This window comes from Felis catus, chromosome B2 (assembly GCF_018350175.1).
Source record: "Felis catus isolate Fca126 chromosome B2, F.catus_Fca126_mat1.0, whole genome shotgun sequence".
Classification (NCBI taxonomy): domain Eukaryota; kingdom Metazoa; phylum Chordata; class Mammalia; order Carnivora; family Felidae; genus Felis; species Felis catus.
The window spans coordinates 150,615,189-150,686,588 of record NC_058372.1 but is presented as its reverse complement, the minus strand read 5'-3'; the positions used below and the strand labels follow the sequence as shown (position 1 = coordinate 150,686,588).

At 51.9% G+C, this 71,400-nt stretch overlaps 1 long non-coding RNA gene across 3 annotated transcripts; it reads right to left on the bottom strand.

Moving 5' to 3' along the window:
• Positions 1-38,157: 38,157 nt before the first annotated feature.
• Positions 38,158-59,223, bottom strand: LOC123385621. Of its 3 annotated transcripts, none has more exons than XR_006598505.1 (5): positions 58,622-59,223; positions 39,947-41,621; positions 39,040-39,751; positions 38,640-38,920; positions 38,158-38,530 (listed from the first exon to the last, which is right to left on the bottom strand). It is a non-coding gene; the product is annotated as an uncharacterized LOC123385621 (long non-coding RNA). The 3 variants fall into 3 exon arrangements; XR_006598506.1 differs by having other exon boundaries at positions 38,158-38,920; positions 39,947-41,020; positions 41,137-41,621; XR_006598504.1 differs by having other exon boundaries at positions 38,158-38,920.
• Positions 59,224-71,400: the final 12,177 nt, after the last annotated feature.

Here is a 71,400-nt window from a genome sequence, read left to right as displayed (position 1 = left end):
CATTTTTGTTTTTTGTTTTTTGTTTTTTTTTTTAATTTTTTTTAAACGTTTATTTATTTTTGAGACAGAGAGAGACAGAGCATGAATGGCGGAGGGTCAGAGAGAGAGGGAGACACAGAATCCGAAACAGGCTCCAGGCTCTGAGCTGTCAGCACAGAGCCCGATGCGGGGCTTGAACTCACGGACCTCGAGATCACAACCTGAGCCGAAGTCGGACGCTTAACTGACTGAGCCACCCAGGTGCCCCTAGACACATTTTTGAATTGCTTAAGTAAATCGGTGAATCTCTGCTAAACAGCTTCTTTAAAACTTTCCCAGCATTTTCAAAAATGCTTTTTCACGCATTCCTTTTTAACGCCTACGTGAATCCACTTAGCACTCTACAACTAGTACGGCTTCTGTGGCCGAAGCCCTCTGCGTTTTTCAGACACTGAGCAGAAGCACCTCTCTTTCCTTGCAGGTAACAGAGAACAGAAATGTCCTGGCGGTGGAGCCCCACCCAGGTCACTAAAGCAGAAACCCCTGGGTTGAGAAGAGGCAGAACACTGGACTTGGCAATTCTGTCTCCTCTCTCCAGACTGCTGCACGGGTTTCCCCCGAGGCACCACGGGACCTTAGGCCTCGGTGTTTGTGATGTGCCGTATGCCTTGGGTAGCAGGGTATTCCCATCACGGGACTACGGCGTGGGAAGCCAAGCTGACAACGTATCGGTGCCATCAGGACATTGAACTCTTTCTCGACGTTGAAGGCAAATCTCAGGACTGGACTTGCTGCACCCTTACCTCCTGTGGGAAGATATGCACTGATGATGGAGGCCCCGTCAGTACTCGCACGCTCACCTCGGCACTTGGTGAGGACCCCTGTGCGGGAAATCATTCGGTGTGAAATGTACTTTTCGGCCAAAGGGCATCGATAGCGTGCTGCGCTAAGATGGCATACCTTCCCGAGGCCACGCCACTGGTTCTCAAGCAAGAAAGAGCATCGTGGTCAAAAGCTTGGTTTGGGACATTCTGCGGTTTCCAATCTTGGCATTACCGACAAGTCTGCCTCAACAGCCCGTGGTGAGCATCTAGGGGCCTGGCCAACAAAAAGAAGGAAACATACAATGGGAAGAAAAGATACTGTAGGAAAGCTCACCTGTGGCTGGCTGGGGTGATCCCCACGTACCAGAGACTTTCCTCCTGCAGGATCTCCGCTCTTCTTCCCTTTCCCATGGAGGTGGCCTGCACGCTTCCCAAGGATGTCTTCCCAAAGTCAAAGGCTTTAGGAGGACTGGAAAGTTTTGGAAGAGGTTAAGAGGAAGGGAAATAGAGCTTGAAAATTTGGTGGGTATTTGGAAATGCATGGGGTAGGAAAGGTCCCTGGTCCACAGAGCTCCCCTGTGTGGGCAAGAGGAGGTCTAGGAATTTGAAAGCAGACAGAACCCGTCCTTCGCTTCCCGGCATGAATGAAGGAACGTGAAGCAGGAATATGAGCTGTATTTAGGAAAGAAAGGGCGGCAGGCACCTTCCGCAAAGAATTCTGGGTCCCAGCCTGTTCCCACAACCAGCAGGCAGAGGGTGATCTTGAAAGAGGTCTGCTTCGAAGGGCGGCACTGAAGTCAGCGAGGAGCCCACGCCATTGCCACCAGCCTGCAGCTATGTGGTCCAGGACAAGTCAGGAATGACTCTGTTCCCAAGCATCCTCATTCATAAAACCATACTTCTAAGTTTACCATAAGTATTAATGAGGTAATATTGACAAAGCCCTTGGAACAGGGCCCAACACGTGGATAGCTCGTATACATGATTTTTACATAAACTATGGGAACCCTGCAAGACTCCGAAAGGACGCACGTGCCTGGGGTGCAGATCTCAGGAACAAGTGATGTTTGATTCAGTCTTTTGTAACAGAAGCTTAGATATGAAGTGGCGTGTTACGTAACGAGGGCCGTGATCTTTCCTGCTTGTCTCCACACTGCGCTGAAATTTACATACATGCAACATCATTGCGCGTGCAGCGGCTTCAAAAAATTTTGGCAACGTTCAGATTATACCTGGTCTTTCAATCATGCGTCTGTGACGCATGCTATTTGTGTGCTTGGTGTGCGTGCAGATACACGTGTGTGCATGCCTGTGTGTGGATACCTGCGCGTGTGAGTGTGAGAGTGTGCACGGTATGTGTGTGCGTGCAATCTGTGTATGTGCTGGGTGCGTGCATATGTGTGTCCTCCACAAGAGACCTTATGGAATGGGAAAATACAGAGTAACAAAGCTAAAGGGACCACGCCCCAAGCAGTAACAGGTGCATCTCAAAGACAGAATACTGAGAACACACAAAGGACTCTACACTGCCTGATCTTATTTCGAGAAAGTTCAACAGCAGGCAACACTCCCCTATTTTGGAACATATGCTTATATGTTCAACCTTTTCAGAAAAGCAAGTGATTAGCATTGTAGACAGAAAAGTAGTGGACCCTGTGAGCAAGGGAGGGCTCACGGTCGGCAACAGGCACGTGGGTCCTTCGATGTCCTGGTCGGCCTGTGTGTTGGCCTGGCAGCGGTTACATAGATGATAATAAATGAATAGCATACTTTTGCTTTGTCTTTTTTGGTAAAGTTGACAATACTAAGAATATTTTTAAAAAATAAAATGAGCCATATTAAAATACAAGCTAAATTAGAAGACGAGATAGACATTTGCATGACCCCTAGAAGGAGGAACACTCAAAGCAGGGCGTTGAGGTGGAGTTGACTGCCCCCCCCAAGTGCTCGATCAGGATTCTTTAAAAAAATTTTTTTAATTAATTTATTTATTTTGAGGGAGAGGGTATGAGCAGGGGAGGGGCAGGGAGAGGGGAAAAGAGAGAATCTCAAGCAGGCTCTGTGCTATCAGCGTGGAGCCCGATGCAGGGCTGGAGCCTACAGGCCATGAGATCGTGACTTGAGCTCAAGCTTAGAGTTGGAGGCTTAACCGATTGAGCCACCCAGGCGCCCTTTAATCAGGATTCGTAAGTAGACCGAGAATTGCACACATGTGAGGGACTGAGGCCAGACGCATTGCTCATGGCTATGGGAAAGCTTTCTGCCATATTTTTTTAATGTTGTGGGAAGGAGATCTCTTTCCGCTGCCGCCCTTCTCCTGCCTGGAGCTAAGAGCGTGAGGACTTGGTGCCTCCAGTCTGGCTGTGGTCTCCAGCTGTTGGGGTCAGCCCACAGAACCTGTGACCACTGGCCCAGAGCTGTCCTCCCGCTGGGCCGCTGAGCCACCTGGATCACCAACTCTCCGTCTTGTTGCGTACATAGAAAATGCCTTCTGATTGATTTAAAGAGATTGTTTTCATGAAGTCTCTAGAATTTTTACTTTTTAATTTTAAAAACTTTGTTCCAGAAAATTTTCTCACTTAAGAGTTTACTTAGTGTGACAGCTGAACACAATCTGTACTTGTGTAACTTTTGTTTCAAATAAGCCAGTAGTCAAAAGAGGCTAATAAAACATTTTACAACCATGTTAACTGTGTTTGACCAAAACCCTAGATGGTTCTGCTGAAAACACACCACGGTATCATTAAAGTTGACCCTTTACAGAAGTGCTGAGATCGATGTAATTTAACTCGGATAGAAGGCGATACAGTCTGAAGGTCAAGTTCAAGATGCCTGATGCTGAGGATGGGGTTTCAACCTCGAATCCAAGCTTCCCCGCCCGTGGGTACCCATCACAACTGCAGCAAACTTTAACACATTTCTGTGGTTTAATTTCCTTTGGTTTTCTTTACAATCCAGTGTGAAGAAGTGGATGAACTGATCTGAACTTGTTTCTGTTTTGTTTTTTTTTTTCCAAATAGTTTAAAGAGGGGATCTAAAAGTTTCCAGCTACATTCAAAAGTTAGAAAAAAAAATGTTTTATAATTTCTTCTTTTTCTCATGTCAGCATTTTGGAGTTCCATCTGTCTCGGTTTAAATCTAGGCTAGCAAAAAAAATAACAATGCAAATAGTCCTGCTATTTTGGGAATGACTCTCCCAAAGAAGCTTTTGGAAATGCAGGTTCCCAGGTTAGCCCCATCCCACACCGCACAGGAGGCAGATGCGGTCACCCAACAAGGGAACGTGACGGCTCCACCGTCCATCGTGGACCTCGCCTTGTGCTGGGAGTTAGCCCACCTGTCTTCTCTGGTTCTGCTGCATAGCAGCACAAGAGGGGGTGGGGGGCAAGTGGACATACCAGGTGACTCTCGAAGTTTCCTCCAGTCCCAACACCGTCAAACTCCAGGCAGCACCGGCACTGATGGGCACCCTGCGTCCTGCTGCCTGAAGGGGTGTCTCAGGCCTGACACCTTGGCCCGGGGGACTATGGTGCCAGCAACTAGACAAACCAACAAGGAGAAGAGAGAAGCAGGAGGGGATCCTGTGTCACTGTGTCCTCTCAGCTGTAATTCTCATGATGAGGCCAATGTAGAGTCTCCAAAAAGAACAAATACGCAGACACTCGCGATATTATGATAAATGATTTTTTTATCATAACGTTACTGAAAATATGCCAACAGATAATTAGACATAAAATCCTTATGCTCTTAATTCTTGTACAACGAGAAAGTTAAGTACAAATTACGATACTGATTAAAATGGACAGTTTAACGTGACAAGGGATGTTTACCTCAGACCAGCTGGTCGAACAGGGGCTATGGCACCAAAGTGTCAGGTGCGGGTGTCCGGGATTGGCGCGCGTGCGCTCCCCCCGTTCGGCCGCTCTTCCCAGTTGGAACCACGGGTCCACCTGCTTTCGTACCACGCATGTGACATCACGCAGCGGTCATGCCACAAAAAGCATCCCACGCTTCGCAGACCTTTGTCTTTGTCTCATTTGCTGAGTTGCCGACAACTTGGTGAGTGCGAGGGACAACGCTGAACAGTGGTGCCGTGGACACAAGCAGTCATGTGGGCGTTTTCGGATTTTTAGACGAATTTTATTAAATAATCTTGGAAATATGCTCGTCCCTGGGGCAATATTCGTGGATGTCAGTTTGATCTAGGAATCGGCACGTAGGAATCGGCACGTAGGAATCGGCAGCTCCACCTCCGGCCTCTAGGACGAACTGGGCTGTGCTCCGTGAACCAGCAGACCACAGAGGACCACCTGGGGTATGCCGATAGGTTTGCCGGATAAAATGCAGGACACCCAGTTAAATGTGACTTGTAGGCAAGACATTCTTTATTAACACAGGCATGTCCCAAACCTTGCATGGGACAGCCTTATACTGAAACGTTATTCGTTGTTTATCTGACATTCAGGTTTAACCGTGTGCCCTGTTTTGTCTCTTGGGTGTCTGCTCACTACGTCTGGCAGTCCTAGACGCAGGGTGTCTCCAGGCTCCAGGTGGAAAGCGTGTGATGGGTCATCTGACTGATCTGACTTAAATGGAAAGATCTCTTAAACCTTGAACATCAGTGAACCCGTCTTCCCTTGTCTCGTGCCAAAACAGTTGTGAAGAGTGAGTCCTTCAAATCGCTACCTAGGTCTCGTTTAATGTGTGCCAAAGCACAAAGGAAAATACGAAAGGGCCAGGGCTGGCCATGGCTAAGTTGGTCCGTAATTCTCTTTCCCACCCGTTCTTTGTGCCCCGACCACAAAGTCCTTTGGAAGAGATGGGAGTCAAGTGATGGTTTCCTGGGGGCTGGGGGAGGGGGTGCGTGGCCACACCCTGCCAGCCCACCCACGGCAGTTGGCTGATGCACACCGGCGACCCTGCCCTGCAGCCGAGAAGAGCCTTTGCAGAAGCCGCACAAACACAGGGTTCCTCGTGTGCGGACCTGTCACCGCGAGTCCTGGGAGCACACGCAGGAGCCCGGCCTCGTGGTCCTTCCTGGAGCTGGGCTCCGCCTGCCTGTTCAATGTGTAAAATTTGAAACTACTTTATTGTATTGGTTTTTTATAATTGACTACGGTTTTCTCATTCCATTGTCACATTTATTTCTTAATATACTCAACAGTAAAAGTTTCTGCATTAAATAGATGTCTCTGTAAGAATGAGGCACCGTTTTAACAACGCATCGTCCCTGCTGCTGATTAACCATGGTGAGCACAAGAGCTCATTGAAGTCGGGCCAGATTTGGGGATGAAACCCACATGTGTGGATGAAAACCCTACCTAGCTGTTTGCAAACTGTTAGGAACGATCCTGGGATCTTCAGTAATTGAAAGCAGGGCCCTGCTTGGTCATGGAAGGCTGGAATAAGGAAGAAGTTAGAGAAATGTGCTGAGCGGCTGTCTCCAGCTGCCAGCCTCACGGGCGGGGGCTCTGCAGAAGGAAGCGTGGCCGATTAGGCCGTCCTTAGGACCGGGTCTGCCCAGGGTGGCCACAGTCTTCCCTGAGCTGATGGAGTCTAAACCCCTGGACGTCAAGAAGTTCTTCCATTCTGAAAAATAATGTCCGAGATAGTTTATAGGGATAAAAAGTCTTCAAACTTAGAAAAAATAGGGGGAAAAGCATCTGTCTCTTCAGAACCATCTACAGATTGTTGGTTGGGACCTGGCTTTTGGGGGCCCGTGAACATTTGCTCCTGGATTTGACGTCTCTGCTGTTGATGTTGGGTGCTTTCCAAAAGAAAGAAGAGGACGATAAAATTTCTTATAACCGTACGCTCTGGGGAGAGGAGCAAAATAGGCTGAGGGATCTTGAATGACTCCGTGGCCACTGTCCGTGTGTGGTCAGAGAAGCCCCTCCTGAGAAGGTGTTGCCAGGCCCAGGTTTATCTTTGCTCTAGGAAAGAGCCAGAAGGAGGGGACCAGGTTGGATAAGCAGAAATGGGAGGAGGAGGGTGACCGTGGATTTTCAAGCCGGCTGCTGAGCATCCGGGGCTTTCTGCTGTGCAGCCGGTCTAAGGAACTTGAGATCCCACTGGCTTGAGGAAGAGACGAGACAGAGACGTCCATCCCCATGGAAGACGGAGATTTCAGCAGAAAGGAGGTCCACGGACATCCAGGAAGCAGATTGGAGAGATCGGTCAGTGACAGCCCGGGGACCCATCAATGACAGAGAGAATGGGCATGGGAGAGGTCCAGGTGGTGCTGATCTCTGTGGAGAAACGGAGGCAAGCAAGAGTCTTGCTGGACGGGCCCTGAGGGGCCCTGGATGATCAGTGGCCTGTGTCCTCATCCACAGGAAGCCTCAACCTCGTACTAAAGACCACAGACATTAGGACAGAAAGCAGCTCACTTTTCACCGCTGCACGTGCGAGAAGCCTCGCTCATCCTCACTCGGAGGGGACGGGGACGTCGTTTATGACTTTGCCCAGCTGAGCGAGACAGGGGAGGCTATGTGAATGTGATTACCTCTGGGCGAGAGGGCAGGAGGCCGCACTCCCAGAGCTCCGACGCGAGCCAGTTCTCACGACACCTCCCCAACGCAGGTGCGCGAGTCTGCCGTGTTGTTGAGACGAGGAAACTAAAGCTCACAGATTTTTCAGAACTTGACTAAAACAGCCAATTCTGAACTAGCAGAACGCGATTTAGGTACAGATATTGTGAGGATGTGCACTTTCTGTGATGTGAGCAAATGAGCAAGAGGGAGACAAGGGGGAGGGGGACAAGGGACAAGGGGTCTGTGTGTGTGAGTCTGTGTGTGTGTGTGTGCGTGTCTGTGAAGGACGGGACGAGCCAGCACGAGAGACGGAGACACAAAGGGAATGAAGGGGAGAGCCGTCCCCTGTCCTCCGAGGAGAAGTCACTGCATAACAGGGATTATGTGCATCTTCGTTTTACAGCAAAACCAAGGCCGGGAGTCTTTGTATTTATTTTTTATGTGGAGATCCAGAATTCCACTTTCAGTGACAAGTTTCAACAATATTGACTTGCAGCCTCGTGACTGGCTTATGTCCTTTAAGGCCATTGTTCCAAACAGGCGTGTGAGACAGTCACAGCCGACAGAAGGTGCAGGAGACGTGGCCACCAACTGCTGTGGGATCCTGGAGGGACCTGAGACGGACAGAGGACGCTAGGGGAAACTCAGGAAATGCGAACAATCAATAACTTGTCAATATTGGTTCATTAATTATAACAAAGGCACCGTTCAAAGGAAAGCTGTTTACAGGAGAAGCTGGTGCGGGGCCTCTGGGGCCCGCGGCACTGTTTTCTCAGTTTTTCTGTGACTCTAAAATGAGATGCAGTTCTAAATGTAAAGCTACCAGAACCCTGCAGACGTTCCAGAGTCGCTGCACGTCCCAGGGCGGCCGATGGAGCTCGAGCTGGGAAGGTGCCGGGCGGGCTCTGCGGGCAGAGGCTGCCGCTCCAGCTCCCAGCTGCCCGGGGCATTTCTGTCGTGTCCTGAGGGCGCTGGACGTGTGACAACGGAGCCGCATAAATACTGCAGCACGGCCTACTCGCTCCCATAAGGAGAAAATCTTCGTAGCTAGCCATCGAGACCCCGAGGGCTGAGGGGAGGGCACGACTCAGACAACCACGGAGGTAACTGCGGCCCACGGGGGGCAAGGAGTGGAAAGGACGACACACGCAGGTGGGACACCAAACCCGGTGCCCCGTCCTGTCACTAAAGATGCCCATTTTCTGGTAGCCGCACCAGGGCTGGAAGAAAGACGTGGAGGCCATGACGGTCGTGGGAGCACAGGCAGTGCTGACGGCCACCATTGTCCTTCTAGATGCTTCTTTCACAGGACGTCCCTGAGGGGGAATGTCTTGCTCTGACACCTGTGCTGTCCTTGCCAGGTGCCTGGGAGGAAACGGGTCAGCGAACCGGTCCTGGCCTCCCACCCCCGTCGGGAGGCTCTCCGTGCTCTGCTCGCTGGTGAGGGTTCCGGAGAGGCCGGCCGCCGCCTGCGCGGAACCCCGTCCGCCCTGCCTGATCTGAAGTCAGCGAGGAGCCCTGGAGAAGTGACTGGCGTGGGAAGTGACTTTGGAAAGGAATAAAACATTATGTAATGCGTAAGCTATGTATGCAATATATAACATGTCTGCTTTTGTAGTGACAGGGTCTTTGCAAAAGTTCTTCTTACTGAGAATTTTCTCAGCACGTTTCCTAAACATCAGGGGCCAGTCATTGGGAAGAAATGGAATTTCGCCCCCCTCTGAACACCAGGAAAGATAATTGCCAAGGCCATTTAAGCTCCTGTAAGCAGGGTCCTAACTGCTCCGAGGAGGCAGCGGGCAGGTGGCCTCCGAGTCAGAGATGCGCTCGCCGTGTCCAAGAAGCCCCAGCCTCTCCACCCGCTGGCGGCCTGAGCCCCAGTGCCGCACGCTTTCCATCTCGTCACAGCCTGCAGGACGAGTCAATAAGTAAGTCTCATGCTACAGACATTTGCCCCAGAAATATGGAACGTGTGTTGTTCATTAACCACGGCTCCAACAAACATGTGCAACACCGCCAGGCCCTTCCCCTTGCAAATAAAAACCTCCCCACTTTCCCCTGTAGCAAAGCAACATCTGTGTGTGTGCACGCGGGCCTTACAGCTCATCCCTCTCTCCGGCATAAATATTTATGCATTTTTCTGTTAAGTCTTTTTCAAAGAGAATCCCATTCTTATGGGGCTTCGATGCACATGTGCACTTGGGGGTCAGCATCCAATAACAAACGACAAGTGCGACGCAGGAAGTGCAGCGGAAGGTGTCCCTGGAAGGCTCTGTTCGAGGCAGAAGAGCCACACGAGTCAGGAGACAGCTCTGTTACCACGTGTGGGTGCGGGAGGCGTTCCGGAAACTGAGATCACAGAGCCTGGGGCGTCCTCGCTCCCGCCCGTGTAGCCAAGGAAATAATTTCCTACAGGATGGACTCAGTGATCTTCTATACGACACAGATGGGGAGAAATTCAGAAACTTGGTCAACCTTCACTTTCTTCAATATTCTTTCCATGTTGTCAACCACAGCAGAAGTGACCGTTCATCAAAACACGAAGATCGGACCGGTGGCTCTGATGATTCCCAAGGTCGCTCCCAGCTGAGTATCACACGTGCTCTAATGATTAGAGCACACGCGTGTTTTGTTTTCGTTGGCATTGAAAAACTACCATCTAAAGGAAAGTAATGTCTGGCTATACAGACTGAAGGAAATGTGGGAAAAAACCCAATTATATATAAGAAAGGTCTTCACGGGGCGCCTGGGTGGCTCAGTCGGTTACACATCCGACTTCAGCTCAGGGCGTGATCTCGCGGTCCGTGAGTTCGAGCCCCGTGTCAGGCTCTGTGCTGACAGCTCAGAGCCTGGAACCTGTTTCAGATTCTGTGTCTCCCTCTCTCTCTCTGACCCTCCCCCATTCATGCTCTGTCTCTCTCTGTCTCAAAAATAAATAAACGTTAAAAAATAATTAAAAAAAAAAGAAAGGTCTTCACGATATTTTGTATTTTGTGTTATTGAGGGTTCCACAGTGAAGTATTACAAAAAAGAAGCAATCCAAAGCAGTCCAAACTTCACGTAGAAATATGGTTGCTTTGCTCATCAACCCAGATTCCTCATTCGTCTCATTCTCCCGTTCATCTTCACGTGCACAGAGCCATTTTAGAACAAAATCCAAATCCTCGGTGTGGCCCATCCGCCTGCTCCACGTGGCGGCCCCTCCTCCTCGCCAGCTGCCCTCCGTCCCACTGGCTCTTTGGGCAGCTGGCACCAGGGACTGTCCCACAGAGCTCCCGCCATCCCCTTCCTCCTGCTCTCGCCAAGACGGCTCCCAGAGCAACCTGTCCCCGTCCCAGCGTTCGTGTCTATTTCCTGCTCCCACCGACTCTCACCAGTAACCACCCTACTGCCTATTGCTTGCTTATCTGTGAACTCCAAACCTTTTCGCTAGGAAGTTAAGAACAAATCTGTGCTTTTCAGTTTTCTTCACGGCTGACTTCCCGGAACCGAGCTCACCGCTTGTCAGAGTGGGAGCGCAGTTCGTGCATTCTGCATAAAGAGTTGATTGTTCTTACCTCCTTCAAGCATCAGGCAAAGTTTGGCGTTGGGAATACCAAATTCTAAAGAAGGCTCTTACAATATCAAGGGAGAAAGAGGGAGATTGACTATCAAACATTATATGCCCAGATATGATCACCCCCTCAGCCCCCATCGCAATAGCAAGTTCACACCAGCTGTTGGGTCCCCCCAAACAGAGTCCTGAGATGTCGCAGAGACGGATGTGGAACGGGAGCGAGGCAGGTATTAAGAGCTGTGAGAAGCCTGGGGGGGTGCCTGCGGGGGCCCCATCCTGGAACGCAAGGAGGGAGCACCCCCAGCAGGACAGCGGGCACCGTGGGTGGTATCTGTGGAAGACAGCTTCGTGACCGTGAGAAAAGAGGGGTATTTAGTGGATGGTGTTAGGAACACCGGCTCACTTTATTACGAACAAAAGGTTAGAGTCCTACCCCGTGCCATGTTTGATGAATGTCACACGGATGAAAGCCTTAAGCCTGGAAGCTCAGAACCACAGAGGAAATAAAGAAGAACTTTAAGAACGTCCTTGTGACTTTGAAGGAGACTTTTTAAAACTTTTTTTAATGTTTTTTTTTATTTTTGAAGGAGAGAGAACACGAGTGGGAGAGGGGCAGAGAGAGAGGGAGACACAGAATCCGAAGCAGGCTCTGGGCTCCGAGCCGTCAGCACAGAGCCCGAGGTGGGGCTCCAACTGAGCTGAAGTCGGACGGTTAACCAGCTGAGCCACCCAGGCGCCCCATACACTGAGTTTTTAAAAGGTGGCATTGAGTGACAAAGATGGGACAAAGTGACAAAGATGCTGTCTATAGGAGAATGTAATCTGTGTGAGCTATGTAGGCACAATGGGACGCGACCATGCTAAACACACCAAAGTCGTCACACGCGGGGAAAATCAAGTGACAGAGATGGCTTTGGGGACTAAACGGGTGGTACTCTGTGGTCAGCCACACCGTGTGTAGACGAAGACGACGGTCAGCCCTTCTTGGGGACTGTTTGATGCAATCCTCCGTGCTTGAGTTTCACCGTGGAAAATGAAAAGCGCCGCTTCGGTATAGTCAGAATATACGGCAACCTTGGCCGTGGGGGGACCAGAAGAGAGTGATCAGCAGCGCGAGGAGCCCGTCCAGAGGGAAAATAGTGTGGAAATAGAAGGTGGGGATTTTGAGGAACTTGGATGCATGGGAATCCATTGCTGTCACTACAAGGCAGAGAACCCGTTACCCCATTCCGTGACTCAGTATCCAGGCAAACCAGAGGCTCCGGTCACCTGAGCGCCCCTGGAGAGGGAGGCCTGTCCGGGGACGTGGAGGGAGCGTGTGGACACAGGCTCGTGCACTCCCTGGGTTGACAGTAGCAACCGGGGGCCCCTGCAGACAGAGCCTTTCCGTTTCACCTCACTCAGTGGGATGGGCACGCACGCCCTTGTGTTGGGGGCACGCCTCTGCTACACGGGGCTCCGGTGCGGCTGGGGGGACTGTCACATGTCACCCTTCCCAGTGTTAGTAGATCCAGAGGTGATCGTTGCCAAAGCGTGTGGGTCCCAGAAAGCTGAGCTGGCTTCTCCCAGACACGACGGCTGCAGACGGCTTCACGTCCTCTGGGAAGGAGGATCCGCCGGGAGTGGATGACAGTTTTACGCAAGATCCAAAAAGGAATGGAATGTCACCCCAGACAGCGACCACGACACAAGTAGCCCAAGAAGGGACATGATCCTGAAAGTGGCTGAGACCCCGGGCACTCAGAGCTCTCCGCCGTATCCAGTGACGGCGATACAGGCCTGTCGCCTTGTTTGTTTGTTTCGTTAATTTTTGTACGTATTGGCTTTTAGATATTTCAGGGAGATTCGGTTGAAAGTTTCAAGGAAGCAGGTGACATCTTCTGCAAGTCCCTCTCTGAAAAGCATGCAATTCACACAACCACACGGCTACAAGCCTCTTAAAAGTCTCCCGGCCTAGGGGCGCCTGGGTGACTCAGTCGGCTGAGCATCCAACTTAGGCTCAGGTGACGATCCCGTGGTTCATGGGTTCGAGCCCCACATCAAGCTTGCTGCCGTCAGCCTGTCAGTGCAGAGCCTGCTTCGGATCCTCTGCCCCCACCCCTCTTGCACTCTCAAAAATAAACAAACATTAAAAAAAAGTCTCCTGGCCCACTGTCCATTTACGGGTACGCCACAACTGTCTTCTCCACCCATGGGGACGTTGAGGCCGTTTCCATGGCGTGGCTGTTGCGGATAATGTTGTGATGAGCATGGGGGGTAGAGGTACCTCTTCAAGATTCTGATCTCAGTTCTCTTAGATATACGTATAAGTGGGATTTCCGGATCCTACGGAAGTTCTATATTTAATTTTTTGAGCAGCCTCCATAGTGTATCGCACCATTTTACATTCCCTCTAGGTGAGATAAGCCAGTCACAGAAGGACAGATACTATGCCTCTTATGTGAGAACTCTAAAACAGTCAAACTCGCAGAAGCAGAGAGTAGAATGGTAGCTGGCAGGGGCTGAGGGGGAGGGACAGCAGTTTTTCTGGGTACGAAGTTCCTTTTCTGCAAGATGAGTAAGTTCTAGTTTTATCCGCTGCACGACATAGTCCCGTAGTGAATGCTGTATGGTGCGCTTTGAAACGTGTTGAGTCTACGCCTCGTAGTTAGTGTTCTTAACACACACACACACACACACACAAGAAAACAGAAGTGCCACAAGAGAACATGAGGACGTTTATGGAGGTGACAGACGTGCTCAGGACCTTGATTGTGGTGAGAGTATTGTGGGTGTGTGCTCATGTCCAAACTCACTTAAATGCATGCGTTAAATATCTGCAAAGTTTGTATATCAGTTATGCTCCTAGTAAGGCTTTAAAAAAACAAAACAAAACTAGCAGGGCACCTGGGGGGCTCAGGCTGTTAAGCGTACGACCCTTGATTTTGGCTCAGGTCATGATTTCACAGTTCTGACACTGAGCCCCGTGTTGGGCTCTGTGCTGGCATCCCAGAGCCTGCTTGGGAGTCTCTCTCTCTCTCTCTCTCTCTCTCTCTGTCCCTCCCCCGCACTCTTTTTCTCTCCCTTTCAAAATACGCAAACATTTCTTAAGTTTTTAAAAAATAATACAGATAAAAAACAATTTGGCTTTAAACACACAGTGGAAGCTGAGAGAACTCAGTTCACTCTCTTTTCTCTTTCTTTTTCTGGGGCCGTTGCCCAAGAAGGATCTTTATTAAAACCATTGATTTTAAGGTATGAGTTTTTCCAGTGGAAATGGGAACACTGCATTTTTCCAAACCAACGATGACGTATTTCAGGAAGCAATGGGAAGTCCTATTGCAGCACATTCTAGTTGAGGTTGGGGGAAAATTCTTGAATAGAACATCGCCATCTCCAGCAACGTGGATACAGACCCATCACACGCCGAGAGCCTTCACGTTTTGTGTCTGTCGTCAACCTGTGGCCACGTTTCCGTTGGCTGCCCTCTGGTTTGCTTCGGGACGTTACCCAAGGTTACAGCACATACGTTCTGGACAAGCCTTGTTTGCAGGACCGTTTACGCGGAAGGTTGAGAAGATTAGCTGGTAGATATTTCAGGAAGCAGGATTTCAGATTGGTGGCCGAAATGCCAGAAAACCCTTCGGAGAAAAGAAAGGAACGCACCCAGCCGAGACAGATAAAGAGCATGTGCTGGCCTTAAAAGGAGCTTGGAGCCCTGACTGGCGGCGACCTCCTGAGTGGCCCGAACGACCAGGGGACTGAGTGGCCTGAGCTTCTGCTCGTGCCGTGGCCTCTTCTTCCTTCACCAGCACGAGCAGCCGCCACGTCCGCCTTTTGGAGATCGGGTAGGTTCCATTCAGCGTGACCACTTCTACCTGCTGGGAATGTTTAGTTACAAACTGAGGCGGAGGCACAAAGCTTGAAGAGCTGAGAACATTATGCAAAAATCTGGTCCCTGTGGATTGTTTTCCAAGGTGCAATTATGTGGTGCAGCCAGACGAAAACAAGTTAGAAGCCAAGTACTGGTCTCGTCCGTCACCTCTCGTGCCTCCCCGTGCTCCCGGCCGCTCCTCCTCTTCCAAATTTGCGACCCCGAGGCTCTTCAGGTTCCCGTCACATGGCATCTCCCTGGGTCCACATCTCCCAGAATGTGATCCACGAACCAGGACCACCTAGGGTTTTGGCTTGAAGTAAAGATTTGTAGATCGTATTCTGCACCCCGTGCTGGCTTCCCAGGGCTGCCTCGGCCAAGTGCACAAACTCACACGACCTTCAAGGAAACAGGAACATGTGGCCCAATCTCAAGAGAAAAGACAATCAGTGGGGACAGACCCAGATACTGCAATCAGTAGACGAAGCCTTTACAGCAGGTGTTAATGCTAAGCTCAGCGACATAGAGCAAAATAGGTCCGCGAAGGATTGAGATGTGGGATCAGACGTTGCCCAAGATACATCAGAAGGTGGGGCGGGGAGGCTTTAGACCCAACACACGCCTGGCTTCTGCGGGAGGAAGAAGACGAGGAAAAACCGTGTAGGAAGACGCCCAGCCTGTGTCCCCCAGGAGGGGCGTGCCTCACGGCCCTAAGCTCAGCTCAGTCTGCAAAATGCAGAGTGGGAGAAGGGTGGCTGGGTCCACTTCAGGCCCCTGCACTTTCTGTGGAGGGAGGTCGCGCATCTCGTTTTCACCATGGCCACGGTGCCGACCTCCAGATCTCTCTTCCAGTCACCCTCCAACTTGCCTATGCTTCTGATGTTACACGTTCACCGAATGGGGTCAGTGACTCCATCTGTTTAATGTTTGTTTGTTTCTTAGCGCGAGGGAGGGAAGGGCAGAGAGAGAGAGAATCCCAAGCAGGCTCCACACTGTCAACTTGGAGCGCGACTCGGGGCTGGATCCCAGGGACCGCGGGATCGCCTGAGCTGAAAGGAAGCGTCAGCAGCTTAACTGGCTGAGCCACGTAGGTACCCCTCCATTTTTTTATTTACCGAAGTTTCGGTCTTTGTTTTTTTTCCCAAATCTGCCCGTTCATTTTTCTTAGACTTAATGATTTTGTTATAGTTTCTTTGTTGCCTTTTATTTCTCTAGTCATTTTAAGTAAACTTGTTTTAGGTCTCTGTTCCATTTTTTCTTTTGTGTTCTGTGCAATGGAATCCTCATTGGATCTGTTGGCTTTTGAATATAATGTATTGTTTCCTTGTGTGTTTGTCAATTTTATTGTGAGCTGTTTTCTTTTTTCGGGTTTCTTTTTCCCTTTTTGGTGTGTTTAAAGTGTAACATACCATCAGGGTCCCCAACCAGTTCTCCTAGAACATAACCACACGTGTTTTTGTGGTGTGGTGCAGAGATGTTACTACCAAAGGACCAGTTCTGTGTTCATTTCCTTACCCGGGACGCCAACAAGTAAGGGTACGAAGCAGACCCACTTAGGCACAGGCTTGTCGTTTTGTTCCTCCGGCTCACGGGCGGCGCGCTGGGGTTCTCGGGTCCCCCCGGGGGTGCGTGAGCGCCACGTTCAGGTCAGAGGCCTCAGCTCCCTCCTGCTCTGGCTTGAACGCCCACCTCAGGTCGGCCTGCACAGCAGGTGCCTTCCCTGTCTTGGCATCTAAACACAGGACTCTGGTTGTCACTTGTCCAGTACAGCGGGGATTCCGCATTCCCTCGGGTGAGCCGGTGGTTTAAAACGAAAAGGCCTGAACGACATTTAGCTTTGTTGGGTGCTTGCCGTGGGAGGGTTCCGGAGCGATGCACCCCCACGTGGCTAGAACCAGGGGAGAGAGACCACCAGGTCCGCGTTTTAGGAAGACTACTCTTCCAGAGGTGAGAAGGAAGTGTGGCTGCTGCGGACGCATCAACGCTGGAAACAGGCACCCGTTACACGGCGGGACCAGCAGTCAAAGCAGGAGGTGGTGAGGACTGAGTCCAACAGTGGCTGTGGCTCCCATGGAAGAATAGGAGTTTCGAATGGCCTTTCTAGGCCTTTCTCTTCGGATGTGAGAAAGGGAATGAATGGGAAAAGTGCAAAGGCGAGAAGAGAACGTCCCGGGCGAGTATCTGAATTGCTTCCGTCCCTGTGGCAGGTGGAGGTGCTGCGCTGGCAGGTGGAGGGCCAGAGACCGTGACCGAGCGGGTGTCAGATGCCTGACTTCTCGACAGGAAGAGGCAAGGCCAACGGGAAGCGCAAGGCGGGGGACAGACCGCCTTCTTGTATTTGTGGATGCACAGTCCCAGGCACACCCCTGGGGCAGGTGCCGCAAATGCTTACTTGGGGTCGCGGGGGAGGGAAGGGGTGGAGAAGGGAATGAGGGGAGGGAGGAAAGAAGGAAGGAACTGGGGGCGGGGGGAGGACAGGCCTGGAGTCCCAGAATTTTCAGAGAATGCCAAGAGCATCTAATTCCAACGTCCTCCTCGTCCACCAGAGAAGGAAATGCACACGCGTGTGAGTGTCGCCACCGGCATGTGTGTTGTTGACAAGCAGAAATGTCCTCGTTTTGCTCTAAGGCGCAGTGCGTTCTTGGCTCCGCTAAGCGTCCCTGTTAGGGAAGAGGCAGAATTCCGAGCGGGAGGCCATGGACTTCGGAGGCCGGCCGACCGGGCGGAAGTCGGGCCCGCCTAAACGCCCGCCCGCCCCCTCCGGGCTGGGGGGGTATCCACGTAGGCACCCACGTGCACGTGGACGCACACAGGCTCCAGGACACACACTTGGTGCACACACTTGCACGCGCGCACCAGCCTACGGACGCCACCTGTGCACGCCTGTGCGCACCCTTTCAGTCACGGAGACCTTGGGCTTCACCGGATCCCTTCCGGACTGTGGATAACTCCTCGGCGTACGTGAAGGAGATTATCGCGGTAACCTGTTAGCCTTTCGCCGGTGCGTGTGTGTCCCAGTCGCATCCGTGGAAACGCACGCCTGCAGAAAGAAACAAACACAACCTTCCAGGGCTCCAAGGGCAGCTTGTAACCTGACCGCCGGGGGAGAGCACAGCCCGCGCCAAAAGGCAGGGTTGCGGCGCCCTCCCGTGGGCCGCGCTGGCCATTGCACCGGGCGGACAGCGGCCCTGCCGCACCAGCAGGGGAGACGCTCCCTATCCGGCAGCTCAGCGATGAACGTTGTTGTTTTTGGCAGATGCCAAGGACGAGGCCCAACAAGGCTAAGTGAGGAGAGAAAACATAATGCTTTACAATAGGTGATAAAGTTCTGACCGGAGGAGGCCGAATTTTTATTCAAATGTATAGCTCTAACTCCCAGTTTGGCACTAATAAAGTTATCCTGTGTCACATGGAATTAAGTTCAATGGCCTAGGGAGAGAGAGAAGATCATCACATCACTTTCAGAAAGATGAAAACCGTCATGTTTTGAAGTCAAGACAGAATGCCGTCAGTCGGTCAAACCCAAAAAAGGCCATTCGACATATACCAAGTGGGGACAACTGAACAAAAATACTTTGTGTTCAAAAGTAATTGAACTTGACAAGAATGATTCCATACGTGGAAAAAGCCCGGAAAGGGGAAAAGAAAACAATGGGAAAAACACCAAATATGTCCAGGTACTGAAAATAGAAACACGGATACTCAGGTTCATGCAGAGAAGAAGGAAACAGAGGAGAATCCCGTGGCTAACAGCACTGAAATCGGTCATCGTAAGAAAGCCTCACGCGAGCTCCGTGTGACTATGTTGGGATCACGGCAGGAAAGAATGAGAATAACTAGGGAGACAGCACGCCCGTTCACAGCCCAGCCCAGGCATCGGTGTGTAAGAACCCATAAGGCAAACAGTGCCAGTCCCGCAGGGATTTTTCTCACCCCACCAACAAAGTTAAAGCGACGTCACCAGATGGCACCCACTGGCTCTGGCGTGCAAGGCCACCGTCCTGTCCTGGGCGTCCTCAGGATGGCCCGTCCACGACAGGGTTTCCCGAACACGCCAGGCAGCCGCAGACCAACCAGTTATGCAAATGAGGCCAGCACCTAAAATCAACGACCGGGTAAGCCGGCATAACTTGTTGGGGGGAATGTTAATTTGATTTCTGTGATGGGAACTAAGCCTATCTCGTTACTTAGAACCTTCTCCTTTGGTTAGACTTTTCTCAAGAGAGAAAGGGAGGTGTCAGTAACCGCGTGCACAGAAGCAAAGGGGAGGATATAACCTTTCAAGTTCTTCGAGGAGTTTCACAACAAGACGTGGGGTTTCAAGGGTAAACAACTGTAGCTCCCAGGAAGTAACACATTAGGATCATAATAAAAATGTTCAATTATAAAACATAAAAAAGTAAAAATAAAAACATAATAAGGTCATAATAGAAATGTATAAAATCAGGGGCACCGGGGTGGCTCAGTCAGTTAAGCATCTGACTTCCGCTCGGGTCATGGGTTCCAGTCCCACATGGGGCTCTGTGCTAACAGCTCGAGCCGGGAACCTGCTTCAGATTCTGTGTCTCCCTCGATCTATGCCCCTCCCCAGCTCACGTTCTGTCTCTCTCTCTCTCTGAAAAATAAACATTAAAAAACTTAAAACATTTTTATACATATATGAATTTTATAAATATATACATATATACATATATGCATATATATATAAAATTAGAAAGATTGAGAAAACAGAAAAGCAAATATTAAAATATTACAATGGAGGTTCCCTTTTGGAGTGGGTAATAATAAGTTGGAAGAACTTACCTTGATGCACTTGATACTAAACTCATGGATTCATTATGAGAAGTTTGGCCTGTATCCCCCTCAAATGATTCACACGCTAGCATTGCAGGGTTTGAGTCCCAATTCCCCGATTCCCAATTCCCAGGTGATTTGGGAAGTGAACCCCACCACACCATGTCCTCTTGCAGGAACTTCGACACTAAACTCCAGTGTGAGATAAGAAAAGATACCGCTGATGGAGTCCTTACTGTGTGCTAAGCCCTGTCCTGTGTCAACTCCCCAACCTGCACAAGAACCCAGAGGAGCATTTCTACTCCACCTGAATGTGAGGACACCAATCTACAGCACGAGAAAGGTCAGATTTTACGTATTCGCAGTGGCAAGTGGACACAAATTTGGCGGGAAGGGAACAACGTCATTTCTCGTCTGATATTCTTTTAAAGACGCCCTTCTTCTAGAAATATAATCTTAGAGTCTGGGTAACGACGGCATTTCTTTCCCCGGTCCTTCTATCCCTCCGGGACCCCCAGGCACAGACAGCAGGGGTCCCAGCCTGGCGGGTGTCCGGGCGGGATGTCCGGAAAGATGGCTCGTCGAACGCCGTCCCGCTCCCTGTGCCCAGACAGCAGCCCCGAGCCCTGGCCCCAGCTGCCAGCGTGCTCACCTGAGCAACACCGACTGTTGGCCGTCACACTGTACCTGATTCCCTTGGCCTGTCGCCATCAGCGAAACTTGGTTTTCATCCCCAAAGCTCTGAGCCGATCTGCTTTGTCCCCAGCGGGAGGAGTCATTACATGCACCAATTCTCCAAAGAAGCCAAACCACGTTCTCGGCCTCCTTAGGTGGAAGGAGTCTGGGCCGAGCGCTAACCAGTCCAGATGCCACTTTGAAGCACCCCGATGAGGAAGACAGGGTCCCACCAGGGCCCGGAAACAGGAGTGGATGAAGAGGGTTTGGGTTCAGCCCAGGCCACTGCCCCTGGGTTTCCCCAGCCGGCCTAACGCTGGCCGTCCCCAGAGGGGCCTCTGCCCCAAAGCCCATTTTCTCTGAGTCAGAACCTCCCACCTCCTAGCGCCTCAGCAGACCCGCTGCGAGCCCACTGGCTTTTCCGCCAACCTCTCTGTGCCCTCAGCTCAACTGAGTCAAAACAAGGACTCCGGCGAAAACCCGCAGACTCCACGGAAATCACTCACAGCGCGGGGGCCCCGCTTATGAGGACCCTGGTCAGCCCAGACGACCGAGGTGGCCGGGTCTTTGCAGTCAAAGTACATTCCCTGACTCTTCACACCAGACAGGTATCAGCGGCTAAGCCCCTGGGCCCGTGGGAGGTCCGGGCTCCGCCGGCAGGTGGCAGTGCCGCTCACCCCGGCCGGCAGGTGGCGCTGCGGTCCCAGGATGGTCGTGCTGGTGCCTCGGTTCCGGAAGGCTGAGAACTGCGCTCTTCCAGAAGGTGCCTTGTGAGTCAGGGGCAAAGGGCGGGCCTCCTGGCGTTGAAACTGCGTGGGGTCACTTTGTGCTGGCCTCGGCCGCCCCTTTGTCCGCGCTGTCGGATGGGCACTCCTCTCTGCGCAGACACACGCTCCCACGTCCCGTCTGTCCGCGAGACTCCCCAGCGATGGAGCAGGCTGTGGCCGCGCGCCCCCGTGCACGCGCAGGGCATGTGCAAGGGGCAGTGCAGGGGCCCCCGGGGGCGCCCTTCCTCGCGCTGCGTCTTCCTTGTCCCGCGAGTAAAGTTGCTCTTCCCCAAGCACCTCGCAGCTCGCCGAGGACCACACGCTGACTTCGCCGCTCTGGCACAACTGTGCGACGTAAGCAGGGGGGCAACGCTAATTAAACACTCGCAAAACAGTGCGTCACGGGACGTGTCCACACCCCTGAGATGGTTTCAGTGGCGGTGAGGGAGGGAAACGGCATCGGCGGATCGAAAATCCGTGCGGGCTGCTTGCGGCAGGGCCACGCCAGTGTGCCGCCAGGCATGCGGAAGGCCACGGCCACGGCCACATCCGGGGCTCAAAATTCACACGTGAAACGTCCAATTCGCATTCCACTTATCACGATGTTCTCAAAATAGCTGATGTCTTTTTTTTTTTTTTTTTCCAGTCTATAGAATCTGGGCCACAGATTTTGGCCCGCAGAATTGTTTTAAAATATTCAGAATATAGAAATTCCCTTAAAATATTCTGTGTGGACCATTTGTCCTTTTCTGGAAGTGTAAAAAGAAAACCATTAGTTTTTAAGTATAAACAGAGAATATGTGTGTATAGACTTTAGGTTTGTTGTCAAATACAACTTGGAACAAAATATTTAAAAATGAAAACGTCTTGTGTGCTCAGGCTAGTCTAACGGTCAGCCGTAATCAGTATTAATTTCCCAAAACACACACAGGCTTTACCTTGTCTCTTAAAAGAAAATCCTGTAGCCTAACAGCGCATTCACGGTTTCCTGATGTTATGTACCTTTGAATCCTCGATCCTGGACGCATCGCGCGCCCAGAGAGCACTCACTCTGCACCTGCCTGCCCAGCAGGGGTCCCCCACCGGCCCGAGTCTCCCACCCTTTGTCCCCGAGCGCCCCTGTCCATGGGTCTCTTCCCTGTCCTCCCAGGGGCAGACACCTACGTTTTCCCACCTTCTCTGGGGAGACGAGGCAAGAGAGGTGGGTGCGGAGGGAGCCCCTGGTCCAGGGTAACGACCCCTCAGACGGTCGCGGTGGCCAGAGGGGGGTGAGGTGCACGAGCAGATGGCCGGTGGGGCGTCCCCTGACGGGCGTTAATTTCCTAATGCTGCTATCACAGGTCACTGCAAACTAGTGGGTTAAAACAACACAGACTTACTCTCTGGATTCTGGAGGTCAGGAGATCTGAAATTAAGGTGTCGGCAAAGTCGCAATCCTTCCGGAGCCTCCTGGGGACGTGTTTCCCCCTTCCCAGCCCCTAGATGCGCCTGTGTTCCGCGGTCACAGCCTTCCTCCGGCTTCACGGGCCTGTCCAACCCCCTGCTCTCTTCTAGCCTCGACCCTCTTCCATCTCCCCTACGAGCCCCTGTGGCTACACTGGGCCCGCCTGGATAACCCGGGACCACCTCCCGTCTCGTGGGGAGGCTCTCAGCTCAGAGCCTCAATCCAGATCCCCCTGCAGAGCGCCCCGAAGGGCGTGCTGCTCTCCACGTTGGGGACCCCAGTCTGGTTGATGTCACGTGTCTGGGCCCCATGTGAGGGACAAGAAAAGACGCGGGAAGCAAGGCATGAACAAAAGCCTGGGTATTTTCTTCCAGAAGAAACGGAACAAGATCCGCAGACGTGTGACCAGACAAAACCTGACAAACGCTTAGGTTTCCACACTTGAGTTTGAAGCGTTTTGCGTCAGACTTGCGAGCAGAGCCCCAAATTGTTATCTGCGCCCTCCCGGGGCCGGCTCGCCTCGGGGCCGGCCTTTCCTGCGATTACTCTTACCGACAGGTACTGACCTCATGTGATGATGTAGAAGTTGAATTTGGACATGAATCACCTTTTAAATATTAACTAACTCTGCAAACCTTTCCACCACTAAATCCGTCTACTTTTCGGTACAGGCAAACCAGCCAATGTGCCAATAAAGAGGCTCCCTGCCCTTCGTTAAAGGGAGAGATCGCTTATAGGAACGCAGAAGGAACATCTCAGCCTTATTTTTAGTCCTTCTTGAAATTTTATTTTCTTATAAACAACCACCAGTGCGTCACACATTTTAAGTTTCCTTTTGGAAATGGAAAAAGAAAGGGAGGGAGAAACGGAGAGCGGAGAGAAGTGGACCACAGAGTTGGCAGGACCCCTCAGCTCTTTGTCTCCCACGACGCGGGCCGGGCTGACGGGGCGTCCCTTCTGTGACAACCTGCTTCCACGGTTTTCTGGGGACCGGCTGCCTAAGATAACCTTTCATTAGATACAGAAAAACAAAAACAGCTCTTACTAATAGAGTCTGGAGGTTACTCAGGAATCCTCGGCCGGGCCGTGTGGTTGGGCTAATGAGAGGGCAGCGCCCGCCTCGCGGGCGCTGCGGGCACCGGGGCGTCAATCTCGTCGGCGCAGGCGGGACGGAAGTGCTGGCCGCCGCACCGGGGCCACCCTCCCGACCGCAGCCCCCCGGTGGCCACCACCTGGGGAGGCCCCACTCGGTCGCCGCGTCTCGGGGTCAGCTCCTGAGCAGCCCATAAATAATAGTTTCCAGAAGTGCATTTTTCTGTTTACAGCCAGCCCTCTCCTCCACACCTCCCCGAGTGATAAATCTAGCCGTGCCGATCAACGGCCGCGTTGTTCCCAGCATATTACGGTCAGGAATGAATAAATGCCGCGTGTCACACGGCCTGCAGACATGCCGTAAATACAGCATCATGAATCTCTGTTTCATAAAATAAAGGGCAGGGCCGCCAGCCGAGAGCTCTCCGCGCGGCGGGGATCAGTGGGCTCTTTGTTACCGGCTGGGGCGGGCGGGGGCCCCTGCTGTCACCTGAAGACAGAGACGTGGGTCCCTGGCCCTCACCGCTAATGACTCATGAACCCAACCCTGGAGCCCTGGCTCCAGAAGTAACGCACGCGGGCCGGGCTTGGTAACAGCAGGGCCGCTGGAGAGAATATCCGGCCTGGAGGCGCCAGCTCACACTGGCCACCTGGCCACCTGCGTGGCGGCCGCCAGGCTCCCTGCACTCCGGCTCCTGTGCGTGGTCGCCTGCTATGTGGGGGCCCCTTCGCTCCCTCTGAAGGCCTGCTGTCCTGGGGGGAGGGGCACCGGGCAGCTGGGACCCGGTTCCCTCTCCTGACTTGCGTGATCACAGAGAAAGATGGAACTCTCACACTTACCCGAAGTTTAACAAAGAATCCAGAAAGGGTCCCTTACCCTCCCCCCCCATCCCTGCAAGCGGAGGAAACACGAGCAAGCCCAGGTCTTCCAAGTTCGAGCCTGAGCTCGGACGCCTGTGCTCTCGGTGGTGCGTGGGGAGGGCTGCAGGACTCGGGGTCCCCGTGCGGCTGACCTTGGCCTCCAGAGCAGAGGGAGGCCAGCCCCAGCCCTGCAGCCGCCCCAACACCACCCCAGCCGGCTGTGTCCTCCCTCGGGGGGTCCCCGGGGCTCACATGGGGGAGCTCGGCCACAGGGCAGGGAGGAGGGGGCTCTGGATGGGGACACAGAGGACAACGAACCAGAGCAAACAAGACAGTATTTCACTTGTCCCTTCAAAATGATTTCCGAGTGGCTGCGCAGGACGAAGCCATCGCTTTAAGTGAGTTTTGCTGCCTCCTCTGCGGGAGCCTGCGGTGGCGTGGGTGGTGGCGTGGATGGGGGCTGGGGGTGGGGGGAGGGACGGGGCTGCCGTGCCAGGACACCATCCGCCTCCTTCTGAAAGAGAGGAGGAAATGGGGGCGATTCCCATGGGTCTTTTTGGGGGGATTCCTTCAGTGAGGACGCTGACCACAGTCCTGGGGACCACGAAGGAGCCACACGGTTCTAACACAGAACGGACTCCCGGCCCATAAACCCCTTCAACGCCACCTCAGCGTCCGTTGGACCGCGGACACGCTTTCAGGCTCAGGGACGCGTTCGGGTGGATCCAGGTTTTGACACAGATGATTCAGGGAGCCCTCGAACAAAAGTACCACCAAAGCACAAACAGAAAGTTTGTCAGAAAAGTAAACATTTACTCATAATGTGAAGAGAAACCTCAACAAATTATGCATTTACAAAACCTGACAAATACTCCATACATAATAAAATCCATACAAGCATAATACAACATTTGTATTGCGTATCGAGTAGCGACCTAATATACACCAAATTTCTCCCAATTTTCTGCCATACTGTTTTGCCATCTTTCCATGTGCCAATGACTATTTCTAAGTTAATGTTTCCTATAAACAGAACAGAAAGGAAACTCAATTGCCATACGTGCGTGAAATCTATTTTTATTGTTATTAATTGCTGGCCATGAAACTTGTGACTTCATGTAAGAGACACTCACTTTGTGGGACGCCTGGGGGGCTCAGTCAGTTAAGTGTCTTACTTGGGCTCAGGTCATGATCTTGTGGTTCACGAGTTCGAGCCCTGCATTGGGCTCCGTGCTGACGGCTGAGAGCCCGGAGCCTGCTTCGGATTCTGTGTTTCCCTCTCTGCCTGCCCCTCCCCAGCTCACACTCTGTTTCTCTTTCTCTCTCTCTGTCTCTCAAAAATAAATAAAAACACTAAAAAATTTTCGAAAAGAAAAAAGAAACGCTTTCTGTAACACCGTCCCAGATGTGTGCCCGGCTGACACTGGGCTTCTGATGGATTCTGTCTTGCATGACTACTCTAAGCACACATATATTTTATCTATGTGTATGTTGTGTGTTTATTACTGCATTTAACAGAGTATTCTGGACTCAACAGGGCTCTGCTTTGACCAGGCCTGGGCGAAACCTGCTAGTAACTCATGGGCGTGAAAATGTCAAGCCTTTCCCGCAGAACGGCTTCGGGCTACTCCCTCGAACCTGGCCCCCCCTCCGTTGCCCACCTCAGCAGCCCCAGGCCCAGAGGACCCTTCCACGTTGGGACGGGCCCCTGCCCTCCGCTTTGGGTCACAGGCCAGGGGGAGGACAATGCGTGGGTGAATGAATATTCTGGAAGCTGTTGCCAGGCTGGGGAGACGGGCAGTTCCCAAAGTGTCCACAGAAGCAACAGCGAGCCCTGGCAGCACCCTACCACGCCCCAACTGAACACAGCGCAGACACGAGGGGACAGACGGCAGAGGCGACATGAGCGAGGGCAGAGAGGCCTCGCCCTGAGGTAGCTCCCTCTGCAGATGCCGCAAACACGCTTGGCCGACGGACGCACCCACAGCGGGGACCCTGGCGGCGGTGGCAGGAGGGGCGGCTGAGACGTCAGTCGCCGAGACCCGTGTCTGAACGTGTCTCAGGTGACTGAGGACGGGATGGCACGGGGCCGTGAGGTGATGTCGTTTCAGCTGTGGGGGGACCGAGGCGCACAGGTCCGCCTGAGCGCCCACTTCCGAATGAGCCAACGGGCCGGCGACCTCCGAGCCGGGCAGTGACAGGGCGCCCGTCGGCTGGCTCTTACCCCTCACGTGAAAGACATTTTCTTTACTGGAAACTTAACCGGAAACGTGTTGGAAGTCACCAGGCATGTATTTGATGAAGTTCATGTGCTCCCCAAAGCTTAAAGTCAGGTTTTAGGGTCAGGCAGTGGTGCAAAGCCGTGAAACGTGAGGGGGCCTGTGGCCGCTTGCTCGCCTGTCGGACCTGGTGGAGAGAGTACCCCTTCCCGTGTAAGTGACAGACGTCTGACATGGTCTCCCCCAAAGTCAAGTATTCAGGGAGGGGCCGGGGCGGGAATGGCACCAGCCCAGCACCCTGCTGGCCGTGCTGAGTCACCCAGTAGGCGGGCAGCCGCTGGTCCACGTTACTCCTGGGGCACAGTTCACGGTCGTCAGGGCTGTCCTGACCGTTGAGCTGGTCCAGCGAGAAGAGCAGGCGTGGGGCGGAACGAGGAGGAATTCGGGCTCCTGTGAGGAACCTGCCACCTCACCCCTTCTCCGCTGAAGTCAAAACGCAGGGTTTGTAAAGTTTACGATGCATGTTTTGGAAAACAATGAATTTCTCTGAGAGCGTGACGGAAATATCTATTCCCATTCAATGGCTCCTAGGCGTTTTCCTGCCTTTCTATATAAAATTCCTTCTCCAAGAAAGGTTTTCTCTTGCAAGTTTCCATGAAGTATGTTATTGTTACAGCATGGTTTATATTTTTTACAATTAAAGCTGAAATTTTTGGTTGCTCCCCATGGAATAATACATTTCTTATCGGATACCTGGTTTTATTCTTCTAGAACTCTTTACAACCCTCCCCCCCCAGTATATTGTAATTACAGACTCCTGTCAGCCCCATTTTCTGTAATTTGTCTACTCTTCCCGTGTGAAGTAACTTTCTGTGCTTTGGGCCACCACCCTGCCTGGGACACGCACCAGGGGCCCAGAAGGGATGCTCCTCTTCGTTACTGGCTGCTGTCGGGACCCGCGGCTGGTGTGCAGACTGGTGGCTTGCACTGCTCACGGGTCTCTGACACCTGGCCCTCGGAGTCAGACTCACACAGACCCCCTGAGAGCTGCGGGCCCAACACGCCAGGCTCGGGTCCCTGCACAACCCGGGCCAGGCTCCGCCTTGTCCCCGGGGCCTTCTCCGTGGACACGCGAATTGGTCCCCATCTCCCCTGTCTGTGCCGTCTTCTCTGGCTCCCTTTCCCTGGAGAACGGAGGGGGACCCCGCCTGGGCTTGGGGGTCCCCAGAAGCCCGTGTCAGCTCTGCAGCGGGTGCTCCCCTGCTGGCGGTGCTGGGTTCAGTCCTAGAGGACCGTGGCCGCTCAGAGCACACTCCCCGCCAGGCGAGACCTTCGTCATATTCGCTTAAGGAGCCCCCGGCACTCCTGTTGACTTCCTGGCTTCTCCGGTCTCAAGGTCATTTGTGTGTATTTCCTCCTATAAGGTAGTCTTACTGTAACCATATGTCACAGGGGATGCCCGTCTTCAGGCCGGCCTCGCTCACCCTGATTCTGAGCACAGTGCCTCGCTCAGGGCAGGACAGCAATAAAGGAACCGTCAGTGATTAGGGGAGACACCCACGAGCAGGTAATGGGTGAGGATCGGTGACCGGCAGGCCCATTCGCAGACAAGTTAGGATGGTTCACCTGTAACAGTCTGGAGGACCCTGAAGTCACGGCCCGGAGTCCCACACACGGGGCCGGAACCCAGAGTGTCTGTCCCCAGGTCGGTCCCACACACGGGGCCGGAACCCCTAGTAGCTGTGGGATTCGGCCGTGTCCCTGTTGGGCGGGTCTGTGAGCTGCCCTGGTCCGGCCCTCGCGGGATGCCCTTGGCCGTGGCCGTCGGTGTGCCTGCTGCAGCTCTGGTCTTCCTGCCCACGTGGGAAGCAAGCTCACGTGAGCCCATGTGGAGAGAAGTGAGCCCAGCAAACAACAGGACGGCCCATCACAGAGTCCAGGCGGCCTAGTTCTGAGCGCAGGGGGGCCTGTGGGGAGAGAACAGTGCAATTTATAGGAACTCCAGAGGCCAGAGGTGAGGTCCCAGGAGGCGCCTCTCCGCCGGCTTCACTCCCCTGGGCTCACCACCCCCGCTTCTTTTCCGTAACAACAGGGAATAATAATTTTGACAATAGCCAGCCGTTTGGATGCTGGACGTCGTCCTACGCATTCTGTGTTTACATCTAGCCATCACCAAAGCAGCCAATCTGTGACGCAGGTTACATTCCAGAAAGGGAAACCGAGGCACAGAATGATTAATCACCTTCATCACTGTGCCCCTGTCACTCGGCTGGCACAGGCAGAAGCCAGAGGCCCTAGCAGGGAGTGGGCCCCAGGGAGCTGCCACAAAACCAGGAACGGCGATTTCAACAAAGTTGAGATGATTTCCCCCTCCTGGGAGGGTGGGGCAGACTGGGGACAGTCCTGCCATCACTGAGCAGACACAGACGGCTGACCCCGGGGGCCCCTGCTGCAAACTGGAGCAGACACCCGCGGAGAAGTCTGCCCAGCAGGCAAGCTCACGCGGCCACTCGAGGAGATTTATGGGACACCGTCCAGTAAACGATGAGTCAAAGGGTCTGGCTCATTCTTAGGGTTTTAGGACCTAGTCTGATTTGCAGAACTGGATAGGAAACAGAGGCTGGGGTAGAGCGTTCGGTTAAATGTAATTTCAGTATTGGGTTTGGTATGGCTTTCTTCTGCTAGCACTCCAGAAGTTTATATCACATCTAAATATATCTAGCTTCTGGATGCGTAGGCCACCAAAAATATGCGCTTCAATGCCATTGCTTGCCCTGAACCATCACCTACTGACAGATGCCAGCACGAGGCAGCCACTCGGAATGTTTCTTAAAATTTCCATTTATTATAAATTGAACTTTGTACATACTGAGTGTTGAAAGTGGCATTTGTAAACGATCACAGTAAAATTTACTGTGTTTGGAGACAGTCTGAACGGTTCTTTCAGAAACCGCTCGTATCAACTGAGTGGTTTCTCCCATTTCTGTCGTCTTAGGGTTGCCCACATTCACCATCTTAAACCATCTCTGACGCATGTGTGTTGCTTTATTAGAATGAATTAAAGTATATGTTTTAAGGAAGAAGTGCCTTTTTGTATTTTTATCTTTTTGAAACATTTTTAGTGATGTATTTGTGAAAATAGTATAACTTCCCCTTGAACAACTCCGTGCGAAATGCATGGGTCCATTTGCACACTGTTTTCGATAAATACGGCGCAGTCCTATAAATGCATTTTCTCTTCCTTATGAGTTTTTATTTTTATTTATTTATTTTTTCAACGTTTATTTATTTTGGGGACAGAGAGAGACAGAGCATGAACAGGGGAGGGGCAGAGAGAGAGGGAGACACAGAATCGGAAACAGGCTCCAGGCTCTGAGCCATCAGCCCAGAGCCCGATGCGGGGCTCGAACTCACGGACCGCGAGACCGTGACCTGGCTGAAGTCGGACGCTTAACCAACTGCGCCACCCAGGCGCCCCCCTTATGAGTTTTTTAATAACAGTTTTCTTCTTTGTAGCTTACTTTATTATAGAAATACAGGATATAATACATATAACACACAAAATACGTGTTAATCTCCTGTCCATGTGATCAGCAAGTCTTCTGGTCAACAGTAAGCTATCAGCGTCAAATCTGGGGGGAGTCAAGAGTTGCATGTGTACCTTGGACTGGACTGTGTGCCAGGTTGGTGCCCCTAACTCCAACGTTGTACATAGGCAAGTCGTCCTGGCTAAATTGTCACTGAGTGATTGATTAGTAATGTGTTAATGCTGTGAAAGACACCAAGAGTCACTCTACACAGCGGAGCACTTTCCCCATGGGTCAGCAGTGTGAGGTGAGCCGGTGGAGTCCCAACTGGGAGCCACGGAAGGGAGCCTGAGGCTGGTCCATTCTCCCTCTTCCCCATCGCTCTCTCTCTCTCTCTCTCTCTCTCCCCCCATATTCCTCTTTTTCTATCAAGTCTTCTCAATATTAAAACAAAAATCAGATATTGATCCCCAAGTGGTTATTCCATGTTCGGGAGGCAAATATGGAGTCGTTTTTACCCTAGTCAGTATATAAAGCTATATTTTTTGTCAGAGAAAGAAAAGTCGAGCCACCACCTGGAAAGTCCCAACTGTTATTAGAAGTAGAGAATAGCTTTCGTTGTTCTTTACTTCCCCTTCAGTAGACTGTAGGGTTGTCCACAGAACCACAATAAAACATTACTTGAGGAGACAACATTCCTTTTCACAGCGCCCTGGAAATAAAACCCTTTTTGAAAGAGAAGTATGGTCTGTGTTGTATTCGTTGTATTTGTCACGCAACATGTTTGCAGCACAGTGTAGAGGTTAGTGTCTCCACCCCAAATTGTACATGCCGACTGCGCTTTTAATCTACAGTGGTTTTTGGCTCATGGCCACTTGCTTTCTGCCAAGAGGCACGCCGCTCACTGTGGGGCAAACGTGGCTCTCTGCTCTTCACCCTCTGATGGTTCCTGGACTGAACGCCCCAGCTCATGCTTTATTTTGACCCATGGCAGAGCCTTTGCCAATTATACTTCATGGGATCGACATATTTCACAGAACACAGCTAGTCTCGTATATAAGAAAGTGAGTCCAGAGCGAGGCCATGCCATAGCTATGGGGACACATCCTCCTTGGCCAACTACCGGTGACTCAACCCACCACCTGCCTTTGAAAAGTTCTCTTTCAGATGGTGCACACCTGGAGCGGTCAGCCTCTTAGGACTTCACTGATTCAGTTGATTCTGTGAGTCTGTACTGCTGAACACGGTCTGGCAGTGATTTCCCAGGGAAGACGCAAAGTGATACCAGAGCCTTCCACACTCAACAAAGGGCTGAGCAAAGCTGAGCACATGGGGAGCTTTAGAGATCAAAGCACAATGACTTAAAAATGGGCCACTTCTATTTACGTCACCGTGGAAGTGATTTTCCTGCTAAGCTCTCTAAAACAGGCATTTGGGTCTATCCGGAAAATTCAGGATGAGGCATAATCTTCAAGAGTTTTGAAGCTGGGTACACTTTCTCAAAGAGAGAAGATTAACCCTTATTTAAGGCAGCAGGGCTGACAGAGTTTGTGGAAGGGATGATGGGGTAGATACATGGCGAATGAGGAGCCCTTAGTGAGACTAAGGGAAACATTGACATTCTACTTCTCAGATCACCATTACCTGCACCTCACCTGCACGGAGAGCCCTGCTTGGGTCGACCTTCTGTCTGGTGTGCTTGACACTGAGGGGTCCCAGACGTGGGATTCTCAGTGTCAATAGCAGGGCAGTCCCGGGAAGGCTGGTCAGCCTGTGGAGGAGGAGAGATTCCTTTCTCTCCATCTGTTGGTGAGTAGACTGAAAGGCAGCAGGATGTTGTGTTTCAGACGGTTCTACCAAAGAGATTGGAGTTACGGCTTCTGTTCAGCATTTCCCTTTGGGTTTCTTACAAAAACATACTTCCTTCTATTGTCCATTTTGCAACTTTCTTGATTGGATATTGACTGTGGGGAATAAGCTTAGGAATTCCCGAGCCTGCACCGATGAGCTAACAAGCCATAAAGAATTAGAAAGCCATAGGATGAACACACCCAAGTCTGGGTAAATAAGGTAAATTAGGTAAATAAGATTAAGTAAATGGGGCAAAGGCCCCCAGTATAGGACAAAGGTATAGGACAACAGCAGAATGTTGCTTTCACAGGAAAGAAGGACCAAATTAGGTAAACAGGTAAATAGGGCTATAGACGGCTATGGGGTGAAGTTGCCCAGAGTGGAGCTCATTAGCAAAAAAAAGGTGCCTTCTTGACCCTGAGGTAGCGTGCTCTGTATTTCTTGTCCCCTAGGCCAGTTTAAGTAAACAGACGTGGTGCCTCATGTCTGCTGTAAACAACCCTCCACCCAGCACCAGAATCTTTTGTATTGACCCAAACCCCTAACACCACACATCTCCAAAACCTCACCCCTCACACCCATGAGTTAATGTTCACGGTTTCATTGTCTCCCTGTGCATGCTCATCATACTTGTAAGCCTTCTGATCCTAACGAAAACGGAGCAAGGACCCTTACTCAGGGCTCTTGTCTCCTCCTAGACATTAGCCTCTCTTGCATTTTCAATCCTGTGTCCCGCTCTCTTGCTGGACAAGAGAGAACTCCAGACCCAGAGTCTATGGCAATTGACAACTGTAGAATTCAGCAGAGCCGCTGAGCAAAATGACGCACTCCCTCCCCTTACTGTATCGGGCTGTGATGCTCTTTATCTCTGCCCACTTGTCCTGATGTCAGTCAGTTTGCCACACCTCTCCCTTTCAGCCAGTCTTGGTGCGGTATCTGCCTGCCCACCTCTTACTGAGGTTTATCTGTGTCTTCATATATAAATGGTTTCCTGTAGGCAACATGAAGTTGGGCTTATTACTGTTACTGTTACTAATATTATTCATTCTGACATCTTGTCTTTCATTGGTGTCTTTAGACAATTGATGTTTAAAATTATTATTTTCTTAATGTTTATTTATTTTGAGAGAGAGAGAGAGAGAGAGAGAGAGAGAATCCCTACGAGGGATTCAATCTCACAAACCCTGCAAACATGACATGAACTGAAATCAAGAGCTGGTTGCTTAACTGACTGAGCCACCCAGGTGTTCCTAAAATGATTATTAATAGAGTTGGATTAATATCTACCATATTGATAACTGGTTTCTATTCATTATACTGCTTTTTTTCTTACCTTTTTCTGCCTTCTCTGGTTTTGACCAAACAATTCATATGATTTCATTTTCTCTCCTATCTTAGCCTATCAATTATACTTGTCTTCACAAAATTCTTTGTGCTCGTCCTAAAGCACGCAATGTTCATATGCAGCTGATCTGAGTCCACTTTCAACATCCTGCACTGTGCCATGGCTGTTAACTCAGAAGTCCCCATGCCTTCCTCCTGCCCCAGTGGCATTGCTATCATTCACTCGGCTCACCGATATGCCAGAAGTGTTACAGTATTACAGTGAACAAACGGTTATACATTCGATAAAGAAAATAAAATACCTTCACTTACTCCTTTTTTTATTTTTTATTTTTTTTAATGTTTATTTGTTTTTGACAGAGAGAGGGGGAGACACAGAATCTGAAGCAGGCTCCAGGTTCCGAGCTGTCAGCACACAGCCTGACTCAGGGCTTGAACTCACGAATTGTGAGATCACAACCTGAGCCCAAATCAAGAGCTGGCTGCTCAACCAACTGAGCCACCCAGGGGCCCTGATATCTCCTTCATTTTTAAAGAATAATTCACTGGGTATTGAATTCTTGGTTGGTGTTTGTCTTTAAACATTTTCAAGACAGTATTTCTTCCACATTTCACTCCACTCTCTTGCATGGACCTGGTGAGGAGTCCAGTGTGACTCGTGTCCATCCCCACTCCTTCATACACAAGGTTGGGTTTTCTTTTTCAGCATTTTCTATTCATCTTTGTCTGCACATTAAATATGGTATGCCAGTGTCTAGGTTTTTTGGTATCCATCCTTCTTAGTGCTTCCTAAATTTCCCAGATTTGTGGTTTGGTGCCCGTCATTAAATTTGGAAAATTCTTAGCTATTATCACTTCAAACATTCTCTCCTTCTGTTATCCCCATTAGGAGGGCATCACACTTTTATAATTATCCTACAGCACTTGAATAATTGCTTTCTTCTTCTTCTTCTCCATTCTCTCTTTCCTCCGTTTTCCAGGGTGGGATGCGCTACTGACATACCTTCAAACTCAGCAATTCTGGCAACGCTCTGTCTACTAATGAACCCTTCAAAGGCACCCTTTGTTTCCATTAATGTTTTGATGTTGAGCTTTTATTTTAATACGTTCTTAGAGCTTCCATCTCCCTGCTGACATCATCTGTTCCTATACGATGCCTGGTTTTTCATTGAAGCCTGTAACACGGCAATCACAACTATTTAAAATTCACTGTTGGATTGTTCCAGAATCTGTGTCATAGCTAAATCTGGTGCTGATGCTGGCTTTGTCTCTTCTGCTGCATTGTTTTCTTGCCATTTAACACATCTTAATTTTTTTTTTTTTCTGCTGAAAGCTGGACATGATGTATTAGGTCATGGGAACTGAAGTAAATGGGCCTTCGGTGTGATTTTATGTTAATACGGTGAGGAGCTGGGCTGTGTTTAGCACTTGCTGTGGCTGTGGTGCCCGAGGCCCCAGTCTCCCCAGGGTCCTTGTTACTGACCCCCTGTTGTCTCAAAGTGTCTGAGAACTCTCAGACACACTCTGTGCACTGTAACTGCTACCACCGATTGGACCCATGGGTGTGGTGGTGATTTACTTATCTATATTCTGATGACACTATCTCTTCCCTTTAGTGGGTGCATCCCCAGGCTGTGACCTTCCCAAGTCTTCTAGCTTTTCTCTACCCCTTTCATGAGATGGGTAGACAAGAGGAACTGGTGTTGGGTAGTTTCCTTCTCCCAAGTTGGGTACATCTCTGTTAAGTCTTTGTCCCTTGAGAGTTGTCTTTTTTTATGTAGAAAACTCTGGATGTATGCATTAGTTTCCTTGGGCTATCGTGACAAACACCACAGACTGTGTGGCTCAGACCACAGATGTTTATTCTGCCCCAGTTCTGGAAGCTGGAAACCCAAGCCCCAGGTGTGGGCAGGAGGTGTCTCCTGGGTGTGTAGACCACGTCTTCACTCTGTGTCCTCGCATGATCTTTGCACTGTGTGTTTATCCTCGTTCCTCTTATAAGGATGCTGAGCAGATTTGATCAGAACCCACCCGAATGACCTCATCTTGCCTTAGTCATGTCCATAAAGACCCTATCCTCAAATACAGACCCATTCTGAGGTCCTGGGGATTAGGACTCCAACATATAAGTCTTGGGGGTGGGGGACACAATTTAGCCCATAACAGTGTATTTCAAAATGGTTATTTTTACTTTTCCCTGACATGAGGCTTTTTCTTGACTCTCTGCCTTGAGAAGCTGCTGGGGTGCACAGGGGTAAAGCCTCAGAAATTGTGGGGTTCCCCTGTGACTACAGCCCCTGGGGTCTCTTGGTCTCACAATTGTCCACACTCAACCTACAAGAGTTTGTTTAAATTACCATGAAAACTTTCTTCCCAGGCCATGGTTCCATGACTCCTCCCCCAGGGAGCTGAACTTGGGGGTGCCCCCAGTCTGTCTGTCTCTCCAGGGTTGGGGGTGGTGGTTTTCCCCACAACCCCAGTCCTCTGATGGGTCCGTGAAAAGCCACTGACTTAGTTTGTTCAGCTTTTCTGAAAGGATGGAGGGATGGCATCCAAGTTCTCTGCAGGTTCGTGGTGATCTGGAAGTGGCTCCCCACTCCCAAGACCAAGGTGAAGGGACCGCCAGAGGAGGTGAAAGGGGCCCCCACACACTGGGGCTTCTGCAGACATGCGGGGGAAGGGCCTCTTTCGGCCTCTCCCCACAGCCACCCTGTCTGATGCTGAGATGAGGTGAGCGAACGTGAATTCTGTCACCTCAGAACACCCAGGGTAGGGGTGAGTTTCCCCACCATTCTACCAAGTCCCTCCCCTCACACCCAGAGACGCTGCGCCCTCTGGCTGGACCCAGTCTGGGGCCCCCAGGCCCACTCAGAGTCATACCCCGTGCCTGGCTCCTGTCCCATCACGTCTCCCTGCCACCCGCAGGCGTGGGTCCCCCACAGATTGCTTGCAGGAAGCCGTCCGGAGCTCACCTTGTAGACTTTGTTGTTTCCTGATGTGTTCCCCACGAGACACCCGAGAGGGACTGTCCTACAGACACACAGGTGTGAGGAGGCACCGTCACACGGACACACGCTTGTGAATATGTGGCACGGCTCCCACCAGCTGGAAATTCACACAAAGGGTCTAACTGAGCCTCACACGATAGATGTGCTGATGCGTTCTCCTTACTCATGGAAAAGTCCAGAAAATCACAGACATGCGTGGTCAGCGTGACATTTCCTAGGTCAGCTTGTGGGTCGGAAGGATGGGAAGAGGTGGGGGAGCTTGTGGGTGCTCCCGCTGCCCCGTTCCCTCCTCCCTCCTTCCACTCCCCCTTCTCCCCTCCCCCTCCCCTCTCCTGCCCCATCTTCTCTCCTGCTTTCCCCTCCCCCTTCAACAACCCCTCCTCTGCCTCCTGCCCTGTCCCTCCCCTGCTCTTCCCTTTCCCCCTCCCCTCCCCTCAGTCTCTCTGTCTGTCTCTGTCTGTCTCTGTCTCTGTCTCTCCCAAGCTCAGCGCACACATTTCCCTCTTGGCTGCCATCACCCAGCTGTCTGCATTTCTTCTTTCTCACCCTGAACCCCCCCTTTTAAATTTCATACAGGCTGACCCTCCCCCGCTGCATCTGAGGGCATCCTCTGGAAGCTGTTGGACCCTGTGAACAGGGCAGATGAAAGGTGGGGAGAGGAGAGAGGGCCTTCGCGAGTCCGTCAGGCTGACTGCACAGGCGACGAGATCTTTTCCCTCTTTTAGCAGCAGGAGTGACTTTGAAGGAAGGCCTGGACCTGACTCCCAGGGAAGGAGTGGGGGGCAGCACCCTGCAGTCACCAGGATGGACGGGACGGGACTGGCGTGGAGACCACAGATGGGGGGCAGTGATGCATCCCCCATCAGCCCTCCCGGACTCCAGCTTCTGCAGTCACGCCTGGTCCTCGAAAAGTAGAGCAAGCTCGGCTTGACCTCCCGGAGACCACCCCTGCCTCCCTGGAAGCCCCCATCAAACCCCGTGGGAGCAGTGCCTCCTCTGGGACCCCATGAGGGTCACATCCGGTGCTCCACACAAGGTGAAGTCTCTGATTTTGTACACAATCTTCGTGGCCTCCTTGGAGTCTCGGTGCTCAAGGGAGCACTGCTTTTAACAGTTTTGGTTTATTAAGACAACCTGGGCAAGACATCACCCTTCCTTTTGTATTGGTCCCTATACCTGGAGTTTTAAAAAGCTGTAGAAGAGATTCATTAAAAATAAAAACATATGTGCCACCTACTATCTTTTGAGTCTGGCTAGAGCAATGTGGGGGGACTGACCAGTCTTTAGAAGTTAAAAGTGCATACATTATTTTTAAAAATGACATTTTGGGGATGCCTGGGTAGCTCAGTCGGTTAAGCATCAGACCCTAGCTCAGGTCATGATCTCGCAGTTTGTGGGTTTGAGCCCTGCGTCATGCTCTGTGCTGACAGCTCAGAACTGGAGTCTGCTTGGGATTCTGTGTCTCGCCCTCTCTCTGCCTCTCCCCCACTTGTGCTCTGTCTCTGTCTTTCTCTCTCAAAAATAAATAAAATGTAAATAAATAAATAAATAAATAAATATTAATTAATTAAATAAATTAAAAAAATAGGGGTGCCTGGGTGGCTCAGTTGGTTGAGCATCTGACTTCGGCTCAGGTCACGATCTCGTGATTCATGAGTTTGAACCCCGCGTCAGGCTCTGTGCTGACAGTCGGAGCCTGGAACCTGCTTCAGATTCTGTGTCTCCCTCTCTCTCTGCCCCTCCCCTGCTCGTGCTCTGTCTGTCTCTCACTAATAAATAAATTAAAAAAATTTTTTTTAATTAAAAATCACATTTTTATTGTTTTCTCACAGCCTAAAATTGTTCTCATGTGCAATTTCTCTGCTGGTGACAGAAACCCAGATTGTGCCCGTGGCTTTGCTCCCTGGTCTTTCTGAGGCCATTTCTTGGACGGCCAGCGGCCTTCGGCTGATGGCTGGGTGTCCACCTGCCATCACAGTGACAGTCTGCTCACACAGAGGTCCGACTCCTGCGGGGAGAGGTGGCTCTGGGTAAGGCCGCACCTTTTGGGAAGAGGCAAATGCTTAAGGGACATAAAGGTGCCGAGAGTGAACTGGGGGGGGGGTCCTCATTCAGTGCCTGCGGCCACCATGCCCCCATTTGTCATGTCACATGACGTGTCATTACCACTCTGCAGGATGGATCGGCTCACACATGAGATGTTCTGGAAATCAGAAAGAGAATTAGAAATCAATACAAATAGTGAGACAATTACATGCCTCCTTCTCGATCATTTCTCCCCTTTGGTGTGTGGGGGGTGGGATGCTTATTACCTCCTTCGTTTCCTGCTGGACCTGCCAAGAGCAGGGCTGCACACGGAGGGAGGGCAACTGTGTGTGTGTGTGTGTGTGTGTGTGTGTGTGTGTGTGTGCAGACAGGTACTGGGCACTTCGCACGCAGTTCCTGGGGAGACCGATAGTCCTCAGTGACTCACGACTTCTCTTCACGTAGCAAATGACCCAGGACCCCCTGGTTCCTGGGCAGTGGGTCAGCTCTACATCACTGTCAGCTGCGGCTGCTCCCCGGGACAGCAGTGGTCCATGTGGCTTCTGTGCTGATAGAAGACACTGATTTGTAAGATTTAAATAAAGGAACAATTCTTCCAACATCGTATTCACACTTATCTGCCCACATTTGCATGCATTTTCAGATGCGTATATTTAACGTACATACATGTAAATGTGCTGGACAGACATATGTTTCCGTCGTCCTTATTTCCTATGGCTTGGCTCGCTGAAAAACATCTCTCCCATCTTGTCACGACGTGGGTGTGAATTCGCTGAGAGGAGGGACAAGCCCGCCCGAGAAGGGCAGAGCTCTGTAAGAACTTTTCTATTCTAGTCGCTTAATACTGCACTTTGGCCAAATACTCTGCCCACGCATCTCTGAGGAAAAGCTCTGACCACCCATTTCTGAAAATATCTGAAGACACAATTAAGTGGAGCAGGGAGAGGGCCGGCGTGGAGGTCAAGGGCTCGGTTTCTGAAATCTCGCAGAGCTGGGCTCCGGGCTCTGGTTGGCTCCTGGTGGGATGCGTAAAAGCTGGCCTGGCGCCGGGCCCGGAGCCCTCCGACCCGTCAGCAGGGATGGGCAGCGGCCCCTGAGCACCCTGCGTGGGGCCGGTCGAGGGCACAGAAGGCAGGTGGCCCCAGGACCTTGTCTCTGACTCGGGCCCCAGGCCCCGGGGCCCCACAGTGGATCCTCTCCCCCATGGTGGCCGTGCGGGGCTCATGTGGGTGCAGAGACTGTCCTTCCTGCAGGAAGGGCTGACCTGTGCTCCTTCAGGTGTCCTCGGCCGCCGTGCACACCTGGAACCCGGGATGGTTCTATGGCTCCCTCCTCGTGTGGAAGTGGTGAGTGTCCGTCAGTGTTGACCAAGCCCTGTCTGTGGACACGGCGTCTACCATTTGCTCTGAGTTTTGCTGTGTCCCCGGGGCCTGCTCTGGGCTTTCCTCGTGTGAGCCCCCCACCAGAATCTCACTGCCTTACTGGCCCTCCATCCAGAGCTTGTGTCGTGGGGCCCAGGGGCAGGGAGGACACCTGACCCAGGTCCCGCAGGATTTGCACCATCACTGCTGACCTTCTGACTCTTCCCACTCGAAGAAGCGTCATCGTGCTGTCCCAGCTGGGGCCGCAGCAGGGAGCACGGGGCACGTCCTGGCACGAGGCTGTCTCCCACCAGGTGACCGGGCAGGGCATGTGGTGTGGAGGCCCAGGCCCGGTGTGCACCTGGAACTGGGTTCACGGGCCACGTGGAGGTCCCCCGGCCCCTCCTGCAGTTTCTGAGAACGGCAAGGTGCACAGGTGGGGGTTACACGCTCTCGCTGCCGGGCTGCCCCTGCACGTGACCCGCAGGCCATGTCACAGCGCCCAGGACGCCCCAGGGACACGGACAGGCGTCCTCCCAGCTCTCCTACTTAGCGTCACGACCCCCGACAGCTCACCGAACCCGTCTAAGAGGAGTCTCCCTGGGAGAGCTGCCCTGAGGATTAAGTAACACACGTCTGGAGGCACACGCATCCCGCACTCGGCGCTCGGCGCTCCGCCACCCTGGCCACCCTCCTCCTGGCACCACGTCCTGCCAGGGCGCCGGGCTGCCGGCCACAAGGAGCCGGGGGAGGTCTCATCTCACCGCTGTGCGCATTAGCGTGAGGTCAACACTCTGGGTTCACGTGGCCACGCTGCCCAGATACTCGGTCAAACACCAGCCAAGACGTTTCTGTGAAGCTAGTTTTTAGACGTGACCAGCATTTTAATCGGCAGCCTTTGAGCAAAGCAGACGATCCGCCCAGATGTGGTTGGACCGCATCCGATCGGTTCAAGGTCTTAAGAGAAAAAGAGAGAGGCCAACAAGAGTTTCCCTCCCACCGGCCTCAGCTCCACCTGGGAGCTGAGCAGGTCCATCCTGCAGGTTTTAGACCTGACAGGCCCACAAATGCATGAGCCAAATCCTTAAAATAAGCCTCCTTCCTCCCCCCTACCGGCGCCGTTTCTCCGGAGACCCATGGCCGATACACCACCACAGAAGTTGGGCTTGACGGTCCTCTATTTTCTGTGCCCATCCCACGCCCAGGCCCTTCAGTCACTCGTCCAAAGGGCATCTACTTACCGGTCAGTGGAAGATGACCAGTTCCGTACACAGACATCCAGGCACCTGAAAATCATGGTCACTGTTGTTGTCACGTAAGACAGGGAGCATAACACCTTGGTGGTAAAAATCATTAATTATTTCTCAGTGGGTCGAACGGTAATGTATAAGTTTATTGGAACCTTGGCGATGAGGTTGTCGTCAAATTGTAGTCAACACCTCCATTTTCCCACTGTGCGCCTGTGCTGGTAACAAGGTTCTCAGTACACAACGTGAAACAAGCGAAGCGTGTTTCCTGTTGATCTGTTACTCGTCGTGTCGTCGGCCACCTTTCTGGAAAAACCCTCGGCTCCCTAGTCGGTGATGTCGAACTTCACCACGCGGGCCGCCATTTTCCCGAGGCACTCATTCCCCCAGACACTCAGCACGGCACTGACATTTCTCTTCCAGTCAGAGGGTGTTCCCATCCTGTACAGGAAGTCCAAGGTCTTGGGCCTTTTTAGTGTTTTCAGGCTGTACTCCATCCTGCTGATGGGTTTGTACTGTTGCCACTGCATTCTCCCAGGACAGGAATCTAAGGCTCATGTAAAACCCTGAAGGTGCTGGGTCCGTGTCCGGTGACCTGCTCTCCGGTGTCTGGTGAGTGTCGGTATTGCATCCAAGTCTCCTGAATGGACGAATGAGTGAGTGAATGAATGAACAAATGAATGGTGTTGGATGTATGAATTGCTTTTGAATAGATACCAGCATGCGGTCAAATTATGTCCAGGTAAGACTTCCTGGAACGTAAAAATTATATGTATACACGCGTATATGCATACAAATACGTGTGTGTATCTGCACTCAGTGTTGATAGCACGCAAGAAGTCAGGAATCCAGCTTCCTACCCGGCTGGCAAGCCCCCCACGTCCCCATCGCGCCCACACAAGGTACATTAGCTGCCACCCTAAGAAATGCATTTATGTACGTCATACGTTTCATATGTAACTTCTGAGGGAAGAGGGAAAGATCTTTTTCTGTTCTGTGCCTTTCCCATCACACTATGTAAAACTTCTTACAATGAAGCAAAGTAGTGAGAACTATCCTTGCCAAGTCGTACTTTAGAAAATCCCTTTTCGCTGATCATGAAATTTTGAAATAATACTCCGTTAAGTGTTTCCATTCTGGAATAACAGACTTCGGAAAAATTAACATTCTTTTCCATATGTTGAATTTGAATGTAATGTAATCTGTGATCACAGGGGAGGAAGACAGGGATAATTAATTACATGAAGTATGTGCAGAAAAGTTTGAGAGGAAGCGTTTGCAATGGCTCTGGTGGGCGTAGAAACATCAGCAGTGAGAGAAGGGGCAGCTGGTTCACGTTAAACCAATTCCAACTCCGAATACGAAAACTTAAGTTCTCCGTGAGAGAATACAGATCGTGTACTCAGCATCACTCCGTACAGCGCGATGGGACATCACCTGGCCCGAGGCCGCGTGCGTGTCTGGACGCCCCTACGCCACCGGCAGGGCGTGAGGACGTCACGCAGTCCCATGGGCTTCAGAGACGTGGATTCACTCTTTGCCAAGATCGATCCCCATGCCAGATTCTGAGTCGTCTCTACGGAAAGGAAAGGGAGACCCTGGGGAATGCTGAAGACAAGCAGCCCCGGGGTGGAACAGACATAATGGTGGACGGTCTCTGCATTGGTAATCGATGCTGGCGCTGGGGGACGGCGAGAACGCGGCCCTCGAAGACGAGAAGGGGCAGACTCGGAGCACTGGGTGGCATTACGGGCAGTCACCTGGACAGGCTCTGGCGACACGCAGGCCCTGGGCCACTGCCTCCCCACTGCCAGCCGCGATCTCCCTGTTCGCCTGCTGGTCCCGCAGCCCTGAGGACGCCCGCAGCCGGTGAGGGTGCTCTTGTCCTGGGGAGTGCTCCACCTGCCCTCGGAGTCAGGGTGGTGAAGACCTGCTCACATTACAAGGAGATAATATTCAAAATCCAGCAAGCCTAATGGAAATTGTATTACATGTCATGTGGTGATGTGAGTCTACATAAGGCGACCGGTTATATCCTTAAGTATTCACGTTGTTTACCGTAGTGCATTTACCATTATTCTTAGCTCTTAATGAGCTCATTCTGCAAAGAAATTTTGGAAGAAAAGAGAGGATGGAAGGAAAAAAAGAATGATGTGTTCGTTCAGGATTCCAAATAAGTTCTGGAAGGATCACAGCACGGAAGACTGTCACGTTCACTAACTTCACAGCCTTGGGAGTCATGAGCGTCCCCACATGCCAGGTACTTCACAAGAAAGAAAGGAAACCAGAGGGTATAATAAATCACAACTTTGGGGTGGACTTGGAACTTAGAAATCATCACGTATGAAAGCGTCCGCGTCCGTGCCCCTCACGGAGTAGGTGTCCAATAAACGAGTTACTGCTGAACACGCTTCTTTGACGGGCCGGGCGCAGTACGAGGACCCCAGGTGCACCTGGGGGGAGAATTCACATCACCAACCATGTACACGCGGGAAGCAGAAACCACCTGTGCGCGAGCACTCTGTGCAGAGACTGACTCGGCGGTAAAAGGACCAAGGAGGCCGCTTGCTTAGCCGAATTTCCTGGCAAAGGCATTGGCATTGGAGCCGCAGCCCCGGGGGCTGCTCTCTGCTGTCATTTGAGCACATGGGGCCTCATCACCCTGAGCTCTGGCTCCGTACCTCAGGCAGCGGGAGGTTGGCCCCTGAGCTCCGTGGCCCGGAACCAGCCCCTTTGCCCTTAGCGACACATTGTGTCTCTTAGGACCTGACTCGGGACGGAGACCAACATACTGCGGACTGGCGAGTCCTCTGAGTGTACGTCAGGGCAGCATTTTCAGAAACAAGCTCTGCTAATCAGAGATCTCACGTCAAACCCACATCCAAGAAAACTAAATCTCCGTACAGAACATAAGAATATCAACTTAACCGGGAACATCTTAAGAAACAAAAGAGAATATGAGTCTGGCTACTCCTTCAGTTGTAGCTGGAACACCATTACCCATTTTAAGTGAAAAGCTAAGAATAGGGTTTGTCCCCCCTGAGAACTCCATGTATTCACGATTAACCAAAGCCAAAGCAAAATGGTCAGATCATTATCTTCATCACCCTCATTACCGCATGTACGCGAGACCAGCGCAAGCCCGTGGGGACGTCTGTAAATGTGACATTGGCTAGAAAGTTCTTGCCAAGATGCCTGACTCCAAAAACATGACTGACTTACTTCCATTTTCCTAAACTCTTTTGTAAATGATTAGAATAAAATAGCACTTGTCTTCTTAAAGCTCAGGGCTTAACTCTTACGTAAAAATGGGCTACCTCCTGACATGGGAAAAGACTTTGGATGTTGACTTCACTCCACTCCCTCCGTGCTGGTCTGCAAATGCCTGGAGGCTGGAGGCTGAGGCGAGACCAGGGGCGGCCCCATGTCTCTGAAAAGCCCGTGAATGCAATTCAGCATAGGGTCCCGAGCTTCTACTTTCCCGACCCCGAGGGGGGCAGCAGGCAGGAAAATGCACCAGAGACCTTTCAGGCGAGCCTCGCCAGGATGAGAGTTAGGACCGTGTACACGTGGCAACACGAAGAAGCGGGAGGCGCAGGATCCCGAGTTGACGGACATCAGTGAAGGGATGTGGCCCCTCCAGTCGCCCAAATACATCGGGTGAAATCCAGCTGAGCCCCACTGAGCGTCCGCTGGGTGAGGGGGGGCCGGGGGCTGGGCTTCGCGGGTGAGCCGAGTCTGAGGGGGACACAGTGCCACTGCGAAAGCCGCCACAGGGGCTCCAGAGCGTGGGTGACGTGGCGGGAGGGTCCAGGGAGGGGGACAGAGTGCTGCCCCAGCGTGGCGCTAGGCGGTCTCGGGGTGGAGGCTGCGGGGCGAGTGGGCGCACTGGGGCTGCTGTCTGGGGAAGCCCCGTGGGGTCAGAACGGAGACCCTCGAGGCTCTGCCAGAAATGCAGAGCACAGGTGCAGTCCGCCAGCCCACTGGGGAGTCTCTGGGGTGCCCCGATTTGTCTCCCCGCGGGTGACGCTTTGAGACCCCAGCATCTTTGAACCCGAGGTTCTTCCTGGCGACTGGGATCCGAGCTCAGCACGCACAGCCCTTCACCCTCCCCCAGGGACCCCATCCAAACCGCCCCTGAAAAAGTCCAAGTAACAAGATCCGTAAAGCCACTGCTTACACAATACCATCCACGACAGGAATGTGCCTGGGCATCCGCAAACTCCAGTTACAACAGAGGAAAACATCAGATTGACAACACGGAGGAGATCGGTACAGCGAGGGTACCACCACAAATAGTACCCAACAGGTTGGATGTTCGGAAAGAGACACTGCTGCCCCAGGGCCCTCCGCCAAGTAATTCTGAACCGGAATTTTTTTGTTTTTTAAATTCGCCTGAAAAAGAAAGAACAGTGAAGTTGTAACAGCCTAGTTGAAAAATGTGAGTATGTGTGGTAGTGTTTGCCAGGCTGTGGAGTGTGGACCCCTGAGGTCACCTGAGACCTTCCTGAGGGATGGCTGGGGAGCACGGCAATTTCCGTAGTAACACTGAGACGTGAGCGAGGGGCTGAACCGTGTCCCCCAAATTCACATCTTAAAGTCCTCGGACCTGGTCCTTAAAACGTGACCCTACTTGTAAATAAGGTCATTGCAGACGTAAGGAGCTAAGGCAACGTCACTAGGGTGGCCCTAACCCAAGGTGACCAGGGTCCCCCAAAAGGGGGCGCACAAGGAACACGCCATGTGAGCACGCAGGCAGAGCTCGGAGAAATGCGTCTGAGGAGCAAACCCCGGGAGCTGGAGGGAGGCTGGGGCACACTCCCCCTCCCAGCCTCGGAGGGGCCCACCCTGCCCACACTCCCGGCCAGAGGCCCTGAGGAGATGGCCTCCGGTTGTCCCAGCCCCCGGTGCCTCACTTGCTTAGGGCAGCCGCAGAGGACTCGAGCCTGTGACTGTTCTCCTGTGTGTGCAGTGCTATTGCCCGACGTGACACGACGCACGAGAACAGCGTCTAAGAGACTCTGTGTGTGTCTGTTCTTTGCATTTTCTAGAACATTCCAGGTTTAGAGTATAAACGTGTGTGCTTTCGAAGAATAACTCAGCTTTTTTCCACCTCTGCAAAACTGTTTGGATTCAGAACCATCGAAGCATCAAAGAAAATCTGTGTCAGGGCTCGACAAGAAACAGGAATGGTGCTGGAATATTGGCAGCCTTGGGCCACCCTCCCGAATCTCACGACTTTTCCTAGAGCGACGTCAGCAACAGCAGGGGGAGGGCCGCGGCCACCCGACAGGACGCAGGATGGGGCAGCCTCACGCTGGCCCGCCGCCGGTGAACCGTCCTGTGGGGCACCCAGCGCCAGCCCGGTTGAAGAAGGTCTTTGGAAAAGCGGTCAGACCATTAATTTGACCGCATCCATCCCGGCTCCTGAGCGTGCGTCTGTGTAATCTGTCAGAGCGGGCAGCGTGCGCGAGGTGCTCCCGGTACACCCTGAAATATGACGTCCCCCAGGGAAAGCACAGGTGCTGCTATGGGTGCTGTTGGGAAAACCTGCCGTTTCCTTTCCAAGGGACGTGGTGGTTACGGAGGAGGACTGGCCGACCGGCACCGATCGCTCAGACTTGGGGATCAGACAGATGCTTCCTCAGAAGTGAGGGGGTGACAGCCCTCTCAAGGACCACAGCTTGTTGCCAAGCTGAGCGTCCGAGTGACAGTTGGAACTCAGACGACTTGATTCTGCCCCTGTGAGCCTGCCAGCTGCCCCACCCGTGAGTTTTCCAGCGTCGGTGCTAACATCAACAAAAACGACTCCTAACAGAAGGTCTAATGAAAAGTGACGGCATTTGGGAGATCCACATGTAACTCCGTGAACTGCTATTTCCCAAACAACCACACACGATGCTGTAAAATGACGCGGGGGCAGCAGGTGCACCACAATGTGCAATAGGGCAGCGGAGGCCAACACAGAACCCGGCCCTCGCACGTGTGGGGCTTCCGCGCCCACCCTGCAGCTCACCGACCGGAAAATACCACCCAGAGCTGCCACCGTTACTGGAAAGGCTAGTTTCATGGAAGGGATCCTCCCTCTCCTAACTACGTACCTGAAAGGTACCCGACATTCTTTGCATACGTTGATCAAAACATCCTCTCGGAGCATCTGGGTGGCTCAGTCAGCTGAGCGTCCGACTTCGGCTCAGGTCATGATCTCGCAGTGAGTGAGTTCAGGCCCGCGTCGGGCTCTGTGCTGATGGCTCGGAGGCTGAAGCCTGGAGCCCGCTTCGGATTCTGTGTCTCCCTCTCTCTCTGCCCCTCCCCCACTCACCGTCTTTCTCTCTCAGAAATAAATAAACATTAAAAAAAAATCCACGCAGACCCAACACGAAGGCAGGAAGGCGGCGCTAGCTGCCTCTAAGCCGACGTTACACTGTCAACAATGTGAAATAACACCAACTCTTGTCACTAAAGATTGTTCGGCTTGAAGATTATATTCATTTTTCATTAAACGTTATTTGTGTTGACAAATAACAAGCAGGTTTATTTACGTGTTTTTAGTACAATAATAAAAATGTTTTAAAATCTCTTCAGTTTTAATTTTAATGGGATAAATATCAAAAGACATAGCCCACTTTATCGATTCATTTCCTTCTCCCACTAGAGAATAATTCATTCTTACCTTTGTTCTTTTCTGAATTTTTAAGTTCAGGTCTTGGGGGGCACTTAGGTGGCTCAGTCAGTAGAGCGTCTGACTCTTGATCTCAGCTCAGCTCATGACCCCAGGGTAGTGGGATCGAGCCCCGTGTCAGGGGCTCCACTGAGTGTGGAGCCTGCTTGGGATTCTCTCTCCCTTTCTCTCTCTGTCCCTCTACCACACTTGTATGTGCTCTCTCTCTCTAAAAAAAAATGTAGATCTTGAAAAAACTAAAAAAAATGAAAAGTAAAAAGAAATGTAGACCTTGCCCTGGAGTTAATATTTTCAACCTGGATAAATTTTACTTCATGTTTAAATTCAGTGTACAAAATTAGTATCAAATGTTGCATTTGAACCAGATTTCCATACAAGTGAATTTCTATATAGGCTGATAACACCACGATTCAGTATTCTGCAACTTGATGGTCACTTCTGAGCAGGACCGTCGGGTCCCCAGCCTGGCCATGGTGGAGGGAGGCACACATATGCCACTCTGCACCTTCCCCTCTGGGATGGGTATTGCTTGTCATGTGTGGTTTTTCCAAAGTGAATTTCTATTCACTGTAAGATTTATTTTATTTTTCTTTAATTGCAACATTTCATTTGTTTCATATCCAGCTGTTCTTACCCTAAGGAAAGAATAAGGAAATTATTCAAATTCAGCATTCCATTTCAATTTTTTAATGTTTATTTGAGAGAGAGAGAGAGAGAGAGGCAGAGCGGGAGCAGGGGGAAGGGGCAAGAAAGAGAGGGAGGCACAGAATCCGAAGCAGGATCCAGGCTCCGAGCTGTCGGCACGGAGCCCAAAACGGGGTTCGAACCCACAAACCTTGAGATCACGACCTGAGCCGAAGTTGATGCTCAACTGACTGAGCCACCCAGGAGCCCCTCCATTTCAATTTTTAATAAAATACACTGAACACTGACCACTGGGGGAAAAAGAGCACACAGTTGTGATATTAACATATTCTTCTCCCTCCTACTTCCCTCCCCTGGGACCCACGCTCAATCCCTGAGCCGTGAAAAACAAACCACAAATACGGTTTTGTTTTCCTTATTACTGTCTTTTGCTTACGCTTCTCTCTCTCCGTCTCTGTCCTTCCCCTTTGCCAGAGAGGGCACTTCTGGTCGACCAGCATTCCCAGAGGGGACCCGGGTATGGAGAGCTTCTCACAGCTGTAGAACGGCACCTTTCACGGGAGTTTCAGCTCCTTGGTGCATCAGTCAAAATTCTGTGTCCATGGCAATCATATGATGTATTTCCCCACATGTGGAAATTATCATTAAAGATCTTAGTCAGATTTTATTTGTATTTTCAAAATTAAAAAAAAAAAAAGGAACTCCACAAGCCACGGCATTATAGGTAAAATATCCCTTGTGGCCCCTGACCATGCCCGGTTCAATCATGTTGGAAAAACTGAATGTACCTTGTAGCCTACATTTACCGTCCGTAATTTCCTGTCACAAAATGAACACAGCTCTCCCAATCCCCTTGGTAAAAAACAAAAAGTGCTTTCCCCACGCAAGGGTCTCGTTTAGATTTGCAATGGGAAAATCACCTGTGTTGTAACCTTTCTTTGTTGGTGAGATTCTTAGTCATTTCTCTTCCGGTCCATTTTCACACATGACAGAAATGTCAGTTCCTGACGGCATTGGCTGTGGCCACTCTGTCAGCCTCCGGGGATACCCGTCCCCGCAGGCAGGAGCAGGGGATTCTGGGCACTTTTTCTGTATTTTGCTCTGCTCTTTGGGAGATTTGGGATTGGTTTTTGGTGGATGTTGCGGTCAGTAAGAATGCAACAATATAGCAGACAAAATAGGCGTTTCATACAAACTCAGATCCATTATCTGTGGCCGCTCCCAAGAAAAGAAATCCCCGTGTGGTCAGCGTTGACCCAGCCTTCCCTATAAAAGCCCGCGTTCTTCTTCTAAAGAACGTTTGCTGCTATTTCCACACCCATAAGGTCACACACCCGCCTACAGGTCTGCCTCGAATATTGACAACCGAGCGTTTCCTGACCAGTGCCAAAATAGTGCAATACGTTACAGCTCCCTTAATGAACCAGCTTCCCCTAAAGGAATGCCAGATGTTTTACAGGTGGCCCGAGAGAATGCCACAATTCCTAGGTTCCCGTAAATAATGGGAAAGCTGTCAAGAAGACAGATCAGCAGCGTTCCTGCCGGTTAACTCTTTGTCAACCAAAAAGCCCTGTTTTCCTTACGACAAAATAAAAGCAATGGTGGTAATGGATGACAGCTTCTGGCTGGTAGTTCTTCAAGGTGGAATAAATGCAGCTTTAATCCTGGCATTAAGACAACGCGAAGGTGCAGGGCACTGCCGCGGGGGGCACAGAATGCTGTTGCAGGAACACGAGGTCCCTCGGTGCAGTGAGCACTCAGTCAGACGAGCTTCAGCCCACACTCTCTTCTGTCTCTTGGCCTTCCCTTCAGGATCTGCTTCTCGGAGAGCCCTGACCACCGCACACACCAGCCCCAGAAGCCCTGATTGCTCTCTCTACGCACTTGCTTTTTCTAGAAATTTCACGTAAATGATACCAAAGAACATACCGTCTTTTGTGTCTGCCTTCTTAAATTCTGCATAATATTCTTTGCTATCCATCAAGTTTGCCAAATGCACTCACTGGTAGTTGGTTTTTATTTCATGGGTAAATGATATCCCACGGGTTGCCTACCCCCCTGAGATTTGCTTATTCCTTAGTCTTTTGATGGATATTGGGGTTGTTTCCCATTTGGGCTGTTATGAAGAATGGTCTGGGCAATCAGATGCAGGTCATTGTGTGGACATCTGCTTTTGAGTATCTTGGGGTGTATTCATCAGACCCCACCACTGGATCATAAGCTAAGCGGATGCTTGTTTTGGAAGAGACTGCAAAACTGGGGCGCTTTGGTGGCTCAGTTGGTTGAGCGTCCGACTTCGGCACAGGTCATGATCTCACAGTTCGTGAGTTCAAGCCCCACATCGGGCTCTTTGCTGACCGCTCAGAGCCTGGAGCCTGCTTCAGACTCTGTGTCTCCCTCTCTCTCTGCCCCTCCCCCGTCCATGCTCTGTCTCTCCCTCTGTCTCTCAAAAATAAATAAACATTAAAAAAGAGGAGAGAGAGGCTGAAAGACTGTTTTCCAGAATGGTGGCACCATTTTATGACTCCACCGACTACGTGTGAAGGTCTCCGTCTCTTCCCTACACTGAGTGACACCACACGTCTGGGTTATGGACATTCAGCGGGTGTGTGGTGACAGCTCATGTGGCTGGGCTTTGTTTTCAACGGGTAAGATTCTTGGTTGTCTGGTGTTCCTTTTATCCAACACTTCCTTACTTTCCGACTTGCAAAGCATCTGTCAAAAACTCTTCCATTTTCACCTGTGTGTGTGTGTTGGGCTATTGTGAAGATTTTCTCTTTATCACCGGCTTCAGCGATTTGCTTGCCGTCTGCTTTGGTAGACATCTGTGGTGTGTCCCTGTGTGTGTGTTGCTCCTTCCACTTAGGATTCATTGAGTTTTCTGGATCTTTCATTTAGAGTTTTCATCAAATTTAGAAATGCTTTTGACGACTAGTTTCTCAATGACTCTTGTCTCTTTGGGAGACTCCAGTTATACGTGTGTTATAACTCCCGATGTCGCTCTACAGGTTGCTGTGTTCTTGTTGTCCCCCCGTCGTGGCTCTCCGTGTGCATCGTTTGGGATATATCCCAGTGTTCTTTCCCCAGTTCGCTAATCTGTTTTAGGAGAACCCATGGTCCAACTCAGTTCTCTAGATTTGGAGAAGAGACAGGACTTGTGCTAAAGCCTGATCCCTGAAAGGGTATTGAACTACCAAATGTATAAGCTAAGGATGCTCTTGACGGCCTGGTTTTCTGCTTTTTTGATAAAGTTCTTTCGGCACACACCATGCTCATTCTTGTGTGTGTTGTGTGTGACTTCTCGTGAGCTACAGCGACAGAGCTGAGGAGCTTCAGGAGAGACCACGTAACCTGCAAAGCCTAACATACTCGCAGCTGATCTTTCACAGGGAAAGTTGTGGGAACCACGATCTGGGGAATTCTGAAGGGGCCACAACGCATGAGATGGTCCACTTTTATCACAAGTACACCACAAGTAAGTTTCCTACTTACAGGAAACGTGATGATATTTAATGCAATACTTCATGGAATCCGTAAACCTGTGTATGATTTGTTTCCTTTACTAAATTTCAATTCTGAGCAGCCTTTACCTCATTTGACTAAGTTTCCTCTTCCTCTATTAAAGGGATGCATTGCGTGTCCTCGTGAATCGCAGTGTTAAAAGGCCCAAAGAACGTACACAGTGACCCGAGTGCTTTACCTCCAAGTGACACCTCGGCCTCTTGGCTAACCCATCGCCTTGCTGCGGAGAGTCCACGTGTCTGATGGGAGCCACCTGCGGGGTGAGCTACACACGTGGCAGCCAGAGGCGTGGACTCTCGCGGGGGAAGCATGCGTGGAGCAGGATTCCGGGACTGGCATTGGTCTCCCTCGAGCCACGCTTACCTTCAGAAGTGATAAACACCCGTGAGAACTTACTGGAAAGAGGCTGCTGCTTTCTGGACTGCCACTTAGCTCCCCGAACGGTCCTGGCAAAGCCTTCGTGTAACGTGGAATCGGTTTTCTGCTGGAAATTCCTGTCGCAGATGCCACGTGCAAGGTGGAGACACAAGGAGTGTCATTTCTCCCCTTGAAGTGGCACGTCCCTCACACGCCTGCACACACGCAATGAATAGTAGAACAAGCAGGTGTGCTCTCGGGGAATACAACCTCTCCGTCTGTCCACTAACACACAAAATGCCAAACAACGTCCAGTTGTACTAACGGTGATAACAACAGCTAACAACTTTCCCATCTCTGCCTGAAGCCGGGTCTGAGCGACTGTACAACCATTCTCTCCTGTGTGTGTTCCTGTACTCCGAGGGGTAGGAGAGAACATGTAGAAAAGGTGATTTCTGTGGAATTCCTTAAATGACATCCAGCGGGTGCCTTTATTTATAATGCTCTTTCTCAGATATTTTGTTTTATGTTCTGTGACTGAGTTTTTTTTAAAAAAAGATCAATCTTAAAAGTCAAAATTGTCACAGCTAGGCTGTGTGTCTTTGGACTTTGTCCAATATGCCCTTCTTCACAATTCATGCATTTGTTTCTTTTGAAGCACTTGGGTTTCCTGCTCGGGGAACAGATGAGTGACAACAGAAGCAGGGGAGCGCACCCGATTCCTTCTGCAGAGAAAACACGCCTCACTTCCTTCCCTTCACACACGAAAGTAGCTCTTCTACTGACTCGGTGGCCAGGGGGCGCAGTCTTGACCCAGAACCCGCTGGGCCAGGGCTGGTGGCCGGTGGCCACGCATGCGTGTTGATGGACACTCTGGGCTGCCACCGGCCGCAAACCCGATCCTGTAAGCCGGGCAGGGCCTCTGCGTGACAGGGTGCTGAAGCAAGGGCTTCTCCTCATCCCCCCAAAAGCCACTGGGACCCAGAAACTTCTGGGAGAAAGACCCAGGGAGTGTTCAGATATGTGAAAGTGCAATTTCATGCCTGACGGCTCAATAAAGCATATTAAATACATTCTTTTCTTCAAATTTAAACCAGACACCTGGCTCGAGTGAAATTTCCAGTTGAGTTTCTCTCCCTCCAAGCCACTGACATTTGTAACCGTTCACATGTTAACCCAAACCACTCACTCGCTCACCTTAGTAAAAGCATATTTTTGGATTTTATGTGCTGGGATAGGACATCAAAGAATTGCCTTTATTGTCGAACTTCTACTAACCAAGTCTGAATTCAGAACAGACCTCGCTCCGCAGCAAAGGGGTCTGGTCGGCAGATGTGCTCAGTGAGAAAACAGGTGAGCTGAGAGCCATCGGAGTCTACACTGAAGCCTCCCCCCATCTGGAGATTCTAGGAAGAATCCTGTACATTTAGTGGATGGAATTTCTCTTTCCTTCGCTCAGATTACTTCCCCTTCCGGTTTCTCTTTGGAAGTGATGTCCAGTCACGCAGAGTCAAGACCGCCCGATGAAGGGTTCTCTCTGGAGGCCTCAGATTTACAGTCTCTACTGCGCTGGGGGACTGTCGCTGTGGGTGAGACAGGCTTCTCTCCAATTCAAAACATACTAAATGGAGAAATAGAACCAAAGGCCCCCTTGACGTGTGAAGAAGAAAACGTCCGTCCTCTGCCCCACCTCGCTCCCATCCCCGGCCATTCCGAGGTGACACCAGCTTTGTCTTGGGTCCATCAACCCGAGAAGCCAGCAACGGTCCTCGTTTATGCCCGCCTGGGAGCGAGGAGCGGGGGCTGCCCACAGACACCCCTGCGGCCTCGTCCGTACTTCTCTGGCCCAAATCCCTAGAAGCGCCTCTGGACATTCGAAACCCGATGTACTCAGTGTGCTGTCTCCAACGTGCATCCTCGTCCTCCTTCACCTCCTGGGACGATCTCGAAGGTGGTCTCTTTCTGTAGGTGTGTGACGTGCCCTACTTGTCTCCCTGGAAACCAGAACAATAAGCTGTTGATCCTGACTCTTCTCCTGTCCACGCAAAGGTAAGTTCTGGGAGAAACGACTGCTTCTCCTCTAGAACAAAACTAAACATCTGTAAATCAAAGCCAAAGCCTTGAGGGCATTTGTCCTAAAAATTCCAGCACAGCATTCACTTTTAAATATTCTGCACAACTGAACGAGGTTTGCCCACACGTCCACGCGGTTCCCCGAACGTCTGTTGTTAATCATTCCCCCCTCCCCAGCCCCCGCCGAGGGGTGCTAGGAGCACCAAGCCCGCTCCCCACTCCGCAAGGTGGACCGCGGTTCCGGACAGTCGCTTTGTCTTCTCTTTAAAACATTGCTGTCCACCGTCAACCATGAAGCTAGAGGGAGAGTCCTTAAGACGAATTTAGACTCGTTCAGAGGACAAGGCCTGCGTCGGGAGGGGCCGATGAGAGCTGCCACCGGCTTGTTGTCGTGGACAATGGGAATGTTCTTGATGAAAAATGTTAAGGAATTTTTCTACCCACAAAAGTTTGAAAAGGAGGAAATTGACTTAAATCAAAACAAAAAAATTAAAATGTTTCAGTTTTACGCAAGGGAAAACTTGACTGGAAAACACAGAAGTTAGCTCTTGAGGACGAGCTAGTGCTGGAGAGGAGGCTCTGTGCGGCCTTGGGCCGGGAGCAGAGCTGGGCGCAGGGGCCGGCGTGGGGGGCAGAGCTGTGGGCACAGGTGTGTGTGGGGGGCAGAGCTGAGCGCACGGCGGGGGCGTGGGGGTGCAGAGCTGAGCTGGGCGCACAGGCGGGTGTGGGGGCAGAGCTTGGCGCACGGGTGGCCATGGGGGGCAGAGCTGCGGGCACAGGCCCAGGGGCGCACATGTGCGTTCCTGGCTTCACCTGGTCTGAAGCTTCTTGGTGTGTTGGGCACCTGGGTGAATCTCACTCCCTGACCTTCCCCAGTCCTGGCAGGTGGGGGGAAGGTGAGGGAAGGCTTTACTCTAAGGGCTTTTCGACCAGTGCGAGGTAGGTTTTGTGTGCACCGAATCACCCCTGATTCCCCAGAGGACCCGGTGCTGACGGTCAGTAGATTTGTCACACTGGATGTGCCCCCTCACTCCAGTATGGGAGTGGGAGTCCCCAGATCCCAAAACCTTCGCGTCATAGCAGCCTTGTGCGGAGTTCTGTGTCGAAACAAGGACACCTGGTATGATCCGAGTAGGATCTCGTTCTTGTAATCACTCATCTGAGGCATCAGCTCAAACCCCAACATCTCTTAGGGTATATTATTTATCTCCCTTCATTTTAGCGTTTATCCACCAGTGTGCTGTGAAGGGACCACCCACACATGTCCTATGAGGTGGACGGATGCTTGAAATTACAAGCTCAGCGTTTCCCAAGTTGCCCGACTTTCAAGATCCCTGGGGGGCCCACCTGGAGGCCCTTGGGCAGGTAGGTTTGACGATTACCCAGGGCTAACTGCCAGGGTCACTCGTGTGGTCCCACTGAGGCACTGGGAGGTCAGTCCCCACAGCTGACTCCCGTGTCATGGAAAGCTGTAGTCCTCCCGGGCTCTGTTCCCTCCAGAAGTCCCAATTCTGTCCTTAAAACAAACAAATACTTTTCACTGAACCACTGTGTTAATCAAGAGACAGAGACCTCACACAAACGATGTTTTCCTAAGCAAGCAGTTACGGACTCCAGGGCCGGGTTAATGCGTAACAGCCTTCAAGACTCTGGCCGTGTTTACTCTTAACACGATATTTCTAGATGAGAATGATAAGAAATCAGTTGCACGAATCCCTTCGAACAACACCCAACCTAGCATCTGATTTTGCAAATTAAAAGCTGGCAGCTAAGACGCTCAAACAGAAAGGTAGCTTTCGCCAAATGGACGGGTCTGGAGACAGCCGACGCTGTGCCTTGGAGGTCGGGGAAAACCAGTGAGGGCCGACCTCCCGGCCAACCGCACCCCTTCAACACACCGAGGGCGTTCTCCCCCTGAATCTCCGCCAGCGCAGGTGTGCGAGTTAATTGCACCAACACAGGAAGGCAGGGGAGGCGGCCGCAATGAGAAATCCTGCGGAAGTCTGGGGAGATCGCCTCTTACCCAACGGTCACCCCACATCTGGCCACTTCAATAAAGTACAAGCGTCAGCAGCCACCTTCGCCCTGCCTGTCCCCACTGCCTTTCCTGAAGTCCCGTCTCTGCCTTCTGGAAAGTCTGTACTTAGGAGTTGGAGTTGGAGGGGAGGTAGAGGCAGTGATCAGGGAAACTTTCCTAAATACGGGACCAGGAGCGGAGTAGCCGGCACAGTTCACAGGACTCCACTGTTTTTCCAGAGCTTTGCTGTACCGCGAGCTGCCGGGGAGGTGTCTAGGATGTGCCACGGGAAGAGAGAAAGCCGGAAGGGCGGTCTCACACCCTTCGCACCCCCACACGCCCAGATTCACGCGTAGAGTTCCCTGTAAAATCTCCCTTTGGAAATGGGTCCCACTGGGGCAAGGCCCCCAGCCGCACAGACCACCTTCCCGAATCCGAATGGACGCCATTCCTTTTGGGGACGAGACGTTCTAACGTTCGGTCTCCCACATAAACGCTAAGCACGAATGACTAGACCCCTACCCCTCGTGCTGGGATGGGATTTTGCCAGAGCTCCACGTGGCCGTGGACTTGGTGTGAGTTAAGACGTTCCTTGCCCCGCGGGCAGTGGCAGGTGTGAGGCTGCTATTAGGACTCTGCGAGGAGCTTCCGTGTCTCCCGAAGGAACGAACCCAGAAAGGGAGGGAAGCCAGCAGCCAGTCCCTGGGTCCGTGGTGCAGCGTCTGCTTCCTTGGACGGGCCAGGCCGCGGCTTTCCCTGGGAGGCCGGGGACAGCAGCCACGCGGGACGCCACCGCCGCAGAGGGGTCCGCCCCCCAGACCGACTAGCGCACGGCGGACGCCGACTAGACCGACGGTATTACGTCCCAGCCAGAGGCTCCCAAGCCCCTGGGACGATTCGGTCCACGCTTTGCACGTTCTGCCGCGAGAAGGCAGAGACGGCCAGTCGGCTCAGGTACAAGCCTAACCTCGGCATTGAGGGCACAACCTCCAAAGACGGGATTGCAGGAAGGTCCTTTGTCATCTGAGACGCTGTCTTCTTTCCACTTGGCACAGGTCAGCCCCAGCTGCCCCCCTCCTGAGCCCCTCCGGCCCCCGGTCTGAGCCCCCTGTTCTCTCCGTCTCTCCTCCACCTCTCTGGACCCCTGCTTTCCTGACTGCCTGCGCCCCCGGACCTTTGAGGCTAAACCAGCGTGGTCGGACGGCTCACCTATGTGACCAGCTTCACGCCCTGCGGCCCTGCCGTCCCCCCTCCCTCCCAGGCCCTGCTCTGGCTTCTTGCAAAACCCTCGTCTTCCCTGGTGCCGTGCAGGTGCCGCCATGGCCAAGGGGCCTCCCCGCTCCTCCCTTCTTGCAACCATGGCCAAGTGTCACTCCGCGACAGGGCACAGGCCTCAGCTGCCTCCTTACGGCCTGTCTCCTGCTAGACCCCTAAGGGGACCTACCTGCCTTGGGGTCATTACCCTGTTTTCTTCCCAGATGCTCCCGGCACCGGCAGGTTGTACGTGAAACCACGCAGTGGGACTGCGCACGTCCCCACGGCCGGCCTTCTGCAGACGAGACGTGCAACTTTCTCCCTCGCCCGTCTTTCTAGGAGGACCTCTCCTCCCGCTTCCCCAACTTGAGGGTTGTCAGTGTCACGTCTGAGCTCAGGGCTTCTCCCCTTCCTCCCGCCGACTCCGCCCGCAGGCCCTGCGAACTCCTGCGAAACCCTCGTCTCCACCTGGAAGTGCTTTCTTCCCTCGCTCCTGGGCCTCACCATCCGTTCCGGAGGTGACCCCTGCCTTGACCTCTGCCCTTACCACCCTGTGGAGACTCAGGTCTCCCCCTAATGTGCTAACTCTGCTCCCTGGGCCTCTTGGCCACTGGCAAGCAAGATCCCTGCAGGGACCACAGACGCTGCCCCCAGCTTCACCCTCCGGACGGGACCGGGCACCTTGTCAGGACACACGAGCCCCCCGCCGTCCCCAGAACATCGTGACGGGGCCGGCCCTTCCCTCCATGAGCTGGCCGCTGGTCCCCGGCTCTCCAGCTGGCCGGATGAGGGATGTGCCTCTGTGCACATGCTGAGAGCTAGCACCTGAATCAGGCGGAGTCCAGAATCCGGCCCTTGAGTTTCTCCCCAGGCCTCGACAAAGCCCAGACTTCCCCCCTCAACCTTCAAGCAAGTCGGGGTCCCTTCTTCCCCTTTCTATTCTCAGCTAATCAGTCAGAGACCTACCTGTTTGCTCTGGCACGGCTCTAGGCCCTCCGGGCTGGCCTCAGGACCTTGGTTCTTCTCTCCACTCACCCTGCAGGGCCCCACCGACCCCTTTCTCTGGGCACCACTTTGTCTCACGACTCACCTTGAACGTAACAGGGGTTTCTCTGCCCTGCAATCGGCCGCACCTTCTGACTGAGCACAGTCCTCCCAGGACTGGGACACAGGCCCTCGGTGGGGGTCCCCGCGCTCTCTTCACATCTGCCATCGCACGGCCTCCTGTCTGAACGGTTCCGGCCCCAGGTCCCTTCTCCGGTGACCCGGCGAGGACTGGCAGGTAGCCCATGTGACTACACGCTCATCATGTCGTCCTAGAATGAGACGTGTCCCTCTGCTGGGCCACCTGGAACCTAACACATTCCAGAGGAACAAATTCTGCACTGTGGTCATTGTGGGATTGTGGGGACAGCACGGTTACAAACGTTCTCCTGGAGAGAAAAGAGCCATATGTAAGTAGCTCTTGACTCAAAAGCACATGGTTCCCTGGAACGATCGATCACCTTTGCTAAAACCAGACGGTAGGGGGCCCTATCGCTTCTCGCAAAAACATTAAAATGTTTTATGTGTTCCATGTGAGAAAGAATTCACTTAACTAGCTCTTGAGATTTCCCGTAAATGTCTAATTAACAGTGAGAATTTCGTTTTACTTTGCACCAAGGAAGCAATCATTGGTTTTCATTTTTTTTTTAAATCTAAAGCACGTTTACTGCAATCATGTCCTCGTGAACTGAGAAGGTGGTGGAGAGAAAGGGGTGAGGCTAATGGCGAATCCTCATCTCTGTTCCCCCAACAGGAACCCGCAGACACAGCCCAGGTGTGTTAAATGCCGTGCCGCGAGCGTGTTCAGAGCTGTCTGTCTGTCCGTCGGGCCCCGGCTGCCCTGGGACAGAGAACGCACACAGATGGGAGGCCAGGAAAAGAGAAAAGGTCCCTGACTTCTATGATCTCGGAAAAGGTCTGCTTTGCTAAAAGGCATCTGCACATCTGGGCAGCTGTTTCATGGTGGGTCGGGCTGGACAACGTCTCCCGAGCGCCAGGAAGGCAGGGCGCCGTCTGAAGGTGACCGCCGGCACCCGAGCCACGTGCCCGAGAAAACGCATCTCCGTTCACGTTTGGATAAACAGTTCCCGTTCCTCTCATTTCTCACATGCGCTCCGGGGCCCAGAGCGTTGTGTGATGGCACAAATACGCAACTCTTTACCCACGTGTCCAGACAGAGGACTCCCTCCTGATCCGCGGGCCACCAACCATGTCATCGGATTTTCTGAAAACTTTAAAGGAGACCGCACTTCTGTTCCCCCTGAGATTAAATAATATAAATACATCCCCGCAGACTGCTCAGCGTCAGGGTCTGCAAGTACCTGGCAGGTGCTGGTTGAAATGCAGAGGGGGCAGCTGGGAGCGGGGAGGGAGAGAGGAGTGCCCCAGTCGGGCAACCATGCAGGGCAGTGACGGGTGGCTGAGGCGCGGGTCAATGGGGGGGTCCGCGGCATGGAGACTCCCGATGCCCCGGGCTCTACCCGCTTTCAGCCGCTGGCCATCTCCACACTGTGACTAGAGTGTAAGATCTGATTTTTCAAAGCATGAAATGTGTATCTTATGTAAAATACCTGATTTCTAAAATGCCATTTAAACGACGAGCCTCTGGGTCACCACAGACGACCCTGGGCTCGCCAGTTTGCAACTTCTTGTCCGGGGTGCTCGATTTACACATTTTTCAAAGTCAGGGTCTACTTTCCAAACGGAGACAGGACGGAAACTCCAAAATAAAAACTGATAGAATCACGTTTCCATGTCCACTGCATTAAACACCGTGTTTCGCTTTCTCGTATTTATTTATCATAATTGAGGAAACGATGGCACGTTTCTGATAGACATTTTGAAGCGGAAACTGGAGACTCAGTTGCGAAGGCTGCTCTACAGAGAACATTCTGATTCTCACGGAACCAGAAAGATAGTTGCAAATAGTGCTTTCCGGAGGATGCCTCGCAGCCCTGGGACATATCCAGGTCAGGCTGGGTCTGGTGCTTCAAGAAAGGGTGGTAGGAAACGTTTGCTTCCAAGATAAATCAAGTAGCAAGATGCAACCACTTCTGCTTTCTGTAACCGCAGAGACAGCGCCGGCCAAGAAGACCCTGAAACTCACAGCAGGCACCCAGACTATCCATAGCCCAACCTTATCGAGACTCTCTTTTTGTGCCGAAAGAACACACAGCTGCCAAGACGGCCGCGCTTTCCCTGAAGTCGGTCAGTCACCGTCACCGGAGGTATGCACTCCTTTACTTTGCTTGAAGACGGGCACAGGTCTAGATCCTTAGGGAAAGAAGCGTCATCTGAGCGATACAGTCCGACGGACGCAGGCATGAACATAAGCTTTTATTTAGGTCATGCACGAAACGGATACCATTTGCTCAGAAGCAAGATACGATCTGTCCCATTGATGGATGGATGATAGATGGAGGGACAGACGAGCGGGTCATCAATGTTAGATCGGTAGATAAAGATAGATCATTTGTTTCCGGGGCCCTACCTTGAAACTCATTCACCTAAAAACTCTGTAGAAAGCGTGGCTGGAAACCGCATCGTACAAAGAGATGCATAAACAGGGCAAAGGGGCACGGACGCTTGGAAAAATCCAGTTTGGAAACTTTCAGCTCCAGCGTGGGTCACCGCTGATTTCGATGCACTTTGGTGAGATAATTCTTAGGGTTTTCCAGCTCTGAGTTTGGGTTCAAAGCCCAGTAATCAGGGCTGTTGTTTTCATGACTTTCACCACCGATACATAAATATTAATTCAAGGGAGAAGAAACGCGCCAGGAGGCTCATTCTGCACAGAAACAGCCCCCAGAACGGCCTCGTCCTCCCCCGGCTTCGCCACAGATGTGCTTGGGTAAAATCCGTGCCTCCCCGTCCCGTCTGGAGAGACGACCCCGAAGGGGGCTTGCCAGGCACCTGGCCAGCTGACATGCGGGAGGTCAGGGACCCTTTGTTTTTAGTGTTTCTTCAAGCTGGTCAGATGGAAACGGTAACAAAAAATGTGGATGGTCAGAAATAGTGATTTTACATATGCTGGAAAAGGTGAGAAGGAGGAAATGTACACCCGAATTTTCGGTGTCAAAGAATTTGCCATTTTGGATGAACACTGATCACTATCAGATGGCTGTAGTGTGTGCGTGAGTGTGAGTATGTGTGTGCGTGTGTCTGTTAAGAAAAGGAAGATGAAGGTTGGGGAGAGGGTGTGTCTCAATTCCCTACCATGACTCCCGTCCGTTAAGCCTCTCTGCTCACCTGCTGGAGGCAGCGGCCAATTCCTGACGTCGCTGGTGGTTTCAAAACTGTACCATTGGAAGGAGTTTGGCCCGTGACAGTCATGAAGCATCACAGCCTCCTTGCTTTTACACATTTGGTCCCTGCCCCAGATTTGACATTTCAGAGAAAACCTGGAATAGGCTGACGCCCGTCCTCTGTGTCACACGGAGGTGCGTACGGGAGGGACCACGTGGTCTCCTTCAAGCAGACAGAACGAGACGCACCAACGGTCCTTCCTTCCCGAGGAGAATCGGAGAGTGAGCCGCCATCCGTGTCGCCGAGGGCCCCGTCCTGCGATGTCCCCCGGAACAAGGCGGCCGGTCGCGGACAAGGAAGCAGCCGCAAAGTGTGGAGGGCATGGTGGGCACCCGCCCGAGTGGAGAAGCCCCCCGCAGAGGGCAGCAGGGGCTCCACGGCACCGGGATGGAGTCCACATCGGGGTCTCACGGCCGAGAAGACCGTGACCTTCTCGTGCTGGCGGCTCGCGGCTCTTCCCGCCTGTGAACAGAGACCGGGGACGGTCGGGGTGCGGCCGACACCTTTGCTGGTGATCCGTCCCCTCCACGATGAACAGGTGCCAAAGCTTCACAATTCCTGTTGAGGTCCCTTCTCCAGATGGTGCCGGAGAGTGCCGTGCTCTGGGCAGGAACAGCTGCCGGTGAGAGTGAGGCTCTGGTCTGTTTCGGCCCAAAGAGCATAGCCGGTGAAAGCTGACGGGGAACGTGTCCCCACCTCCCCCCAGACAACCCACAGCACCTGGTGCCACACAGTGTAGGGAAGAGACAGAGGAACTCGGTCCTCTCGGTCTGCTTGACTCCCCGTGCGAGGCTGGCTTTTTGGACGCGGCGTAACACGGGCCTCACGTATGTGTTATCAATACGGCCCCGTGACAGACTTTCCTCCCCATACGGTCATCTATGCGTCTGTGGACTCTGAACGCATCATGCACACAAAACGTCACCGCCTTCCGAAACGGGGGTCCTGCGGTAACACAGGCGAACACGTTTCACCCAGTGCTGGTTAGTAAGGCAAGTCTACTCCGGTCGTGGGTTAGGTGTCTTCTTTGGTTAGGGAAGGAATTTAGAGCCTGGGCCTGTCAAAAAAATCCTGTGAAACCCCTTCATTTCTTTTTCCAAACGTAAAAATATACTATAATACTAAAAAATTAATCTCAGCCCAATTCTATCACTTTATTCTTAGAATATGTGGCAAACCCAAACCTGTATGAGCTATTCTTCCATGTTCCCAATGAGAAATTTAATTATATAAAATTACAAAGATTTGGCTAAGCCAGTCAGATGTCCACTATAATAATTTACTAATTTTGATACATGCATACTAATTTAAAGTAAGGTGCCGTGAAAATAATGTATTTCTTTAGAGATATGCTGTTTTCCTCTCCCACTTGGTGTGAAGTAAGTTCACCTCAAACTTGTCTCGGGCATTATTCAAAATCAGTGACACCGTGACCACTGGAGCCACTTTTCCCTACCGGACACGTTTTTCCTGGGCATGTGATCTCTTCTAGCTTGTTGGTTCTGATGCACTTTTTAAAGGCACGTGCGATGCTATCTATCGCTGGAAACCATGCACCAAGTTACAAGTACTGTTTGCATAGTATAACTTTGTAACTATAACGCTTCAGTAGGGTTTGTTTTTTCATTTTCCTTTTTCCTTAGTAGTATATGTTTTCTTTCTTTTTCGTTTTAGAAAGAGAGAGCGCGGGCAGGGGATAGGGGACAGAGAGAGGGAGAGAGAGAATCCCAAGCAGGCTCTATACTGAAATCAAGAGGCCGATGCTCAACCGACTGAGCCCCCCAGGAGCCTGTGGTGTATGTTTTTAAAATTCATAACATAACCCCTCTCGAATAACTTTTAAAGTGCCTTTTAAAAACATACATACAAATGGGGCGCCTGGTTGGCTCAGTCGGTTAAGCGTCCGACCTCAGCTCAGGTCATGATCTCACGGTCCATGAGTTCAAGCCCCGCATGGGGCTCTGTGCTGACAGCTCGGAGCCTGGAGCCTGCTTCAGATTCTGTGTCTCCCTCTCTCTCTGCTCCTCCCCTGCTCATGCTCTGCCTCTCTCTGTCTCGAAAATAAATAAAAAAACATTAAAAAAATTTTTTTAAAAAGCATACATACAAATGGGGGGCTCAGTAGGTTAAGCGTCCAACTTCGACCCAGGTCATGATCTCGCGGCTTTGTTTTGTGCGTTTGAGCCCTGTGTGGGGCTCTATGCTGACAGCTCAGACCAAGGAAACTGCTTCGTATTCTGTGTCTCCCTCTCTCTCTCTCTGCCCCTCCCCTGCTCATGCTCTGTCTCTTTCTCTCAAAAATAAAATAAAAACAGTAAAACAAATTTTTCAAGCACACAACTATATCCAATATTTGAGACTATAATCCCAAGAATAAACACGAAATCTGTGTTACAATTCTTTGCATTTATATAAATACACTTATGTATAAATACATACATCTAGGTAACAAATCATGAACATCATTTCAGAAGATCTATCTATCAGATGCCAGTCTGTCCTCACGACGGTTAAGAAGCCATAATACAGGTGGCCTGTACGTCCTGGGTGCTTCCTGTGACCCACACCGTTCAGCATCCTTAGGGCACCCAAGGATTTCTCTCAGCAGCTGCCTGGGGCCTTTCCCGCATTTCACGGGTTGAGGAAACGGAATAAAGAGGTAAATGGCTCACCCAGGCTTGTGCCGCCCGCACCGTCAGAGTCCGTTCCAAAGAAACAGCCACACTCCCAAGTCTTCATCTCAAGCATCCTGTCGCTCTTGGACGTGAGGGCAATCGGAAGGAGTGTGTCAGAATGAGTAAAAGGCCGGATAAGTGAGGAAGGAAGCAGAAGCATGTCTTCGTTTTCATGTGTGAATTGCATCCGATCTTGGTGACGTGAGGCCGTCCCCGGGTCCATCCACAGGGACATCCGTCACCTGGGACCATCTCCCCGTGCAGGTCCCTGCTTCCCAAGAGGTCTGCCTGCCTTTACAAATGAGCTCCATTCCTCTCCCCACCAAAGAGGTCTTTCTCGATAGTTCTGCAATGGACTGAGTATCTGTGTCCCTCCAGAATTCGCACCTCCCTGTGGTAGAGTGAAGAGGTGATCAGCTGAGAGGGGTCGGGGTCCTCGTGAGAGACCGCAGAGCCAGCTCGCTCTCCTTCTGTCGGGTGAGGACAGGGCGAGCAGTCTGTGACCCGGAAGCAGGCTCTCACTCGAATGTGCCGACGCCCTGATCTCAAACTTGCAGCCTCCAGAACCGTGAGAGAGAAGTGTCTGGTGTTCGTAAGCCGCCCAGCCCCAGGTAGTTGATGGGATAGACTGAGACAGGTTCCCAGTTCGAATCCCAGGTGGCGGGAGGTATACACCCCCTTCCTCCTGCTGGTGTGGGGCTTCCCTCTGGGTGGGGAGGCCGAGGTGACGGTCACACCCCGGAGAGAGAGGATTTGGATGGAAAGTCTCCCTTAGACCAGGAAGTAGGAAACCGTTTACCCTCCAACCTGCCGGGACCAAATAGAGAAAATTCCACACAAAAGCACCGAAATAGCCGAAGTTAAGGGTCGCAAAAGTCCCAAAGCCAAAAGTGCTTTCAATATATTTTTAGTGCCTTTTTTTTTTAATGCTTCTTTATTTTTCAGAGAGAGAGAAAGAGAGAGAGAGGGAGACAGAATCCTAAGCAGGCTCCAGGCCTGACTCGGGGCTCAAACCCACGAACCGTGGGATCATGACCTAAGCCGAAGTGGGACGCTCAGCTGACCGAGCCCCTCAGGTGCCCCTTTAGCCACTTTAAAGATTGCCCTGAACAACAGCCCCTGGGAAGCACGCAGTAGATTTGTTCTGCTTCCGCTCATATGTACAGTTCCAGACAACTCTTCCCAAACAGCAGATGCCTTCTGGGCTGGGTACGCACGGTTAACTGGCAGCCTATTGAAAATTTGGTTTCTGGGAATTTACTATGGGCATTACCATTTTGCTTTAGCACATCCGGGCTCGGGTCCAGGAGTGTAGAGTCTGCAAACCTCTTCGAGGGTCATTCTGATAAGCAGTCAGCTTTCGAACCGCTGATCCGCGCGAGGTGTGCAAGCACGTCATTTCGGTTCGTAACAAGATGTGAGTCGGTTGTCGCTCTCCTTCCCTCCTCCTAGAGCCTCACACAGGCTGATGGGCCTACTGGTCAGGGATCAGTTCTAGGTTTGGGACTCGAACAAACACCTAGAGCGTATTGTGTTCAAACTGCTCCGGAGGAAAATGAGACCAGGGCTCCGTGCAGGCTGCACAGTAGACGGAGGGGCTCAGAGCCTGGAATTTCTCTTTGATTCTTGTTTCAACCTCAAACTGACTCACGTGAACCCGGGGTTTCATCTCACAATTCATAATTCGACTTCTAAAACGTTACCACGGGGAATGAAAGTCTGGGCTCTCAGGTTTAAAAAGATCAAAAGCTTGAGGCAGGTGGGGGCTTGGGAAGACCAGTGAAGGTTCTAAGGAGCCGCGGATGCACCACTCACGTACATCGACACAGATCGGCTTTTGCAGAATTAGAGGAGAACCCTGGTCGGCTCCTCTCCGCCCCGGAGAGAGCCCTGCACGCGGCGGCTGACAGCGGTCGTGGCCGCGACCCCCACCAGCCTCGGGTCAGACTTGAAGTCGTTCTTTCCGGCTCGTACTCACTGGCGCTGGACGTCGTGGGCCCTGCTGACTAGCGGACGCCCCCCTTCGTGAGCTGCTTCGTTCAGCCAGGGCTCCATCTGGTGCCTCTGAAAACTAGAGGGTGTGTCATTGTGTAGTTTTCTCGGCGGGAGCGTTGCTGGGGTTGCGCACTCCTTGCCGCTCAGAGATCGAACCCACTGAGACACACACTGCTCGCTTCTGGGCTTCACCGAGGGTCAGCGCCCCAGACGGCTGGAGACGTTAACCTCCAGGCACAAGTTGTCTCCCGTTAAAAAAAAAAATGTATGTTATTTACATCTAAACTCATAACAATCTGAAATCTAAGGTAAATGTTTGCCGATTTTACTTAACAAATAGTTTTACAACATTTTGCCAATTGTCTTTACAGAGATGATTTATTACTCAAAGAAAGAAAGGAAAAAGAAACGGGAGAAAATTTTGCAATGGTTATGCAAATATTTCTTAGATAACGCCAAACGCACCATCCATGAAAGAGAAAAAATAATACATTGGGCCTCATAAGAATTGAAAAGACGTCACCAAAGAATAAAAAGTCAAGCCACGGAGTGGGCAAAAATATTTGCAAATCTCATTTCATGCAAGATTTGTACTGAGGATATACTGAATACTCTCGCAATGAAGACAGACAATTCTACGTAAAAATTAAAATTAAAAGCAGGTGAAGTTAGAGCTACTTTACCAAGGAGATCAAAGAATGATGAGGACGTGAGAAGATGGTCAATATCACCAGCCACTCAGGAAACGTTCATTAACGTTCGAGGCTCCACTTCCCGCACCCTATCACCGCCACGACCAAAGCTGTATAACCAGCGGCGGGTGTGGGAACCCTCTCGGGGGGCCGGCTCCACTGTAGGCCTTTCGGCCATGTTGGAAACAAGTTCGGCGGTTTCTTCAAAAGCTCAATGTCAAGTTACCACTGGACCCAGCAGTTCCATCCCAAGCTACCCACAAAAGAAATGAAAACACATGTCCACATGCCGACTTGCTCCCACGGGCTTCATCCATAACAACGCAAACATGGAAACAACTGAAATGCTCTCCAACTTGTAAGTGGATACGCGCACTATGGAGCACCCATAAAATGGAAACCATGCTGCGATGTGGGTGAACCTCAATACCTTTGTGCTGGGCTAACGAAGCTAAATACAGAAGACAATACGCGGTATCATATTTGTATGAGGAGTCCAGAAAAGGCACATTGTAGAGACAAATAGTAGATATGTGGTTGCTTCGGGCTCCTGGTGAAAATGAGGATTGAATGTGGATAGGTACAAAAGATCATTTGGGCGTTTGGGTTGTGGTTATGGTTGTACAACTCTATACATTTATAAAAAACCTTGAATTGCACATTTAATTTTTTTAAATGTTTATTTATTTTTGATAGAGAGAGAGACAGAACATGAGCAGGGGAGGGGCAGAGAGAGAGGGAGACACGGAATCTGAAGCAGGCTCCAGGCTCGGAGCTGTCAGCACAGAGCCTGATGCGGGGCTCGAACCCACAGACCGCGAGATCATGACCTGAGCCGAAGTCGGACACTCAACCAACTGAGCCACCCAGGCACCCCTTGAATTATACACTTAAAAGAGGTAAATTTTATGTTATGTAAACTGATCCTCGAAAAAGCTGTTGGAACAAAAAGTCCAGGTGTGATGAATGGGAAAGAGCCCGTTACCTGAAACCCAGACAATATCCGTCCTGTCTCTCTCTCTCTCTCTCTCTCCCTCTCTCTCTGCTATGTCAGCCTCACCCACCGATGATGTTGCCACAGACGTAGAATTAAAGCCGTACAAGAAACAGGGTCAGCTTTCATGCGACGGGGTGCAGCAGACACAAGGTGCCTGGAGAGGACCACGGCACAGAGGCCCGGGGCAAGGTGGCCCGGCCGTACTGCAGCTCCCCGGAGCCCGACAAGCAGCTGTGGGTTCTGTTTGTCTTGACACATGTAGGAAGGAAATAAGACAACTCTGGATGTCAGACACTCGGGATGCAAAGACACCAACAGATCCAAGGAAAGCCTGGAGAAAGTATGCACGCAGGGCCCGCAATCGAGGAGCGGCCAAACCAATATCAGAAATCACATACTCCGCCGAGATTTCACTTCTGGCCTCTTTAGACGGAAAACAGCAGACAAGAACATTAGTATCATTAAAGCATAGAATCTCTGGGATCACTCCAGGCTTCTAAAAAGCATTTGGTGAACCGAGATAAGAATGCTAACTTTATTGCAGCTTTAAAAGGGGCTGAGACTGCATGTGTTTATTTCTTATAATTTTAAGACACTTTGCCAGGAGTGTCTTAAAAGTGACGTGTGTTAATTTTATTTAAAGTTTTCTGAAGCCCTGCTGATCCCATCTCATGGCTTCATCCTCATTAAAGATGTCACGCTTTATAGTTTTTAGAAATTTTTTACATGCGGTGTTTATTCCCCTCCATAAATAACTAGACCAAATGACCTTCTAAACGGCTAATTTTCAAGTGCTAACCAAGAACATTTTGAAAGAGATCTGGATGGCTACAGAAGATCAAGCTTTCCGAGCGGCTAACATCACACGGGACTGGGGACAGAGCAATCGTCCCATATCCCATTTCACAAAATCATTGCCGAGACGCTTGTAAGAGCAGCCATGTCCTGGAGACGTGCAATTAGCCTGGTGCCCACACGTCCTGGGAGCCATCCGTCCTCCCAGGGACAGGCAGGGCAACCATAGCGCCCCCGCGCCTCCCTGCTCACACACCCTTCTGTCCGCAGAGTCCTCCAGTCCGGGCTGCGGGACGTCTGAGATCCGGGGGCTGCAGGGCTGGTCCCCCTGGAGGACTGTCCCTCTGGCACTGGACGGCCATCCTCGCCCCGTGTCCTCACCTGGCCGCCCTCGGTGCGTGCCTGTGTCCTGATATCCCCTCCCTGTAAAGACACTTGTCATTTTGCTGACCCACCCTGTGACCTCACTTTACCTTGATCACCTCTCAGCGGCCCCACCCCCGGATGCAGTCACTTTTCTGAAGTCCGGGGGATGAGGACTCCAAGTTACAAATTTTGGGGAAACAGGTCATCCCTCGTCATCAGTCGCTGGGACGCAACAGTCATTGCGAACTGAGCCATGCGCGGGGTCAGCTTGTCTGTGATCAGCACGCCTGGGAAGGGTAGATACTTTAAAAAAACAAGGTTGGGGGCGCCTGGGTGGCTCGGTCGGTTGAGCGTCCGACTTCGGCTCAGGTCATGATCTCGCGGTCCGTGAGTTCGAGCCCCGCGTCGGGCTCTGTGCTGACAGCTCGGAGCCCGGAGCCTGTTTCCGATTCTGTGTCTCCCTCTCTCTCTGCCCCTCCCCTGGTCATGCTCTGCCTCTCTCGGTCTCAAAAATAAACGTTTAAAAAAAATGTTTAAAAAACCAAGGTTGCCTTGAGAAGGAAAAGGTGATAATGATGGATACGTGACCCAAAATATTTGCTCCCCTCGTCTCCATCATTCCCTCCTTTACGCATGATTTCTAGCTCCCTAACACCAGGGGTCTGTGCAGGCCCGGCCACCCCCGCACGGAGGCAGGGGAATCGGGCACCGAACACAGACCCCGGGCTTCTGCGGCCTCCCCGCTGGAGCCGGGCGCTTAGGAAGCGGGGCCAGGAGTCTGCGTTTCCTCTGCCTTGTCCTGCACACCCTCCGTCAAATTCTGAAGCCTCCGACACGGACGCTCTAACCCCACACCCACGATGCTGGAGACAGCCTTCTGCTGCCTCACACTCAGATTGTCTCAGCCTTGCACAAACTGCCAAGATTCCCGGACCCTGAAGGCATCCTAGGTCAGCAAGCCCGTTGCAGGCGGCCGAGCGCTGGAGGGAGGGGGTGCGTCTGGAGGCCCATAGGTCCCCCGAAGAATCCAAACAGGACAGGAGAAAACAGATAAGAGGATGTGAGGCCTTCCTTTTAGATTATTCCGCGGACTGTGGCACACCCGCCCTTGCGAAACCTCTGCAGGATTCTTGGAGGAAAACTCTGACGAGGGAACCGCAGATTTCAATCAGGAAATCAGCGCTTCTCCACGGAGACAGAGCCAAATGTGCACAGATGGAGGGAGAGGATGGAGGGGAGGCACTGCACTCGCCACCTGGGAAACAGATGAAAGAGGAAGGAGCCAGTAGGGGCTGTGTTGCCAGGTGGCCGGGGGTGGCAGGGGCGGCCCAGGTGCACAGGACGGACCTCCCAGCTTCCTGCTGGCTGACGTCCCCGCGGGGCACGGGGCGGGGGAGCTGGACACGCAGCGCAGCTGGACACTGCGCTTGCGGTGTGGACGTCAGACCGGCGGGGCTGGGCAGGGCCGTCCGGATGGGAGACGCGCTCTGCCCCGTGGCCCCCCGGGGGGTTCCTGGATTTAGACCTTTCCCAGCTGCAGAGAGGTCATCCCAGCCGAGAGCGAGACGTTGCACGCGGCCACGTGGCTCAGCTGGACCCGTCCGGCGGAGACCCCAGGAAATGGCACCGTCTGTGGAAGATGGTGTTGGGCCATTTCCCTAAACCCGGGCAGGTGGACCAGGCCTCCCCCGGCCCCGCGTCCTGGCGTGTCCCTCACTGAACCGGCACGGGCATCTTCCCGTTGTAAAGACGGATGGCAGAGAGGAGGAGCAGCGGAACGTGCACATAAGATCCCAGGCTCGACGGTGCGCACGCTAATCCTGGCCAGAACGCTCTGTGGCTTTCCAGACGCCTTCGTTCCCGACAAGGCTGCTTTTTCCGCTTTCTGCCAGAACCGCGTTCACGGGCTGCCTCGTTGTTTTGCTGCATTCTGTTCCTTAGTAAAACTTGTAATGTGATGTGACCCTGACAACGTTTTAAACTACCTATTTTTTAAAAG